Here is a 72089-nt window from a genome sequence, read left to right on the forward strand (position 1 = left end):
CCGAGCTTCAGTGTCTGGTCATGTTCACCATTGATGGTTTCGAAACCCAACAACAAGTGGAGATTTTGTATCGACTATCGCCCACTCAACAAAGTCACGATTCCACCAGCTCATTCTTTGCCGAACATGCTCAGAATACTGAGTGCTCTCCATGGAGCCACTTTTATTTCAACAATGGACTTACGTGAAGCATTTCATCAAATTTTAATGTCTCCATACAGTCCCACTGACAGCTTTCTCCGTAGAGGGAAGAGGCCAATTCGAATGGTTAAGAATGCCGTACGGACTTGTAGGAGCCCCAAGTACCTTTCAAAAAGCCATGGATCATGTGAAAACAAGATTCTGTGAACTTTTGGTCCAGAGGGACCTACCTCTCAAATGGGCTGAACGGGTTTTCGCTTATCTCGATGATTGGATCGCGATAAGTGAAACATTTGAAGAACACTTGAAGGTCTTGGCCCTGCTGTTCGAGGTATTTCGTGAATTTGGCCTCCTCATCAATCCAGAGAAATGCAAATTCTGCAGAAACGAAGTTAGATTTTTGGGATTCGTGGTCAATGAAACTGGATTATACCCGGATCCTGAAAGAATTACACCTGTCGTAAACTTCCCTACTCCTACTAACAACAAACAATTAAGAAGTTTTCTGGGCCTGGTAAACTGGTACCACCGTCATCTCCAGAATGTTGCGAAGGCCCAACGCCCTTTAAATAAACTAACTGGCGCAAATTCGGAGTGGAAATGGGGTCCAGATGAAGAAAAATCGTTTCATGAACTAAAACAAGCTCTCGTTGATGCTCAGCCCTTGGCACTACCAAAACCAGACTGGCCGTATGTATTATACACTGATGCATGCGATACCGGTCTAGGTGCCTTTCTAGTGCAAAAGGAACCCGGAACGGACAAGGAACATTTAATTATTTGCCTTAGTCGCCAGCTCCGAGCTCCAGAAACTAGATATACGACTACAGAAAAGGAGTGCTTAGCTGTAGTCTGGGCGGTGAGGAAGATGAGGTGCTATCTCGAAGGTGCGCCATTTACGGTAGTAACAGATCACGCTTCTCTATTATGGCTACACTCACTTAGAGAACCCAATGGACGCCTGGCACGATGGGCAGTTGAGTTGTTTTCTCACCAAGTTACCATCAAGCATCAACGAGGTACGACAAACGAAGGTCCAGACGCTCTCTCTCGTCTATATGAACATGATTCTCCCGAAGATTGGATGGAAATAAAGGACAGATTACAAACAGCGAGGTTTGTCCATATCCAGTCTTCCAGTTGGTATAACCTAAAATTCAACAATGTCAGAAAACACCCGAAGAACTTTCCAGACTGGCAAATACGGGAGGATTGTCTTTATTATCGCAGACCCGATCCCCTTAAGGAGATCCTGGGTGACGAAGACGAATGGAAGAAGGTCCTAAGAGATCATGAAGTACCAGAAATATTGAGAAGAAATCACGAAGAACCAGATGCTGGTTATCTAGGTCGTGACAGAATGTACGAGCGCATAAAAATAAAATTTTACTGGCTAGGAATGTCGAAAGACGTTGAAGACTTCGTTCAGGCCTGCGAGACTTGCAAACAGGTCAAGTACAAGCAGAGTACATCAAAAGCTCCACTCTAGATGAGACAACCGATTAAACCCTGGGCAGTGGTGGCAGCGGATGTCACGGGTCCCTTCACATGGTCACAATTAGGGAAATTATACATCCTAATAATGCAAGATCTATATACCCGGTTCTCACTATTCTACCCGCTGCGGAAACACACTGGAAGTCTCATACTGGAGTATTTCAAGCGCTCTTTCTCACTCTGGGGATACCCAATGTTTCTGGTTACAGATAACGGGAAAGAATTCGTAAACTCTCAAGTACAAGAATACCTGGGGCAAGTAGGAGTTAAGTTTAGCCCTATAGCAGTCTCTCATCCTCAGGCAAATCCGGTAGAGCGAATAAATCGTACTATAAAACCCATGATTCGAGCGTACATCGACAAGGACCAAACAGAATGGGATAAACATATAGGAGAGTTCCAATTAGCCTATAATAGCGCTTTCCACTCGTCACTGAAATTGTCACCATATTTTCTATGCCATGGCCAAGAACCACGCCAAGCGGGTGACATATGCCACCTGGAATTGGAAGATCTGGATTTTAAAAGTCAAGAGTGGGTCAAGAGAGTACAACGTCTTGATGAGCTCAGGTACAAAATAGAATCCAACATGAAGAAGGAAAATGAGCGACAGGAAAAATACCACGGATCTAATTTTAAGATTCCGGAGGTTTCCATTGGTGATAGAGTTTATTATCCTAATCGTAAGCTTAGTAATAAGGCGGCCGGTTATAGTGCGAGTCTCGGAGCTAAATACTTAGGGCCTGCGATAGTCTCTAAATTAATTAGTCCGTTGGTCGTAGAGTTAAAAAACGAGAAGGGGAAATTGTTAGGTCAACATTATACCCCTGATTTAAAACTCCCAAGGCGCAGTAATCGATTAGCCTATAAGAAGCTCTAGTATTAAGGAAACCATGTCGTGGAATTTTTCTAATTAATTATTTTTCCAGTATTATGGAGAGAGGTGGAGGAGAGGTCAGCAACCAAGGGAAATACCCGAGACAGGGAGCGTCAGCCCAGACCAACATCGGAGGAGTAAGGCCAGGGACCAACTCTGTGGCCGTACAATGTACTATCCTCTCTGGGCTGCCAACACGTCAGCCCTCTACGTCACGGGTATCTGCTTTTCGGAGGTTGGGACCTCATGTACCCAGTATTCCCCTGGTCCCTGCAAGAACTACACCCTCGGTGGCAAGCCCTGTGGGAGATGCCGTTCCCGAGGCGGGTACCCCAGCCATGGCGGACGCTGTTCCATCGGTTTCAAATCGAGAGGAGTCGGCTGTGACTGAAGAGCGCGCCTCGACGACGTCAGCTGCCAAACCCTCGGTTTTCCACCGAATGGGGGTTGCTGGAACCAGCAAATTGGAACCAGAATCCGTAGGACCCTCGGTATCTCACCGAGCGGTATCAGTTTTAAATAAACATAATGTGCCCCAAAAGAGGGTATATACTAGAGAGTCAAAAGGGCACGGCTGCACTGAAGGTCAGACCCGACTCAACAGGCGTCGTGCTAGGTTTAACCAGATGCTGCGGGATCCCCAGACACCAAGAGTGAAAATGCGTGACACCTGCCTTCGCTGCATATCGCGCCAGCCAATTTAAGGAGGCCATGGAACGAGCGACCAGGACTGGCAGGATGGAGACTGGCACCCCGCGCGCCGAATTGATGCCGTGGCCGGAACCAAGTGACGTCCCGGTCCGTCGACGAACGGCGAAGAGGAAGAAGAGTAGGAACAAGAGAGAGCTACGAGGCCCGAACTGGAGCGAGATGGAGGTTGGTGGCCAAGGCGAGCCGATATCAGAGGACTCGGGCTTAGAAGACATTGGGGTTTTCAACGACCAAGAGACCAGTGACGAAGATGTTCTCCAGCTGGACCTCGATGAAGACCTGTAATTGAGCTAAATAAAATTTTTTGTTTAAGTTAAAATTTACTTACGCTGTTTTAGTTTTGATTCACCAACCCCTAGAAGGAACTGAAGATCGGGACCCCCAAGTGCTGGTCTGGTGAGGAGGAGTGTAACAGGTTAAATTACCCTAAATCGATAAGTCGCCAGAGATCGATAATTAGTCGACTCAGCACTGGCGCGCCCCGATCTTCGGGGTCTTCCGTGTAGTAATTAAGAGGGGGGGTGGAATGGGTAAGTGTTCGGGAATCGGAGAGTGACAAAATTAGAAGAGCTTTGATAGTCAGCCGCACCGGTCACTACTCAACGGAACAGCAGGTAATTATTTTTTCGCACGTGAATTTATGGAACGCTGCGATGATTTTTTTTTTAAGATTATCTTTCCAATCTTTTAGACAAAATTTCTAACATTGGTTCTGTTACAGGAAAAACTGAACTTAGAGTGAGGACAATTCTCCGGAGTGAAAAAAAGAATCTAACAACCGGTACCTGGAGGACTCACCACGGTAGACAGACATCGTGAACGGAGTAAAACAATTACCCAGGTACATTATTCATTCCGTGGGTGAAAGATAGACCGCGGTTTGTACTCGGTCTATCATTCCTCTTCTTTTCCTTTTTTTAATTCAATAAATAAATCGTAGAACATTTGCTAGTTCTTGGATTGAGTGATTTACATGGGGGTTTATACCCGGGGATCGCTCAATCGACCTTGCGGGGGAAGTTTTAATATCTAAAAGTTTTCAATCAATTAATTAACATCCGAAAATTTCGTTAATTTTATTGTTGTAATTTTTATAACAATTAACTTAGTAAAATTGATAGTAAAATTGTCATTGAGAAAAATAGACAAATTTTTATTCGTGGAATTTTCGTCAAGCGTCAGTTGTGTGTCGCATAAATTCCAATACCCAAGGTCAAGCAAGACTCGACTGGCGAATGTTCTAGCAAATAAAATTTGACTATTTCGACTCGTGTCGAATTTTTATAACTGACAAACGAGTAGACAATTATTAAGATTATTTTATTGAGAATTAATTATTAAGAATATCTTATTAAGAATTTATTATTGAAAAACAATACCGATCGGAAAAATTATTAAGAAGATTATGTTGGGAATTATTCATTGATAATGTTATATTACAAAAATTATTTTTATTCATTAATGATATATTTAGTAATTTTGGGGATTAAGTCCGTGAAGTAGTAAATTGGAATTACTGAGATTGATAATTATCGGCGTGAACATTAAGTCCAAGAAATCGGTTAATTGAGTCAAAAATTTGTCACAGTAAGAATTTTATTAGAATTAGTTAATTAAACTTATGTTAATAATTTTGTAGTGATTGTAAAGGTTTATATTGTGATTAAGTTAATTCAAGGCATTAAGCCTCTGGTTCTATAGAGATTAGTTCAAGGTTAAAATTGATTGTTAAATTGATTAAAATTGATTGTTAAATTGGAATTATTGTTTTCATCAAATACTGATGATTGAATAATTTGTAAGAATATCGTAATTAAATTAAAATCATTTATTCTATTAAAATTATAAAAATTAATTAAGCAAAGTGTGGATTATGTGTGTGAAGAATTGTATGGGTTATGCGTGATAGAGAGTGTTAATAGTGTTAAGTGCGGTAGTCCTGTGGACTTGTAATTTTAAGCTTAGTTTTAGGTCAGGTGTGGGAGACCGTTCGTTAGAAAAAGCCCATTAGTTTTAGGCCAGGTGTGGGAGACCATTCGTTAGAAAAAGCCCATTAGTTTTACGCACGTGTGGGAGACCGTTCGTTCAAAAAAGCCCGTCTAGTCATCGTATCGTCGTTGGAAGGTTCGTTTGTAAATATCGTTTATTTCGCAGTTGTTCTCCGCTTCGTTAGATTATAAGTGTGTGAGTGAGCGTTTAAACTTGTTAAGTTGTTAAATTCTTATTGTTAATAAATGTTGATCAACCTTGTTAATTGAATTTTTAGTAGATTTCATAGAAATCTAACTATTGTATTTGTCCTCATGTCGGAATTTTTGAAAAATTTTGCTATATCCTGATTCAGCTCGACGAGCTGAATCAGAAAATACATATGGTTCAAATGTTTATATATGTATGTATTTATATATATATGTATGTAGTGGAGGTTTCGACGACAGTTTTGAACAAAATTCGGCAGTTTTGACGACATTTGGCAGATTCAACGACAGTCGTCAAAGACAAATGCATTTCACGGAGGTTTCGACGACACCTCAAAACTGCCAATGTAGGAAACGGCAGGTTTAGAGGCTGTATATAAATTTATACGTATAATAATTCCCTGTATAAGGCAGTTCTGACGACACCGCATGCCTCTCATGGCAGTTTTGACGACACCCCAAATCTGCCATTGTAGTAAACGGCAGGTTTGAAGGATTTATATAATTATTCTTCGTTTCAAAAATGAATTACAATGGGATGCTTTGATGACTGAGATAACCGTTAGTTTAGGATTATAATTCAATGATAAATAAAAAAGCATCTCTCTTATAAAGACGATAGTTCGAGGTAACAACTTAAAGATACTTTGAGGACGGGCTCATAGTGTTTGAAGATCTTTCCGATGGTTCAGATACTGATACTTTGAAGACGTCCTTGAAGTATCAAGGCAATTATAGATTTCTAGAAATGCGCATGTAGGAACTGCCAGAGTTGAATGACGGGGCCTTTCCTGGCCCAATACTGGGCAACCAAGCTTGGCGCACCGATATTGGCCCATGCTTGCGTTAAGACTGGGTAATCAGCCTTGGCCAACCCAATGATTACTCGAACCTGGGCCAACACTGGTTTGTCATAGAATCGTCACGACAAGAGAACTCAGCGTTGGGCCAAGACTGGGCAACTTTGCCTTAAAAAAACCAACGATTACTTGAACCTGGGCCAAGACTGGTTCGTCATGGAATGGCCGAGTTAATTTATCATTAAGTGATAGAATTTTAAGCAGTAAATATTTATTGTTTAACGAATATTTGTTAGCAAATGCTAAAATTGAAAATTTATTATTTAAAGAAAACAATTGCATAGCGTCAAAATTGATATGGTTTGAAAAAAAAAATTTAAAATATAATAATTTATAGTTAAATTTTCAATATTGGCAATTTTAAACAGTAAAATTTATAAAATATTAAAAATATACAGAACAATGTACAAAGGCTGAAGAAATATAAGAACTTAGCTCTTGCATTTTTTTAACTAATAAAAATTTGTCAAAAATAGTTAATTTTCATCAAAACACAATATTAAATAACATAAATTACATAAATACTAAATCGTCACACTTCGTCACATTATAGATTGAGATTATGAAAATGATGAAAAGTGCATCAACTCATCGTTCGTACGGTGTAGGGGTTAGTTATCGGTATGGCAAGTGCGCGGCTCGGATTTGAATCTCGGTTAGAACGGAATGCGATTTTCACTTTATTTCTATAATTATCGAAAGTTAGATCGAAATTGAGAGTCAAACGGTCTGAACTTGCGTTAGCTCTACATTAAAAATAAAATAAAAAAATAACACTTAAAAAAATTTTTAACTCTTCGCTAAGAAAATTAAAAATTTTCAAAAATCAGGAAGTTATTGGTTCTACCTCGTATTTCGAAAATCGAATTCTCATCAGATCTTGACGTCTTCAGGTCCTAGGAAGCTTCCCTGAATGTCTTCGCGATGATCTCCGTATGTCTCTCTCTCTCTCTCTCTCTCTCTCTCTCTCTCTCTCTCTCTCTCTCTCTCTCTCTCTCTCTCTCTCTCTCTCTCTCTCTCTCTCTCTCTCTCTCTCTCTCTCTCTCTCTCTCTCTCTCTCTCTCTCTCTCTCTCTCTCTCTCTCTCTCTCTCTCTCTCTCTCTCTCTCTCTCTCTCTCTCTCTCTCTCTCTCTCTCTCTCTCTCTCTCTCTCTCTCTCTCTCTCTCTCTCTCTCTCTCTCTCTCTCTCTCTCTCTCTCTCTCTCTCTCTCTCTCTCTCTCTCTCTCTCTCTCTCTCTCTCTCTCTCTCTCTCTCTCTCTCTCTCTCTCTCTCTCTCTCTCTCTCTCTCTCTCTCTCTCTCTCTCTCTCTCTCTCTCTCTCTCTCTCTCTCTCTCTCTCTCTCTCTCTCTCTCTCTCTCTCTCTCTCTCTCTCTCTCTCTCTCTCTCTCTCTCTCTCTCTCTCTCTCTCTCTCTCTCTCTCTCTCTCTCTCTCTCTCTCTCTCTCTCTCTCTCTCTCTCTCTCTCTCTCTCTCTCTCTCTCTCTCTCTCTCTCTCTCTCTCTCTCTCTCTCTCTCTCTCTCTCTCTCTCTCTCTCTCTCTCTCTCTCTCTCTCTCTCTCTCTCTCTCTCTCTCTCTCTCTCTCTCTCTCTCTCTCTCTCTCTCTCTCTCTCTCTCTCTCTCTCTCTCTCTCTCTCTCTCTCTCTCTCTCTCTCTCTCTCTCTCTCTCTCTCTCTCTCTCTCTCTCTCTCTCTCTCTCTCTCTCTCTCTCTCTCTCTCTCTCTCTCTCTCTCTCTCTCTCTCTCTCTCTCTCTCTCTCTCTCTCTCTCTCTCTCTCTCTCTCTCTCTCTCTCTCTCTCTCTCTCTCTCTCTCTCTCTCTCTCTCTCTCTCTCTCTCTCTCTCTCTCTCTCTCTCTCTCTCTCTCTCTCTCTCTCTCTCTCTCTCTCTCTCTCTCTCTCTCTCTCTCTCTCTCTCTCTCTCTCTCTCTCTCTCTCTCTCTCTCTCTCTCTCTCTCTCTCTCTCTCTCTCTCTCTCTCTCTCTCTCTCTCTCTCTCTCTCTCTCTCTCTCTCTCTCTCTCTCTCTCTGTGTGTGTGTGTGTGTGTGTGTGTGTGTGTGTGTGTGTGTGTGTGTGTGTGTGTGTGTGTGTGTGTGTGTGTGTGTGTGTGTGTGTGTGTGTGTGTGTGTGTGTGTGTGTGTGTGTGTGTGTGTGTGTGTGTGTGTGTGTGTGTGTGTGTGTGTGTGTGTAAATGCATGTGTGGATGTATGTGTGGATGCATGTGAACTTCTCATAACTTTTGAACAGCTTGACTAAGTTCATCGCGGTTGAAGCCATTCGAAAGGGCTTGACTAAACTTAGATTTTGAATACGATTTGAACCGGTAGATTTTGAGAAATCTCTTGATAACGCTGAACTATAAATAAAAGAATCTTATATCTATTTTCTGTCTCGAATGTACGCACAGTTTGAAACTATAAAAATAAAAATAATAATATTAATAATGACAATAATAATTTGTATCACTTTTCAACTGTAGGGTAAAACGCTCGATATTCATGCTAAACGCGTGTTTTGAGGACAATTCTCTAATAAAAGCCGGTTTTCCCTTTTAAATATTGTTTGAACATGGCCTTGACGCGATCTCTTACAGTAAAATTGGTTTTGTTCAAATATTTAATAGGTTAGTTCAAATTTTGACATGTTTTTTGTCATAATAATTAATTATCATCATAATAATGATACTAATAACAATAATGATAATAATAATAATAATTTATACTACTGTTCAAATGAGAATTTTCGCGGTATTTTAAAAAAGAATAATAATAAAAATCTTACAACTACAATATCAAAAAACAATTCTTCATCAACTTTATATATTGAATTTTGATGCGTCATGGATGAATAATAATAATAATAATAATAATAATAATAATAATAATAATAATAAAAATTTGTATCATTTTTTTAATTCAACTAGTTGCCCAGTTTGGAAAAAATTAATAATAACAAAAAAAATCATAATCATAATAACTATAGCAGTGATAATATTTATAATGTTATTTATATCAAAGATAATCCAAAAAATAATAATAATTTTTACTATTTTTCAAACATACTGCTAAATGAGCTATTGTATGCTGAACGTGTGCTTCGAGGACAATTCTCCGATTCAGCAGATAGTTTGAGGTCATTATTTAAGGATAGTTTGAGGACGAGCTGAAAGTGTTCAAAAAAGTAAAAACGATAATTTTACGGTATTGAAAAATACCTTTTTGATCACAGAATTTTTTTACCTTTAATAAGCCTAGTGTTTTAGAAAAAAATAATATTAATAATGTTTCAAGTAAAATATCAACATAAAATTCTTTATCAATTTTATATTTTGAATTTTCATGTGTCATGAATCAATAATAATAACAATCAAAATTCGTATCATTTTTTAAATTGAATAAGTTGCGCCGTTTGAAAAAAATTAATAATAATAACAAAAATAATCAGAATCATGATAATGATAACACTGATAATATTTATAATGTTATTTATATCAAAGATAATATAAAAAAAAATATTAGTATTTTAGAGAAGAAAAAAAATACTTCAGATTTCCGTAGATCTAAAATCTCGTCTCTGATATTCACACATTCCTACTTCTAGACATTCAACTTATATTATCAAAACTAAAATTACTTTGTTGTTTTTTTTTTTTTTTTTAATAGTTGAACAGATTTTTTATTTTTTTTTTTTTTGCATTAAATGGAAGATTTATTGAAAAGATTAGAAATAGCTTAAAAAGATTTAAGATGATTCAAATTGAGAAATATATATGTACTAGGGTGGGTCAAAAAAATCGAATAATTTATTTTTGATTTTATACTCTGAAAAATAGGTTCGTAGACACCTAAAAAGAATTCTCTCCAAGTATAAATTCTTAATTATAACGGGAAGGTCCTCCGCTTTGCGGGTTTCTATTTTTTTCGAATAATCAGATAAAAAAATTTATATCTCGCTTCCAACTGCTTGGAAAAATATTCCGTGGCATAGATTTTGTGAGAAATTGAATGCTTTACAAAAAAGGTCTCTTATGACTTTTTCAAAAACTCAACCGATTAAAAGATATTCATAGTTGAAGTTTGGCTATTTTAAGGAAAATATTCGTTTTTATTATGAATTTTATAAGTCGATGAAAAAAATTATTTCGGATTGCGGAACTCATGATTTTGTAGGAAATTTACTGCTCTACAAAAATGGTCTCTTATGATTTTTGATTAAGTGAAGCCGTTACGAGATATTCATCGTCAAACATTAACGAATATCAATATTTCCAGTTTTTGATCAATAATTCGATAAATTTTAATTTAAACTATGAGTTTCAGGAAAATTTACATAAATTTGAGTTTCGATCGATAAAGAAATGTTATAATAAGTTAGATAAAGAATTATTGGAATTATCATTGATTTTCCTTGGAGAAATGCCTCAAGAAAAGATTTCTTTCAAACGTCCTGGTGCTGTTCATCATGCTAGATGGATGGCTAAGGCCATTTATAGTTTGAAAATGTATCTATTCAGAGATGAATTCAAACTCTCTCAGAAAGAATTGCATGGTCTTCGTCATTTCTGTATTTTTATAGTCACATTGTATTTAAAAGCTTGGTTTTCATCAACTTCTGCAACAACTGCTGCTTATCATGACTTGCAGTTTATGAAAAATTTATTGGAGTACAAACATATCAATCCTTTGATTTCTTCAGCTACGTGTGAAAAAATGATTTCGCACTTATGGTATTTGAGCGATGAACTTGCCATTTTATCACTGTTTGACGATGGCGTTCCATTAGAAGTAAAAAAAAGTATTGTTGAAGCTGTTAATACTCGTGAAGGTACAGATTCTAAAGCTAAAAGATTTGTAATTGCTATACTAAAGAGCTTATACTTGGAGAGAATTCTTTTTAGGTGTCTACGAACCTATTTTTCAGAGTATAAAGTCAAAAATAAATTATTCGATTTTTTTGACCCACCCTAATATGTACACACTTTGCATGGGTTGAATCTTTCAAAGTTTTTTTTTTTAATTTCAGATAGTTCCTTCAACACCCTCAGACTTCCTTACAATGAACGCAGCAATAAATTTTTCTATCAGTGTACACTTTAAGAGCAGTCCTCAAAGTATCATGGCTTTTACAGTTAACTTTTACGTACGCTACTTTTTGAAAATTATTAGTTATGAAGCACAAACTTTAAAAGAGATTTCACACAAAGACGAATTAAAATGTTTTATTATTCTGAATTAGATTCGATGATTGCATGTTTGATTAATAAGTCAGTAAAAGTGATTTTCGATAATACATTTGAATAATACATAATGGTTGAAACAATCCTACAGAAACTTCTAATTCTTATTTCGTCGTTCTCTAAAAGTGTACTTCTAAATCATTCTAATGTCCTATATTAATGATAAATGAGAACCAACGATTTGTAATTATTGAATAATTAAGATATTATGTCTAACGCCACTCGTAAAGAATATGTAACATAATTAAACTGCTTAACTAAGTAATTAATATTAGGCATTACTATGTATTGAATAATGAAAGGTACGAATACTTATTAAAACAAAAAATAAAATAAGTTTTTGAGTTAATACACTTCATATTTCATAAATACGAGAGTATAATATTAGTATAATCAAGTGATAGAAAACTATAATAAAACCCTCATTTTAGCAAAGAAAAAAATAAAAATGAATTAGATTGTTGCATTATATAATATAATGATCAAACAATTTAAAATCTCAATTTAGATAAACATGAAGTTATTTATTTTTGATTAAGATTAAGCATATTTTGTATATTTTATGACAAAAACTTTTGAACTAGTTTTTGAATTTCAATTGCCGAGAGTTTCGAAAGAATTTTGTCATTCTTTTTTGCTCTTAAGCATTTCGATAATGACGGCAATGACTTATCTGCTATATATTTACCAAAAACAAATTTTATATGACTTTTTATTTGAGATTTATTCGTATTTTTGCTGTATCATTGTCATCTTTTGAATTTTTTTTGTTTTTCGCTTGAATAGTATTATTAATTTTGGCTTTAATTATTGTAGGCGTGCGGTTTAAAAGTATATTTTTCGATTGTTGAACTGATCTTATGTCAGGAAAAGAAGGTAGTGTCTTAGATTTTATGTACACTCCAAAATGTTGGTTAAGTAATTTAAATTCAGATGTAGTCCAAGGAACTTTTTGAATCTTCAATGATTTTTTTTCATTTACTCGTAGATTTGAGGAGTTCGAAATTTCAGTGTCCGCAATCGAGTTGTCGGCAAAATCAGTATTAATACTTGAATTAATATCTTTGTCAGTCAAAGCTGAAACATCTTGAGACACACCTGATTCACTGAAACTAGGATAGGAATTTACTGAAATGTCATTTGCACTAGAATCATCGTACACATGCTGGGCTTTCTCTAAGACTTTAGACATATCTATGATGTCAGTCTTTGCAACCGGTTGTTTATAAATATTCTCATGAATTTTTATATCATGGCCCATAAACTTGGCTACATGTGCTGTCTTTGTCTTGTTAAGACCAAATTGAGCACATTTGGTAGCAACGTGTTTACGCAGAGTGTCCCTCGTAACGATTTCGGATTCGCAGCATTGCATTCATCAGAAAACCGACGCATTAAGGCTGTGGCGGATAAAAATGAATCATTTTCTTGCCCATCAATTCCGAAAACAAATATATTTTTTTTACTAACCCCTGCATGATGTCGATTTTTTACAATCAGTTTTAAAGCTTTATGCCAAGTATTTGTCAACAAAATAGGCACATTTATATTTAATTTCCCTCTTAATTCAATTCTCACATATTCATTTGCAGCTTTTCTTTCTTCTTCAGTCAAATCCTTGAAACCTTCATCTTTTTCTGTAATTTTTTGAACATTTTTTAAATCTGATATTAACAAACGCTCGGCTTCACCAGCCCTACGACGATTGAAAACCTGAATTCTTGTTAGTGTTGCGTCAGCTAAATTTCTCCATGAGCTATAGGAATATTTCTGTTTTAATTTTTCATAATTAACGGTTATTAACTTATCAAGGTACTGACTAAGACGCATTATGTCTACTGTTGACGGCAATATAACAGTTTTTTTTCTTTGTCGAGCTACTAATGTTTCCATAGCCGTTTTATTAGTAACATTAGCAAATCCTCTCTTGCATAAATTAAGAAAATCTTGAATTTCTTTTTGTTTTTCCGGATTTTTGTTGATTATACATTCCCCGATGTAAATTTCTCCAATTTTTTTTATGTGTTTTGACATTTCAGTTGCGTTGTTAGCTTTTTCATAGTGACCAGTAGTAATATTAACACCAGCAAATGAATCAATTGCACCGATTAAAAAGTGATACATAGTAGGATTGTAAATTGAGCTAAAATCGTTTATTTGTGGATTTAATTGTTTTATATGTAGCAAAAAACGACCACACAATCGCAAATTAGCTCTTATTAACCTATGCATATATTCTTTACGATGACTTAGACACAAATCGTTTCCGTACAAAATAATAAGAAGATCATATCTTATACATTTATATATTTCATCTTCTTTCATACGTGGTAATACTTTTGTCGTAGAACTGTTGATGCACGTTCATGTATTCGGCCTACTGTAATTCGAGCTTTTTCAATACACTTGGAACAGTTTGCTGATTGTTATTACACTGTGCAAAGTGATGACGTAAATTATTTTTCGTATAGATTCCTTTACACTTAATACATGCTGTGAAATTTTCGGCTTTAGCTTTTTCATCACTTGCAGGTCGTCTTGATGGTACAATAATTCCGTTGTTTAGTTTAGCATTAGTGAAGAGTTTGAAATCACCTTTTTGCGAATTTCAGCAATCGCCTCTCCTCTTTCTTGAGATTTTGGTGGTAAAAATATAAACTTTTTCACTTCATCTTCATTTGAATGTTTCAAAATTAAATGTCTAGCCAGCTGCGTCTGGAGTTTTTCACAATAGAAACAAAGATGTTTTTGGCACTTTGTGAATCATGAGATAATGTTGACTTCAGATTACTGTCATCGCATGCTGAGTTCCCTGGAACATTAAAAGAATAATCTTCTGAGGAGGAATCTGACGATGCACTACCATCGGTCAAAGATAAACTACTTCCATGCTCAGAGGTGTTTATAATTTTATTTTTTTGTGATTTATTTTTTTTCAATGTTTCCTCATCATGATCAGCTTCTGAATTACTGCCAGATTCAGTTTCTTCATAAGAAAATCCTGATCCATCGAAAGTTGTGTCTTTATCTTTACCTGTTTTGAAAAAACGAACATATTAATATATGTATGTAAAATTTACTTTATAATGTTTACCAAGCTCGCTTGTCCCACAAGAAAATTCTGATTGATCTATAGTATCATCTTCGTCGGAACCTGCGTTAAAATAATAATCAAATTGATAGATAGAATGAAATTAATTTATATGTGGAATAGTTGATTTATATTTTTAAACAGTAAATACATATAAATGAAAACGTGCTAAATTTATAAAGTTTTGGAAAATTCGATTATGAAATCGAGCAATATTTATTGCAGTCTTTTCATAACGACTAATGATTGAATACAAGTAAACTTTAGATAAAGCCTTAAAAAAAGCTTTGAAAAATTGTTAAGCAATCACACAATTTGAAAATTTTTACGTGAACAAAACCAATTTCTTAGTTAAAAAATCGTTATTTTGTTCAAAATCCGAAATTAAAAATTAACACGATTAACTTTTCGTTACTTCCTAAATTGCTGAAGAACATACCTTTTTTAGGTTGGGTTAAGATAGTGGTTCGTGTATGCACAGATTTAACGCTTACAACTTTTGGTTTATTTCGCTTTTGCGTATCAAATAGTTTAATTTTGGGCGATTGACAGTTTAAATTCTTACATATTTCTCCGAGAGTGTTCTTATCATCTGAAATCAAAATTTTGTTTTACTCAATAAATTATGTGACAAAATATATTACATCATTGTCATGCCGTCAACAATGTACAATTTACGTACCACAAGAAGTTATTAATGTAACGGATCGTCCTTCTAACATGTGATCCGATTTATTGTTAGATGTAATTCGTTTTGAATTCACCACCCGATATTGACCATCATGGCCTTTTAGCAAAGAATATTTACCCATGCTATTTTTTAAATTTAGATGGAAATACTTCAAATATCTATTTATTACATTTCAACAAAGTTGAACTCTGCTTGCTGGTTGCCTCGTGAAAAGATGGAGGTGTGTCAGTTTCGAAGATTTTAGGCTACTGATTACAAATTTAAGGCGGAATTAAACGACAATAAAAATTTTCATAAGAATGTTTCAGGCACTATACCTTTCTAAATAATAGTTTGAGGCTTAATTGTTAGTATATTATTTGCGTTATAAACATGAATTTTGGAAAATATGTCGACCTTTCTTATTATTTTTGATTATTCAATATTACATTTTGCGTATTATTTAAAATCATTATCTTGTATTTGGCATAAGAACTTTATTATCACGATACTCTGAGGACGGACCTCAAAATATTCTGCAATCATAACTTAACATTAAAGCACTCATAAATGTTGATATCTCATGTAAAGTAACTTTTAAGGTAAAATTTGGTATTATAAATAATTCGGCTAAAAACGGAAAAAAATATTTTGTAGGTAACAAACGTAATTTAACTACTATTCTGATAAAAATCCTAGTAAACCACTGTTAGTTTGCTGATCTTTAGGTTGCTAATTTTGTCTGTATATTAACGATGATCTGAAAATTTTTCCACAGTAAAGAAAATATAATTGTTTATTAATGTTTTGGTGAATAAAATAGAAATTGAAAATGTAATAATTATCATGGATAATTTAATAAGAAGATAATTCATCACAATTTGCATTCCCTATCAATAAAAAGCCCTTGAGGTTACTAGTATTTACTCACAGTAGCATAAACAATTCTAAAGAGACTATTGCAACTGAATTTAAATTTTCAAATGAAAACTAGATATATCTTGTTGGACTATTGATTTGATTTATAACGTTATAAATTAGAGTATTCAATTAAAAAAAAAAGGTTTTTCTTATAACTTTAAAGTATCATGTACCTAAAAACTTTTCCGAATTAAATAAATATCATTTAAGGTCTGTAAATTGAGTCAGACTCCAAAAGTAAAACTGTATGAATTAAAATTTATTCAGCACTTAAAACTTAGGGTTAAAATAAAAATGATAAAATAAAAATGTTAACACTATGTCATTTACAGAACAGAACAGAATCAGTCATATTCAATAATGTTGAAAAGAACTATTTCTCAAATAATCTCATGTGTGAAGAAGATGAGATACTTATTTTGCACATAATAATATAAGTAATGACAAAAAAATATTTTCCGAGACCATATAAGAATGGAGCACATCTTTTCCATAAGAATCACCATCGGATAATAAATAACTACATAATATATTTCCAACTTTCATCATCCAGCTTGTATGATTTTTAATTTTTTTGTTCTTATTATTGTTTTATTGTTCCATACTAATTTATTTGGATTCTTGGAACACTTTTTGGTATGAAGACGGAGCGTCTGTTTTGAAAAGTAGCCCTTACAATATTCACATGACTCATAATCTTTGACAGATCGATTATAACCTGGCTGAGCTCGTCGACTTGTCAGTAAAGTTCCTGTATTAAACTCTTTCGATGTGTTATGTAAATATGTTCCTTCATTTCTAATACTTGCTATTGCTAAACTTCGTTTTGTACTCCTTAATGGAAATTTTAGAAATCGCTTAACTTTATCAACATCTTTGTGACTAGTTTCTAAATGCCTTGCAAACTTAGTCACCATACTTTTGCAGTATGGACAAAAATACTGTTTTGAAATTATCGTTTTTTCTTGTTTCTTTGTACCCTTTGAGGTACGGTTAGTGCGGAGTATTTTGAGATTAGCATTTTTAGTAAGATTAGGACAAGGAGAGGATAAATCACTATTTACTGCTAATGAATAACTATGATCACTCATTACGATTGATGTTTTCATTAACATTAAGCATATTATGACTAGTGATTGAACTTGAGATTTCTTGAATCCTAACATCAGCATTCAATGAATCATTATCAGCGATACATTCTCGTGTAAGACATACACCATCCGAAGAATTCTCTTGGCTCTCAACTATTTCACCATGATCTGTGAAATCAGACAAACCCAACATTTATTTGAGATTCATTAAATGCACTGCCTTCTGAATCAATTAACCAATTCTTGCCGATTGCTTCTGATAGTCCAGATGGTAAACTTGGAACTCCAGATGAATCAGTATTATCCAGTACTACTTGAGTTAAATCTAGAGGCTGAATTGCTGAGAGTCTAATTTCCGATAATGGAAATTGATTAGAATTTAATGGTGTTGAGCATTCACTCATCTGTTCTTTATTTTTGCTTCCTGAAGTATCGGAGTCCATACTTTCAAAATTTTTGTTTATATTAATGCCTAAAATATTAATAAAGATAGTTAAGTTTATTTGAAACTTGAAGTTACAATTCATTGATCATACAAAAAAATATTCATAACACAATTAACATTAGCAGGTCGATTATAACTTACCAGGTTATCTTTTGCAAAGAGTAAAAATCAAAATAAATTTTGAACCCCGAGAATAATTGAGAATTATATCATAATATTTTTATGAAAAAATAAATTACACAAAATAATGCTGAGAGCTGGGAGTGTAACCATAAAATTCTATTTAATCATAAAATTCTATGTTTGGAATTAACTTACGAATTGAGTGAATTTATATACTTTTATCCTTAGCTACTCCAGATGATTATACCATTGAATTTGATTGATGTTAGATACTAAAAATATTTCTTAAATTAAATTCTATAAAACAGAACTTCGCGTGTTGTTATTGTTGTTGGTCAATAAAAAAATAAGCTATCGTATGAAGCTGTGAAGGAATTATTTTCTGAGGACATCTAGTAGCGGATTGAGTAAGCTACTGTAGAGCGGGAACATTTAAATTGAGTTACCGGCATCAACATTACAGATCATTTTTATTTATGTGGTACTGAAACGATTATTTCATTGATTTTTAATTTTTAAATGTATCAAATAACATATCAGGCCGTGCAAGCTTACAAATATTAAGCATGGACTGTGTAAATTATGTGCGCGATGAAATTTTTGTTTATCATTATAATAATAATGATAGTAATTGTAGTTATTATTTTTCTCTACAAAGCATGCAAAACGTTAAAATATAAAGAATTCTTCCCATTACTATTACTGTTTGAAAAAGCATGCGAACCATGCAAAATTTAAATTCAAAAATTCAATTAACATTTTTTTCGTTATTATCAAAATAGTAATAATTGTTAATATTGTATCTATCTAAAGAAAAATGGACAACTGCAAATCACTACTCATAAAAATTTATAAAATAATTTTTAAAAGGGCGCGAAATTTAAATTTTTAAATTCAATGGAAATTTTTTATTTTTATTATAAAAATAATGAAAATTGATGTGAGTAGTATTATTTCAAAAAGGATAAAAAAGGAATAATTGATAAATCATTGAAAAATCATGATTGTGACAATTTGAATTAAAATTTTTAAAAGCATATCAAATTGTAATTCGAAAATTTCATTACAACTTTATTATTATTATAAAAATACGAAAAACTGTTATTATAATCCGAACAAAAACAGTTTCACTGTAAGAAAATTGCGCCAAGTCCACGTTCATAAGACTATTAAAAAAATAATTTTTTTCTTCACAAAAAGATATAAAATAAAAAATTAAAAAGTCCAAGTAACCGATATGATTGTATATGATTTTCGGAAATTAAAAAAATTTTTTTGTAAATTTAAAAATTAAAAAAATTTTTTTAAACGTACTTGCGGTGTGCGTCATTGTGTATTTCAATTTTTTGAAAGTCCTGGTAAATAAATTTTACAAATTTCATTAAAAGTAAAATATTTTGCAACCACGCACACCAAGTACGTTCAAAAAATTTTTTTTTTAATTTTCAAATTTACAAAAAAATTTTTTTTAATTTCCGAAAATCATATACAATCATATCGGTTACTTGGACTTTTTAATTTTTTTATTTTATATCTTTTTTTATATTAGGGGCTAACCTGAACAGGTAAAACTGTTACAAATTCATGTTTCTTGGATTGAGAGGTCTAATCACTCCGATCGATTACATATCTACTTGGTTCAAGACTATATTATCTTCGATCGATACAAGTGAATTCTTTATTCAAAAACGATTTTCTTCAATAAAGAATAATTCTATTTCATTTCAAGAATTATTTATTGTTGATTCAAAAACAAATTATTTTATTTAGAATATTATAAGTTTAAGTCGGAAGAAAACTTAGAAGTAAAAAAATTTTTGTCTCATTGTATGCCGAAAAATATTTGTCATATTTTATCAATACAGAAAATAGCAAAAATTCTGCAATTTTTTAGATTGTCGGTTTTTAGAAGATAATCAACACTACACTGAAAAAAAAGTTTTCTGCTCTACAAAATAATACTTAAGATTATATAAAATGAATTTATAACTGAATAACTCGCTCGAAAGTATCCTTATCTTTTTTTTTTATTTTGAATATTATTGAGAAATAAGTACTTTACTCAATAATTCTTATCACAGAAAAAGAACGTAATATTCCAATAAATTGAACAACTATTTAAAAATAAATTGAAGGAGGTATGAAAGTAATTATGATAATTTTGTGTTGTTATGAGATATATTTTTCTTTTATTTGTCAGAAACATAAAATAAGTATAAAAATAACATCAATAAAAATATAAAAATTATGGTTTCGATAACAGTAAAACATTAAAGTTTTATTGTTCATGCAAATATGAATTTTTTCATAATCGTTCGAATACTTCAACGATTTCTAAAATAGTTGTTGGCAAAACATCATACTTCGTTGTTATTGTGTAAAGACAACTTTGTATTAATAAATGAATATGCGCAGAATCTTTAGGATATTGAGCTTGAAAAACGTGGAAACATTCAAATAAACAATCCATTGATTTCATCGTTGAGTTGAATTGGTACTTAATAGAATCAACAACTAGAAACACCTGATTATGTTCTAGCTCATTTCCTTGAATGATTACATAAGGCTGCACGGTGTCCTTTTTATTCAAGGCTCGTAGTTTTTAATTCTCTATTTCTGCATCAATATCACCAGGATTCTAAAAGAAATGAATTAATTGATTAAAAATATAATTAACTAGCTGATACCCGCCCGCTTCGCTGGGCATACAATAAAATTTTATGGTGTAACCTAGACGAAAAATATAAACAAAATGATTAATTTCAAAAAGATAATGAATATAAATTTTGAATTAGAGAAAAGGGACTGTTTCTGATGACCGGTGTTAGCAAGTATTAAATATATGAGAAAATTATTTTATTATTAATAATCAATCAATCAATCAATGGGTCAGTTAGTCATTAAATCTGTCATTACATAGATTTCCGCATCACCCATGAGGTACTGTGTAGTAAGATGCGTTCCCATTATTTTACATGGCGGGTCCCCAGTAGGCCTAAACCATGTAAAAGATACCAACATGAAAATAAATATATATTATATTTTTTTTTAATTTTTTTAAACCCATTGAGTTATATTTTTTAGTAAATTTCACTTTGATGTTCTTTATTTTTATGTATGGCAATTTTTATAAATATCAACGAAATTTTTATTTTTATCACATTAATTTATGTCTTTCAATTATTACATTTAAGAACATATTATTATCATATGATTACTTATAATAATTGTTAAAAATATATAAAATCTAAAATAATGTACTTACATGTTTAAAACTTCTTTATATACAACATTCTTCGTTCGCTTCTCTGGTTGAAGAATGATGAGATTTTCAGAGGAACTTACTCTTGAACATGCTACATAAAATTGACCATGGGAAAAACAGTTACTTTGTAAATCTACACCAGCTAAATTTAAACTCTGCCCTTGAGCTTTATTAATAGTCATCGCGAAGCAAACTCTAACTGGAAACTGCAAACGCTTAAATTTAAAATGATAATCTGATGGAATCAAAGGTATTCTTGGAATGAATACATTTTCTCCCTCATACTTTCCTGTAAAAATGGTCGCTTCAATTAAATTTTTCCGCAGAGTTTTTACCTGTAGTCTGGTGCCATTACACAATTTGGGAGGATTCAAGTTACGCAACAACATTATCGGTGTACCAATCTTTAGATGAAGAATATGAGGTGGTATGCCTGGTGAGTTAAGTGTATGCAGAAACTCAACAGGATAATAAACAGTTTCCTCTACTTCTATGACTGTATCCACAGACTCATACTTCATATGTTCAGTTGTTTGTTGTTCTATCAGTAAGGTATTAATCCTATCAGCTGATTCATTTATTGGAGTCAGAATAGCTCTTTCTTTTAACCATGATAAACTATCTAATGCACCACGTTGAATATTCGGGTATATTCTATCAATCAAAGTAATCAACTCTCCCACAGTTTCACAAAGGTTACTTGGAATGGTTATTTTTCTTTCTTCTTCTGGGAGATTTCCGTTACCTATGTCAATTAATAATTCTGAAAACTCTTTCGCTCTCAAGTCATTTTGAAGACATACCCTCATATTAACTTTCAACGATAGGACTTTTATATTAGGCCATAAAATTGAAGATTTTAGGCAGGCTTTAATTTCATCTGCACGTGTCCCTCGTGGTACAACAGGTAAAGTTTGTCTGAAGTCACCAGCTAAAAGAATAGTCAACCCACCCATAAGTCGATTATCCTCTCTAATGTCTTGAAGTGTCTGATTTAGAGCCTCAACACCTTTCTTGTGGGCCATAGTACACTCATCCCACACTATAATTTTTGTTTCTCTAAGTACATGCGCCATGTCACTTTGCTTTGAGATATTACAAATGGGATCATCGGAATGATTCAAGTTGAGAGGTAGTTTAAAAGCTGAGTGCGCCGTCTTGCCTCCATCAATCAACGTAGCTGCAATCCCTGACGAAGCAACAGCAACAGCAATATTTTTTCTACTCCTAATTTTAGCAAGCAGAAGATTGATCAAGAAAGTTTTCCCAGTTCCACCAGGAGCATCAAGATAAAACAACTTCTCTGAATTAGAATCAATATTGTTCAAGACTTCATCATAAACTTGTTTCTGATCGTCATTTAATTTCGAAACTCCTACAGAAACTGCTTCGATCAACTGAGAAACATCATAAGCCAATTCATTTATGTACTGACGGTTGTTAATAACGTTGCTTTGCTCTCTTAATGGTTCTGGAAGCCCAAATTCTAACAATGACTTACCTGACATTGATGTAACAATATCTTCAAGAAGGATAAGACACTGGTTGTAAACGATATCAACGATCAGTTCAATATCTCTACTCTCTCTTTCCATTTGTCTTTTGATATCTTCTGCCAAACTTTCCCGGTACTTTGTCCATAATTTTATCGGATCTCCCACTTGACAAAAAACCAACATAATCGCGAATAACTCTCTAATTTTATAAGGAGAATCAAAAATAGAAGCTTCCTCTAAAGTACGATCCCAGTTAATATCGTCTTCCAATAATCCAAGTGCTCTGCAAGTTGCTTGAAAAGTCGGATGCTCTACCCCTTCTACAGTTTTTAAATCATTGAATGAAGTAGGACCACGAATCTCATGTAGGAGAAGGCGTAAATAGTAGCATTCAGCATTACCGGGATGGACAGTATATACTCTACCCAACACATGATCTTTTTTAATTTCTGGAAAACCTGTCACGACTTTTCCTTTTTTCCTCCTAATAAATTCATTGTTTCTCCCCCACGGGAGGGGAGGGGAAGAATGAGAGGGAGGGGAGGGAGTAGCTTACGTGATGGTAGACGAAAAATTCATTATAGCTAGGAATTGCGTAAAATCCGTTCTTAGTGAGCGTCTACATCACGAATGGAGTATGTTAAATTTAAGTATGCTAAATTTCAAGTCAATCGGGCGAATAGTTTCGGAGATCTCGGGATGAGTGAGTGAGTGGTTTTAGATTAATATTTGAAAACTTCATATAATGGAATTAAGCTGTATAGAAAAACTACTTCAAATTCAACTAACATCTACAAATAGTACTATTGTTTCTGATGCTTCTTTACAGCCATGTTTGATTTTTCTAGAGTTCCTTCCCTTTGGTGGTACAAGATATGTTATCATTGACAGTTCAATAATAAATCTCACTGAAAATATAAAATTATATTAATATAGTATGTACTAGTTTCGGAGTACTTAAATGCTTTTGTATGGAAATTCAAAATAATAAATTACAATCAGTCGCTTCTTCGCTATTCCCCAATGTTGCAATAATTTCCTTGTATGATTGTATCTTTGCATCCTTTGCATATTTTGCACTTCATAAAGTCTTCATTCGGTCAAAGAAAATCCTCCAATTAGTCCGCAAAAGCTTCCCCTTACCAGGAAACATTTTCTCAAAATGTAATGAAATCTGTACAAAGAATAATATTCGTATCATTTCCAATAATTTTTATCTTACCTTCTGACGTAAATATTTCATAATTAACACTTGTTGAAATAATGAAATATACTCCAATATACTCACCAAAGTTTTACCTCTTAAGTCATTAAGAATAAGCCATTCATCTATAAATTCACGAACTGATTTATGAGTAGAGCAGTTTCGTATTTCGAAAGTATTGTTCCATTTTGCTTCAACAGTTGGCCAAGGATTTTGATGACTTTTCAACCAATTAATGGCATCAACATGTTGATCTAAAAAAAATCGTCTTTATAATTTTTGAATAACAAACATCTATGATTTATTAAATATATTTACCAACCTAACAATTCATTGTATTTCTTATGTTTTTCTTCGATGCTTATAGCAAGTGCATTATTTTTTCGTTTTTTTCCTCGCCTGATCCCAGATGTCCACTTGAGATTCCGAATTTTATCTGGTAATTTACCTCTCATTGCAATAGATTTATTGGTAGGCGATAAACGTTTTGGGACCGGTTTTACAAAATAAATGCTCAGGCACTCATTTGGGAATAAATTCTTAACCTAGTTCAACAAGCAACGAAAATGATGATCATGCATATTACTGGTAGAAAAATAATTCATAAACATATTGTTTAGTTGCATATGTTATGTCCAAGGGCGTTTTTAGAGCGGTAGCGTAAACGGTGGAGGTTTGGACTAACAGTTTAAATAATACGCAACGGAGGTTTTAATTCCGTTGTTTTAATTATTTATGTGGGACGTTTTCGAGATACGAACTTACCACGCCTTCGTTTGAGACTGAGGGATTTTTATGAGAGTAGATGTACTTACTGTTACAGGAACTTTATTGATGGTCAGATCCGTGGTTTTAAGGCAGCCGTTAGCGCCTGTTCCTTGATTGGGCCCTTTGGTTGGTTCTCGCAGCGGATGGAGTAGGGTGGATTTGGGCTGCTTATTCTAAGGGCTTCTTATCTTATGAAATTAACGAACTCAAATGGAATTTCACTTCTTTTTAAGATTTATTTTAATAAACACCTAAACTTTTACACTTTTACAAATTTTATTTAATCGAAATTATATTAATGAATTTTATTTATTTGAGCTAACGTCCTCCAGTCCCCCGTAGGGTAAAGTGCGCAAATTTAGCTTTTTAGAGATATTTTATTTAAACTTAATGCCCGGATTCTCGCCTAAGTGCAGGGCAAATTAGAACTTTGAGAATCCCGACTCGTAGATAATTAAATCTAATACGTGGCCTGCCGGTTGAACCGACTCTGAACTCGTCTTAAGTGCAGCGCAAATTAAGATGAGCGACTTTTACAAGGCACGGGCCCGTCACGTAAACGCGGAAGTCAAATTACTTGCTCAAGGACAAGGCGTTGGCTGTTGATCGCCTTTTTAAATACTCGCGGTGCTGAGATTGCAGAAGTCCCCGCTAGTCAACCAGCAGTCGCGTAGCTTATATTTTATTGTGGCTTTCGCGCATGGAGAAGTCTTCCATCTGCGCGGGTGATTTAAATTTAAAGAAAAATTTTTTTTTGAGTGGACATAACATTCCCCCGGAAAAGCGAGAAGCTAGTATAGTTTTTCGGTTTTCCTATGGCCACCTTCCCCATAAGCGAGAGCCACTTACAAATTTTGATTTAACTTAGTATAATTTGACGTAATGAGAAGAGTAACAGGAGGAGTCATCTAGTGCTTGTATTTAAGTTTAATTCATATTTTAATTCTGCAATGGGTTGCACTGTACATATTTTGCTGACAAATGATCTTTTCTTATCTGGTTTCGCTTGTTGATTTGGCAAAGCCGTGTCAGGTATCACTAGTCTCAGCAGTGATCGAGCTAGCATTGCATTTAAGAGATTTGTTAAAGATAGAAAAGAAGAGATGTACACTGTTGAGAAAATTTCGTAAACTACGGTACCTGGTGCTAGATGGCCCTTGCCATTTGTGGAGAGAAGGTGAGCAAAATTTGTAATATAACAGGTATATTCTAATCGTTTCATCTCTTGCCAAGAGATTAATTTGTCTGTTATTCCTTTTAGGCGTATCAGATGATATCGGGTGGCTGGCAATGGAGATTAAATGGCAGATCATTCTGCTTCTGCGTTATATGTATAAGTGAACATATATATAAATATTAGGAAAATTTTCCTTCTGTCTTCTTCTTTTTATTTTATTTTAAATAAATATAAAAAGAAAGAAAAATTTGGTTTTGAAATTTTTTTTTTTTTTTATATAATGCCTATGCCTTCTCTCATATACCATAATAATTCAGGTAGTTGTAACAGTAGTATAAGTAATAAATAGAAATAGGATAAGTAATAGCTTTAGATGGAGAAGAGATAAATTTTTTTTTGTTTTTTTTTTTTTTTTATAAATAAATAATTAATTAGAACTTAGAAAATAAGTTGGAAAAGAAAAAAAAGGGAAAGAAAAAAAAGAATAAAAGCTTATTTTAAAGGAAAAGGGAATTTTATAACAGTTTATATAGCTCGATCAATGGGTATGTGTGAGTACGGATGCAGCGGCTCTATTATAATTGCCATTAGATGACTCTCCCTGTTCTCTTAATTACTTATATTTATTAAACGTTTGAATTAATCGTTTTGAAAAAAAAATTTTATGATTTCTTAATTTTTTGAAAAATTTATATGAGTGACGTTAGCTCGTTGTATTTTTTTTGTTATTATTTATAGTTAATAAACAAAAATTTGTTTAATATAATATTCTTTTTAATAAAATAATTTCTAATATGTAAGTATAGTGATAGTAAAATGAAGAAGAAAAATTTTATGTTAAATTTATATTATATATAAAGAAAAGCAAAAAAAATTTTCAATCGAGGTTTTGCGCTGTTTCCACTCGTCCCCCCAAGGCCGGAGATAGTTTTATCTTCGGCCTTGTGAGTCTTACTGTCGCAAAAATTTTTGTAAATTAAGAAAAATTTATAAAAAAATTTTTTTTTATTAAATGAAAATTTTCTTGTATTTTACTATCCCTTTTTTTTTTTTTTTGAGGAAACCGTTGGCTCGTTTTTGGCTGTTTTAAATTTCGTGGGGCAAAATGTCGTTGGAAGATTTTTTTTTTGTTTTACGTTATTAATTTTCGGTTTTTATCAAATGAGCCATCGGTTTTATGATTAACAATTTTTTTTTTGGTTTTATTTTCTACGATGTTGATGTTCGATTATTGTCTAGATCGGTGATTTGTAGTCTCTTAGTCGGAATGTTTTCGACTTCTTTGGTTTTGTCGATGGTCTCAGGCGCATCTTCAGTAGTTGCTTGTTTGGAGATGGAGTTTTCTTTATCACTGGAGTCGGCTTTTGCTTGTAAGTGGTTCGTTGACTTCTGCTTCGTCGTCCCCCTCTTGGCCAATGTCTGAAGTCGGATTACTCGTAGTTGATCGTTGTGTAAAGACTCGTAGGAAGATTTCATCGTCCCCCTGTTCTTCATTTCCGGTTTGCTTCTTCTTTTTGGTGGTCTAGGGCTATAAGTGACATTTTTCTTTATTTTCTTTTAGTCCTTGGCTCCATGGCTCGGATTTATCGATGATAGTAGCTCGATTAATGTTTAATGTTTTTATGGTTCCGAACAGTTCTCGTGTGATTGTGCCTACGAAGCCGAATCAAGGAGCTCTCTTGATGCGGTTTCGTGGGTCGAATTCTTCTAGTCGTAGATCTTCGAGGAGTTGTCTCAGTTGATGTTACACTTGTTCAATTTCTGTCTGCGTTTCTTGGTGGCTATTGACTCTCGGATATGACCAGTTGATTTTCTTGAATGAATCGTACGGTGGTTTTATTTTGACTTCCCCTGTGCCTCTTGCCAGGTATCTGACCCCCAGGAAGAGAGGTAGTACGATATTTATGTCGGAGTTGGATTGGTTTTTTTTTTTTTTTTTTTTTTTTGAAACAGACGACTTGGATTCTCTTTTTTTTTTTTATAAAGTTTTTCGCAGCTGGCTGGTTTAGCCTTATTCGGGTATATTTTCGTCTGAGCTGGAGGGTGAAGATATTCTTGGCCGATGACGTCTTTCAGCAAAAATATCTTCAGCCTCTTCGAAAGTTGGAGGGTCGTAGGCGACAAAGGGTGGTCCGAATCGGTGGTTCCCTACATCATCCCCCACTATTGTATTCCCGCATGTTGTTGACTTATTTTGGGTTTTATCCGAATCGTGGGATTTTTCCGAGTTATTATTATCTGGTGGATTGGTTGATTTAATCCTTTGTGGTGAATTATTTATTTGTTCTACCCGTTCTGGTTCGATAAGGGTGTTATTCGCGTTGGACGGTTCAAGTTCGATTATTTCCTGTATTCCCTTGCCGTGTTCGTCTATGATTTGGCGGCTTGTGTGGTCATAAGGGATACCCATGGCCGCTAGTTCATCAGGGATGAGGACTCTTCCAAAGATTGGGGTTCGGGGTTCTGGACCGTCTCTTAAATATCCAGTGAATCGGGATTTAATTAAGTTTTGTGGTGTTAGAGAGTTTTTATTTAATTGTTTTTCATTTTTATCGTGTACGTTGACGACGTTTCTTGTATTAGCAATTTCTGCTGAGGTTGCAGGTTCCGTTTCTACGATGACGGGGTGTTCCGTTTCGCTGGGATTTTCGCTTCTTCCTGTATCTTCTGGGCTGATGACGCTGCTTGATTCTGCTTCGTGGTCATCGCTGTTGTCTCTAAGAAACTCGTCGACATTAGTTTCAGTTGCTGTGTCATCTACGGAATCTTCTTCGCTTCGCCAGAGTGGAGGCATTTTACTTAGCGACTGGCGGATATTTTTCGCTGTTTCGGAACTAGTTCTTTTCATTTTTGCTAGTTCTTGGGGGGTGTAATTGAATATTGCTTCTTCTAGAAGCATTTTTTCTAGAGCTTTTTCTTTATAAGGATTTTCAAGTGGGGGTCGCCTTTTAATGATTTCATCGAACATTTTTATTAGGTCGAGGGTTTTTCGTCTTTGTCTTTGTGGGATGATGTTTTCTTTATTTTTTTATAATTCTTCGTCCTTCTCCTCTTCATCGTCCCCCTCTTGTCCCGTATCTGGTTTGTTAATCGTGGAGGGTCCGGGAGTTGAGGCTGGCAAGAAAACATCATCGTCCCCCTCTTGTTCGTTTGCTGTTGATTTTGTCTTAGGATCTTCTGTAGTTAAATCAAGGTTGCTATCTTCGAAGTAATTTATTTTGGGCGGGATTCGCGTTTTTCCCATTTCCCTTTTTCTAAGACGAGAAGTGATTGTTTCTCTGACTTCGGGGGCGCTGCTGATTCTTGGTCTATTTTTTGATCCGAGAGGGCGACCAGGGCGCTTGATCGATTGAATCGCTTCTTCATCTGAGAGTATTTTATGTGATTTTATTATCGTAGTGTTATTCGTGATGGGCAGTGCTAAATAATCATTTTCGGTAATATTATTTGATTCGTTTTCTAAGGGCTCGGGACGACCTTCGGGGTTATATGAGAGTCCCTCCGCGTACTGTTCCGTGATTTTGTGACGAACAAGGACATTAAATTTGTATCTGCTTAATTTCGACCGCCATTTAGCTTGCCTTTCGGTGACAGTTGTGCTGTCCCTTAGCCAGGCGACACAAGGGCTACTGGTTATTAAAGTAAAATGTTTTTGGAGATAAGGTCGAAATTGTTGAATGGCGTAAACTACTGCGAGGCATTGTTTTTCAATGTCTGTATATCGGGTTTCGGTGTCGTGAAAGACACGTGAGACACATGACACTATTTTCTCTCCGTCTCCTTCTGTCATCGTCCCCTTCTGTCGTCTGCTGACTGAGGATTCCGGATATTCCAGAGTCTGACGCGCTGACAGCTAGGATGAAAGGTTTGTTAAAATCTTGGTATTTGAGGAATGAGTCTACGCAGCGGGCATTTTTGATATCGTCGAATGCCTTTTGCGCTTCTTCGGTCCACGTGAAGGGCTTAGTTTTTCTCGTAAGGTCTGTTATGGGTTTAGCTCTTTCAGCGAAATTTTGTATGAATCTTCGGTAGTAATTTGAAAGTCCCATAAATTTTCTGGCTTCCGTATGATTTCTAGGTCTCGAGGCATTTTTAAGTCATGAAATCTTTTTCGGATCTGGTTTTACGCCTTCTTCCGTTATTACGTGACCTAGATAATCTACTTCCGAACAGAGAAATTTACATTTTTCAGGTTGGAGGGTGAGACCAGCTTCTCTCAGTCTATTGAATAATCTTTGAACTCTCACCCCATGTTCTTCTAGGGTTTTTCCATAGCTGACTAAGTCATCGATATAAATAAATAATTCTGTCCCTTTTAATCCGCTTAAAGTGGAATCCATCATTCGTTGGAAGATGGATGGAGCGCATTCTAATCCAAAAGGCATGCAACGATATTCCCAGTGCCCGTCTGGGGTAGAAAATGCCGTTTTTGGTGCGTCTGCGGGGTGCATTGGGATCTGATGGAAACCCATGGCGAGATCAAAGACGCTAAAAAAATTAGCGTCGCCTAATTGGTCTAAAATATCGATAATTAGGGGTAAAGGATAGGCATCCCCTCTAGTGATTTTATTTAGTTGCCTAAAGTCAATAACCATTCTATATTTTTTTATAGAGGGGTCATTTGATTTTTTTGGTACAATCCACAAGGGTGAGTTGAATGGGGAGTTAGATTTTCTGATTATTCCTTGTTTTTCAAGATTTTCGACCTGCCTGGCGATTTCTTCCCGATGATCTGGGGGAAATCGATATTGTTTTATTCTCACCGGTTCGTTGGTGGTGGTTTCTGTCCGGCAGGTGAAATTCTTCGAACGACCTAATTTATCTCCGGGGAGGTGAAATACGTCGTGATTATTTTTGATGAGATTTTGAACTTGTTCTTTTTCCTCCTCGTTGAGGTGATCTACTGGTATTTTCTGGAGTAGAATCTTTATACGTTCTTGTTTATCTATTATACGGTTGGAGTTTTCTATAGAAGGGGAGTCGGATTCGTCCCCTTCTGAGCTTGGATTATCAAATTCGAAATCCTCGAGTGTTTGAGGTCCTATGTAGATGTCTACCGGGTTTGAATTTAGGTTAATGATCATGCACATGGAGTACCCGTCGTCTACCTTGACAACTGCTTCTCCTCCGAGTACCCCTTTCGGAAGGTTCATTCGGGGGAGGTATCCCTCTCCTTTTTCGAAACTTTGGATTGGTACTGTTACTGATACTCTCATCCGAGGTGGCAAAGTGTAGCTGGAAGAAGGCTTTGTTTCAAGGCTAAAAGGTGTTGGTTTAGAAGGGCAGGACAATATAACTAGCGTTTGGTCATCGTAAGAGATTTCAGCTTTTTCGGCTTCGAAAAAGTTGTTTCCTAAGATTCCCACTCCAGGGAATGGTTAATGTTCTCGACAAACTTGGAATTCGACTTCGGGTTTTAAAGCGGATTCATTGATGAGGCATACATCCCCCCCGGTATCGATGAGGAAGCGCTGATAATTGCCTAGGGGTGAGTTACACGACACATATATTTTTGGCCCAGTTCCTAGAGCGAGGACTTTTTGCTCTGGGAACTTTCTTGGGTTAATTATAGGGATGGGTTGTATTGGTTTATTTTTCATTACTAAGGTGTTCCAGTAAAACGAGATGGTTACGCGTTCTTGAATAAAAAATTCATTTCCGAGGATGACCTTATAAACTCCGGGTGGTTCCGGTACGAGATGAAAAGTAACTTTGACTCCGAATATTTTTAGATTTATGGAACCGGTTATGGGCATTGAGCTAGTAGCGATGCCTCCCACTACTCCTGTATTTTCAATGTTACAGAGGACTTCAGCGCATGGTTCTTCGATGCAGAGTAAGTTGAGGTCGGAGCCGGTGTCCAGGAGTGCGTTTACCCCTCCACTACCAAATGCTGGGCTTCGTATGTGGACCGTGGGGCCTTTTCCAGTCGTTAGACATTTTGGTTTGTCCTTCCCTGGGCTCGTAATTCTCCTGCCGTCATCAATGGTGGGTTCAACTGAGTTGATGGCGGTGTTCCGTTGTTCTGATCGGGTTGTTGTTCCGATCTCGGGAGGGTCATCATTTCGTTCAGAGTCGGTTGGAGTTCTAGGTCTTGCCACTGGGTGTTTTGGAGGATTGATCGGGAGTATTGATTTTGGAAGCCCCGATATGGACCCTTTTGGTACTGTTGATAATAGTTGTAGTTCTTCGGAGACGGGACGGGCATACTCGCCATTGTCTCCTGTTGACGAGCGCCCATCCCGTTTAAAGGATCGTAGGCGTCTCGACGTTCTCCCTTCGGGCAAAACGGACAATTACAGACTACTGAAGGGTCTTTTTTATGTCGTAATGGCTTCTTCAGAATCTTCGTCGTCTTCAAAGCGAACCGCTCTTTTAGTGGGACCGTTTACTCCAGGATGATAACGATTTTGGTTAAAATTTTGAAAAGTTCTAGGTTGATAATAATTTTGATTTCTCGGTGTATATTGTGGATTTCGTTCAGTTCCGAACGCGAAAGTGGAGCTTAAAATCTGCTGTTCCCTCTGATAATTCGGACCGTAGTAATTTTCGTCATAAGTGTCAGGGTATGGATCTTCATAGTAGTCCGTCGGATGTACTAGTCTATGAGTGAATGTCTCTGGGATTTGTCTGTATTCGTGGTATGATAAAGTGCGAGGCAATTCGCGATAATTACCTCGGTCGTCATAGTCACGAGAAGATATCGGCATCTGTGGATAGTGTCTGTTACCGTCTTGTCCAGTTCGTCTATGGAACTCCACTGAGGGTGGTAGAGATTCACCTGGTATAAGTCCGTCATCTCTCATTGCGCGTCTACGGTCTGGTCTTCTGTACGCGTCATTTTCGATGGCCTTGTACATGTCGTCTAATGTTTCGGCTCTTCTCATTTTACATAGGCATCGTAAAAAGTCTGGTAAGTATTCATACAAAGTAGTGGCCGCTGTCTTTTCGAAAGTTCGTTTTACTACGACCCTATCATCTTCGGGAGCATTAAGTTCGATACGCCGGACCATTTCGCTTAACCGAAAATAGAAATCTTCGATATTTTCAGATTCTTTTGGGGCCGCAGCAGCTAGTTTTTTCTGCCACGTGGTATATGGGTCACCTCTTTTTAATTTTCTCCCTAAGATTAGTAAAATATCTTCAACGGAAGCTAGTTCTACATGTTCGATTAGTCTTTTGGCTCGTCCATATAGTTTTTGTGCTACACGGCGAGCGAAAAAGCCTTGGTTATCAGCTGGGATGCTGGGTAACCAGTTTCTGACTATTCCGTCGAATAATTCGAAATCTTTTACTGCGGTGGGACCTTCTCCGTTAAAATATGGGAGCGCATCGTGTAATTCTTTCGCGAGGGTTTGAATTTGGATGTTGAGGCTTTCCTCGTTTATAGAGGTGTCAACGCGGAAGGTTCTTCTTTCCATGTTTCCAAACGGGAAATCGTTAGAGCAAGGCACGAAAAACGTTGCGGATTCGTCCTCGAATGGTTCCACGATTATTGTATGATTAAACCTGTCTAAATTTAGCTACTCTGTATAAGAGATATATTTAAGGAAGGGTTACAAGGGAGGTTTTTGTTCGAGAGAAAAAAGGAAAATTTCGATTTTATTTAATTTAAACCGCGATGTATTTTTATTCGGTTACTAGGTATGTAGGTCAACATCTGTAGAGTACAATAACACGAAAGAAAGATTAGTTATCGTGGTGTATGGTTACCGAGTGACGACTACGGTAGTGTACGCAAGGAAGAGTTGATAGGTGAATTTGAAGTAAACAATTTTACGGTTGAAATCAGAGACGATTTAAATGCCTTTAATCAAACAACAAAAATTTTAGCCGATTTTAAAAAAAAAAGTAGGTCACGTGTTCGACTGACTATTCAAGGTTAGACTTTATTTTTGCTTAATTAGCGGAGAATACTTTAAGAAAGTCAAGCAAGAGTTTAAATGGAATTAATATGTGTAATTCGGAAAGGTATTAAAGGTAGAGAGGATAAGGTTTAGATTTTCGGATAAATCTATTTGCAATGGGGATTTAGATGTCGTGTAGACGGGTTTAGGGGGGTAGCCTTGATAGGGTTTTGGATTTGTCTTAATTTTAGTATTTTTTAGTAAATTTCCGGGATTGCCTTAACGTTTTCTAGGATCTTCGGACCGCTAACCTGATTGTCGACTACCTTATTCGCGGGTTCCGTATCTTCTTCCCAATATTTAGTTTCGATGAGAGGACGGTGGTATATTCTGCCGTTAACGAAATCGGAATGTATCTTTTTCAGATGGTATCGATAGCCCAACCGTCTACTCTTTCTATCGACCTTTTAGAATTTCAAAAAAAAAATATCGGTTTCAACCCGAAATAGTAAGATTATTCGAACATTTTGAATCGCGAAATTATGATTTGGTCGATCAATGATAAGGGATTATAGCTTTCTTATATTTAGTGTGAGTTAGTATTACAATTATACAAATATTAAATTTTGTTTTATACCCTTGTGAGTGTGTGGTCAAGAGAAGGTGCTAAATTCAAGCACCCTTCCCGAGAGTTAAGTGAGAGCTTCTTTCGTAAAAGAAAGTGCTAATTAAAGCACCTTTCCAGAACTAGGAAACTTCTATGAAACTTTTGTCAGAGGAGCTGCTAGATTCACAGCACACTTCTCTTAAAATGTAGTGTAAATGTAAGGGATAAAAAAAAATTTTTCAAAATTTCGAAATAATTAAATTTTAATGTTAATATTGCTAGGTTAGCAAAAAAAACTTTTTTTTTTTTTTTTTTTCGATACCGAGTTAAAATAAATTTTGCTGACAGGAGTTGAGATTGGAAATTCCGTTTGGTGTTGACCAACTCGGGTATAGACGCGTCAGCGAATTCTTTTTGCGATATTTTATTGTCTAAAGAACAGTATATTAGTTCAGAAAAAAAAAACGATTGCAAAACGATATTACTTGAGTTCTATAACCTTTTGAAAAAGAATTCCGGACAAAGGAAATTTTTGCAAAATATAAATTTATGAAATTTAAAATATGTCGAAATATAAGAGAAAATTTTGGAAGATTCGAATTTCGTCCTAAGAGAATTTTAATTTATTTGATTTAGATAAAATGAATAACGAACGAAAGTTGGAGTCTTTAAAAAAAATTTTTCCCCTTTTTTTTTTGCAAATTTTTACAACTATTTTTATTTGCAAAATCAGCGAAGAGAAATTATTTCTAAATTTAAATAATTTCTGCTGATCAAGAATGTTGGTGCAAGTCCGTACAAGACAAGCCGCACCTCGAATCAAGAAACGTAAGCGAATTCTTTATTGTAATTTTAGACTACTTGATGAAAATAATATTTATGATATAGTTAAATATTCAATAACTCCTTTGAATAAAAATAGAAATATGAAGAAAAAGCAAATTTTATAAAATTACGGGAGTTATTGGTTTATATAAAGTTTAAAGAAAAATTTAAAATTTGGGAATAAGACAAAAATGATGAAAAAAAAATTTTAGAAAAGTTTTAAAATTTCAAAATTGAACACAATTAGACTTGAATTTATTTAGACAGTGGAATTTAAATTGAAAATAAAAATAGAAAAGAAAATATTCAGAGATTATAAGTTTTTCTCATACAAAAGTTAAATAATTTCGTATTCGAATATCCCACCATTACCAGCAGGGTTCTTTATGTTATGTCCAAGGGCGTTTTTAGAGTGGTAGCGTAAACGGTGGAGGTTTGGACTAACAGTTTAAATAATACGCAACGGAGGTTTTAATTCCGTTGTTTTAATTATTTATGTGGGACGTTTTCGAGATACGAACTTACCACGCCTTCGTTTGAGACTGAGGGATTTTTATGAGAGTAGATGTACTTACTGTTACAGGAACTTTATTGATGGTCAGATCCGTGGTTTTAGGGCAGCCGTTAGCGCCTGTTCCTTGATTGGGCCCTTTGGTTGGTTCTCGCAGCGGATGGAGTAGGGTGGATTTGGGCTGCTTATTCTAAGGGCTTCTTATCTTATGAAATTAACGAACTCAAATGGAATTTCACTTCTTTTTAAGATTTATTTTAATTGTTAAGAAATCAAGATTTACCCAAGTCCGCTTAAGCTTATTATTATATATATATATATATATATATATATATATATATATATATATATATATATATATATATATATATATATCTATATCATTATTATTATCACTAGTGAGTTGGCGGAGATCTACGCGCCGATTGGCGGCGCATACGACTCCTCTCCCCTACATTCTTTTATTCTACGGTGTGCTATGTACTCTTGGCGGTGTTACGTACTACCACGTGCCATTGCGTTCTGATAGTTGTTTCTTATTGCGTTGCAATTTATATTGTTGCATATCATTAATTATAATAAACATATTATTAATCTCTAGATTGTTTAGAAGTCAAATAAAGATTTATTTATATTATTAAATATAAATACTGGTGTAAATTAATTCACTTCCTCACAGGTTATTGAGGCCCAGTGCACGCTACCACAGCGTTTGTGATTTTACTTATTAAAAAATATAATAAATTTTGTGGAAGTGATTTATTATAAGGTAAGAGTATTTACAAACATTAATTTAGAAAATAAATTTAAAAATTAAGTAAGAAGATAAGACGAAATAAATAGATGAGTGAGTCATGCATGCACATAGAAGATAGAACGCAATACATGCGTATTAACAGACGATGAATTAGACAACTTAGGAAAAACTGACAAATATTTATTTGCGTCATTCACGAACTGGTCAAAGCTCTTAAGATGACTGTAGATGGACGAATAGCAGAACTAGATCGTGAGAAGGCTAAATTAGAAGCAACTAAGGTAAAAGATTCACATATAATTCCCAATATACCAGATAGAACACAGTTAGACACTACAAATGGGAATAACAACATCACTAGAGAATTGAATTTGGTTAAAGATGCATTAATATTAAATCAAAATAAAATCAACATTAAAAGAGAATACAAGTTAACTCAAAAATCAAATTATAATATTTGGCTTGATTATTTAAAATCAGAACTAACAAGTTGTGATTTATTAGATGTAATAGACGAAAATAATAGTAATGAAAATAATTTACCAAATTCAATAATTCATAAAAGAAAATGTCTGGTTAGAGATATTATTATTAATCATTTAGATGAAGATTATCATAAGAAAATTCTCGATATTCCTGAACCTATAGAAGTCTTAAAGAAAATCAAAGCTTGTAGAAAAGAACAAATAAATCTTACTTCAAGTTTTGTTAGAAAAAGACTGTATTCAATTAAGATGAAAAAGAATGAAAAGGTCAATGATTTCTGTGAAAGATTTGACCAGATCATCAGAGAGTATGAATCTTGCGGAGATGGGGAGCAACTAACTGAGCAAGAAATCAGAGCTGCATTTTATCAAGCCATAACCCCAATGAATCCTCAATTAATGTCTGCTGATTTCATCAAAAGATCTAATTCAAAAGAGATGACAATAAATGAAATGAAATCTTTTATACTGCAGTTAGAAGCTGAGACGAAAACCAACGACGGGGAGGAGACGATCAAGGCTCAAACAGTCAAGGTGGACGGCAAGAAAAACTGTCACAGATGCGCCAAACCTGGTCATAAAATGGAAAATTGTCCCCTACCAAAAGATCTATGGTTCTGCTACTACTGCCAGGAGATAAGATCTCATAAGGGTTCAGAGTGCAAGGATGGCAGAGTTAAAAGTAAGATTGTAAATAATAATAATATCAAATTTAGTGGTAAACTAGATAGACAGGAAACTCATAGAGTTAGACATAAGGTGAACTTTAAACCATATAAGAATGATAGACGCGATAGAAAATATAATAAGAATAATCAACAATTAGTACAAAATGTATTCAACCGGGATGGCATTAGTGCAAAAAGAATGACTGATGAAAATCAAGGTAAGAAACAATTAAATGAAGTTTTAATAAATGACATTAAATTTATTGCTGATTCAGGAGCAACAGATCATATAGTAAAGAATAGCTTAATATTAAGTAACCTTGAAAGATGTGAAAACAAAGTAATTAAGAGTGCCAATAAGAATAAATCGGCTGATATTTTAATAGATGGAAAAGGTGATCTTTTGCTTCATACGAATCAAGACAACAAGATAATCAAATTATCAAATGTTATTAGTGCTAAAGATGTATCAGATAATTTATTATCATTAAGAAAATTAGTAGATAAAGGATTTAAGATTTATTTAGATGATAAATTGTTACGAGTATTCAGTGAAAATTTAGAAGAAGTAATACTAGAAGGAACATATGAAAAACCCAACTGGATATTGAACTTCAAAGTCAAGAACTACATAGGCAATGAAGATGAATCAGACTGGGGATATAACACCTATCGCTGTAAAGCTGTGATGATCCAGGACTATAACATAAATGAAGTAGAAATAGATTTGCAAAGAAGGGAGGGAGAATCAGAAAATGAAGAGTTAAAGGATTCTTCAATCAGAAGGAAGGAAGAAGATATAACATCTCCAGAAATGAAACAACACACTGAGAACTCAAAGACTGACATATTTAATTGGGATTCTTGTTTAATAACTAGAAATACAATTAAGTTAGACGATATTGAGAACATTAAGAATTTAGAAGAGTTATTTACAACAAATCCATTAGAGCAAGGAACAACAGACTCAAGTAAAATAAACGAAGCTATGTTATGGCATTTAAGACTTGGTCATGCTTCATTGAACTATCTCAAGAAATTGCAGAAAGTATATAACAAATTAGAGAAGGTTAAATTTGATGATTCTATTTTAGACTGTGAAATATGTATTATGTCAAAGATGCAAAAATTACCATTTAAAGAAACTAGACAACGAGCACCAAGACCACTACAAATAATACATACGGACACGATGGGTCCGATAAAACCAATCTCATACCCAGGACACAAAAGATTTATTAATGTGTACATAGATGATTATTCTAGATTAGCTAGAGCATATGCAGTAAAGACTAAAGATGAATCAGGAGAAACATTAGAAAAGTTTCTCATATCTACTAGAAATCTACTTGGTAAAGATGAGAAAGTATGCTATGTTAGATCGGATCAAGGAACAGAGTTTACTGGTGGAAAATTTCTAGATGTCTTAAGAAAAGAAAAGATAGAATTGGAATTAACTCCGCCATATACTCCTGAACACAATGGAGTATCAGAACGATTCAACGCTACGCTACAAAGAAAAGTTAGATCCTATATGCTAGATTCTGGTTTACCTAAGAGTATGTGGGAGTTAGCAGTAGATGCAGCAGTACACTCATACAATCGAAGACCACATAAATCCATAGATTACAACGTACCACTGATGAAGTTTAACAAAAATGAAAATTGTCATTTTGACAAAATTAAAAGATTTGGATGTATTGGATATATTAGAATCCCACAAAAAACAGTTTCACTGTAAAATGCCGCGCCAAGTACACGTCCAACTATTGTAACAGAGACGATGATAATCTCATTTTTGCAAAAATAAAAAAATCTGATCTTTACAAAAAAATATGAAATAAAAAAATCCAAGTACACAAAACTCTGATTAAAAAACAAACACTCATTGAAAATAGTGAAAATTCAAAGAAAAATTGGTGTAGTTTGCTTATGAAAAAACGAAAGAAAAATTTGCTCTTTACAAAAAAATATAAAATAAAAAAAACTAAGCAACTGCTGTGATTTTCAGTAATTGCAAAGTTTTTGTGGCAAATTTAACAATTGAAAACATTTTTTCAAACGTACTTGGCGCGCGTCATTGAGTACCCCCAATTTTTTCATGACTGATGTAGCACCAGAAACTTGGTGTGGAAAAGGAGTTTATGAGCAACAATTGTAACACTCTTCGACACAGTCGTCGACTTCATTAATGATTATTTTGATGTTTTCAATTAAATCAATTACATCTAAAATTCAAGCTCGTTCTCATTTTTTCACGAATTAGATTATATTTATACTCATATGTATATGACGCTTTCTTGCATTTCAAGTGAATTAAGAAAAAGCAGAGGATTTGATCACTAGTAAGATAAAGTACTCAGTAGCTCCTCAGGAACCGGTACCTTCCCACTCTTTGTATTTGTATATTTCCATTTGTAAATATAGATATACAAACACACAGAGTGGGCAGGTACTGGTTCCTGAGCATTTATTGGGTACTTTACCTTAGATATTTATTAAATTGCTTTTGAGAAATATAACATTGATGTATGCTTGAGCAACACAAACTTCTCAAACTAATGGTTGACATTAATAAATTATCTTAGTGATATTTTGTGAAATCATTGACGATACATCGGAAAAAATTGGGGGTACTCAATGACGCGCGCCAAGTACGTTTGAAAAAATGTTTTCAATTGTTAAATTTGCCACAAAAACTTTGCAATTACTGAAAATCACAGCAGTTGCTTAGTTTTTTTTATTTTATATTTTTTTGTAAAGAGCAAATTTTTCTTTCGTTTTTTCATAAGCAAACTACACCAATTTTTCTTTGAATTTTCACTATTTTCAATGAGTGTTTGTTTTTTAATCAGAGTTTTGTGTACTTGGATTTTTTTATTTCATATTTTTTTGTAAAGATCAGATTTTTTTATTTTTGCAAAAATGAGATTATCATCGTCTCTGTTACAATAGTTGGACGTGTACTTGGCGCGGCATTTTACAGTGAAACTGTTTTTTGTGGGATATCTCTTTTTTTTGTAAAGAATATATTATGTAAAAAATAATTACATTTCATATAAACACTTTAAAATTTTAAATATGTACTCCTTAAGTAATTCATCAAATTTTTTATTCATAAAATTTCTCAAATAATTTAATAACAAAAAACGTTACTAGTATAACAATACTTTTACTTTAAATGACGCGTGTGACCAACTAATGCAACATCTTCGTATTATTTTTGATTCTTATTATTATTATTATATTATATTGCCACCGAGAGTATGTTCTCATACGGCCGTTGGGTTATTTGTGTGAAGGGAGCTGTGTTGGTTAAGAACTTGCCTTAAACCTAGGCGGCGCCGGAGCGAACTTCAGAGAATCGAAAGATATCAGCATGTGAAAAATCTTTCGACTCGCCGGGATTCGAACCCGCGCCTTGCCACTAGAGTTGTATGAACGGATCAACGCATTGAACCGCTCAGCCAACATCGAGGCGTATATTTTTAATTCTATTTGATTTTTGAAGTTAACATAGACCATGCGTTCCCGTTATTCCTCCCGTTCAAATATTTAGAGTGTAAAAAAGATATCAGGTGGTGTTACGGGCAACTTGAGCGGCAGTTGAAATCAATAATTTAATTAAAGGAAATCATTTTTTTGTTTAGTAATAAATCATGTAATAAGCTCAAATATGCATTTAAAATAAACATTTTTTTCTTGTCCAATATATGATATATTGTTCCAACAGTTGATAAAGAAAAATATTAAAACTTTAGATTTATTAATTTCTTTATTGTTTTCTTAAGAATAATCTAAATCCAACTCCATACGAAGAAAGTTATATATTTACTTGAAAACAATGTACTTGTTATTTTGTTTATTGTCCTTTACGGCCTTTAGATATTTTCCTTTCCAGAAACTAAAAAATTTAAACAGTAAAGAAATGACTTCAATTAAAATTAAGAAATACTACATACATAATGTCTCGCAATTTTTGCTTACTACCAGCTCTTTTCCGCTTAAGGTTTTTATTCTTGTACCTGTAACAATGGGAAAACGAATTGTATTCACAATGATAAAAGTATGACAAACTTCAGAAATTTGAAGTAAAATTACTTACTCATTATCATAATTTTTACCCGGATAAGTGTCGCCATATAATATTTGGTATGCTTGACGAGCTTGATTTAGCCGAGACTCAAGATCATTAATACTAACTAATAAACTTTGAGCATGATTCCTTTGGTCAATACCAAAATGTGGAGGATAATCCATTTTATTTTTATCACCATTCATGGTATTTTTTATCAGCAATCTAAAACTCACTATAATAACTATAATAACTCACGATAATAACTCGCAATAATTTTATGAACGTATTATATGTAATTTAATATAATGATTATTAAATTTGACTACAATTTCAATGGACAATTTTATAAAGACATGAAAATACCAAATAATTTTTTTATTTAGAAATTTTTAAAATATAACTCGAACATACGTATGAATTTTTCAAATTTTGAATTATCTCCATTTCATTCACAAAATATTAGTTTTGATAAGTATACGTAATCACAAATGCTGTAAAGACTGCAATATTCCATTTATTAAATAACTAAAATATTTACTATGTGCAATGACACTATCAATAACTATTCGAATAAATAAAATTCGAATAAATAAATATACCAATGTTATTTTTTAATTTACCTCTGTCGTATTTTCTAAATCAATTTTCATGCAGCTACCGATATGTAATGAAGTTAAACAGCCCAAACTAGTATGGTATTGTGGACTAGACTGGCCACTGGATTTAATGTATTTTTATGCAAATTGTAGCTGTAAAAGTGACAAATTTGAGTGTCATTAAATTTCATGCTACATTAGTGTGTTTACACATTTTGGTATATACATAGTGAAAGTAACTACAGGTGGCGCTAACAGTACTTAAGGACATTTACAATATAACTACTACAAAGACTGCTACTTGGTTAATTTACCTATACCTAATGTTACTTTACTTTTTTGTTACCATGTTGACAGTCGGAAGAGTAATTACAACAATACGAAATAGTTACTGATTTCTATTCATCACTAGCTGGAATAATATTGTGACCGGATATATTTTTTCATTAATCTTAAAACTTCAATTATACGAAGAATCAAATTATTTCATTACAAATTAAATAGAAATTTCAGAATTTGTGACTAAGGGTATTTATGTGCTGAAAACTTTCCACCTGAACACAACATAATTAGTAAAAAGTCAAAGAAAATATGATTATTCAACAAAAACAATAAATATCATAAAAATATTGAATATATAACTAACCTTTTAAAATAAGTTAATTTTATAATTAAGTTGACAATAATTAAGAAAAGTATTACGCAAGTGTGATAAAAAATGCCGCAGTAATAGTTTCAAGTAGATATTAAATAATATTGATACATAAACCTGAAAAAGATTTATTAATTTTGACAGAAAGTGTCAAATAATTACAGAAATTTGTCTATTTTGATCATCAATAATTTCTTACAGACTATGATCACTGCCACCTAGTGGAATAGTTCAATATAATGGTACCGAATAAGAGTTGGGATCGGCAGCCAGTACAGCCAGCTGATTAGATAATAATAATAAGATATATACTTACACAGTAGTGACATCTAGATGCGACTAAAAACATCGGAGAAGTATCCATACTGATCTGATGTAAACATAAATACTTATTGGCATCTTCAAATAACTTAAACACGTATATGTATGGTAGTGACATCTGTATGCGACTAAAGAGCATTGCAAATGTGTATATCCAAATCATTATGTTATTATTAGCATGATTAATTAAATTTTGTTAATTTGTTAAATCGTTATTTAAAACTTCCGCTAAATTTGATTGAAGTACCACCTATATCTATACACTGCTCGAATAGAATTACTCAGAGAACAACTGACTTTTATAAAGAAAGCAAACCCCAAACAATTTTAGCTCTCTTCGGTATTAACTCTAATTAATAAATAAAACTTAATTAGAAAGTATGATTTAAAATAATACATGTGTGAAAATGTTCGATTGTTAATTCTAGAAATATTATAAATCAAGAAATTTTAACGTTTTTTCAAATTAAAAAAATTTTTAATTCAAAATTTGTACTTTTTCCGCGGATATTAAATGTTCATAAGATTATAATATATATATATATATATATATATATATATATATATATATATATATATATATATATATATATATATATATATATATATATTAGGTGGGTCAAAAAAATCGAATAATTTATTTTTGACTTTATACTCTGAAAAATAGGTTCGTAGACACCTAAAAAGAATTCTCTCCAAGTATAAGCTCTTAATTATAACGGAAGGTCCTCCGCTTTGCGGGTTTCTATTTTTTTCGAATAATCAGATAAAAAAATTTATATCTCGCTTCCAACTGCTTGGAAAAATATTCCGTGGCATAGATTTTGTGAGAAATTGAATGCTTTACAAAAAGGTCTCTTATGACTTTTTCAAAAACTCAACCGATTAAAAGATATTCATAGTTGAAGTTTGGCTATTTTAAGGAAAATATTCGTTTTTATTATGAATTTTATAAGTCGATGAAAAAAATTATTTCGGATTGCGGAACTCATGATTTTGTAGGAAATTTACTGCTCTACAAAAATGGTCTCTTATGATTTTTTGATTAAGTGAAGCCGTTACGAGATATTCATCGTCAAACATTAACGAATATCAATATTTCCAGTTTTTGATCAATAATTCGATAAATTTTAATTTAAACTATGAGTTTCAGGAAAATTTACATAAATTTAAATTTCTATCATAAAAGTCACTCCTACAGGAGTTATTTGTTCAAAAATTCACTAAGAAGTTTTTGTTCTAATGATATTTTTGTAAGCTTTATTTGTAATAATTTAAAATGTCAATTGCATTGGCATTTCATATTATTACGGTTGTTTAGTATGTATTTTCAAATTTTATTCTACCAATTATACATAAATTTTTTTGTGAGAGAGGCTTTTTGTTCTGAATTACATTACTTCTTCTGTTGGTACTCTAACGCTAGCGCCACCTATGTTGTTTTTCTTAACTATCTTCGTTGTCTACTTTTTTATCAGTACATTTTCAGTGCTCCAAAAACTCATCATTTCGTATACATGATAATAACAATTTTTTCGAAATAAGTCATTTTCTCATTATATAAATTCATTTATTATCAATAATTCTACAATGAATAAAGAAATACGTTTAATCGGTATACCTGTGCAAAAACTCACTGACCGTAAGTTACCAAAAGTGAAAGAGGTTATGAGAGTGTTTTTCTATCAACTTAAAGTTTTAAAGTTTTCAATCAAACAAAGTGCAAAAAATTCAGCTGACAAGGTTATTGAATTGTGGAAAATAAATCAGATCCCTACGAGTGAAGCTCCTAATGTAGTAAAAAAAATTCTCCGTTTTCATAGTGAGTGGTTGAAATTACAAAAAGATTTTAATAAGAAAAGTGATAAGGTAAAGGAAACCCGGGAAAAAATGAATTTGCCTAACCATATATATATATATATATATATATATATATGATTATATATTAAATATATATAATTATATATTATTATATATAAATTTTTATATAAAATATATATAATCATATATGGACTAATGTATTATATGTATGTTTTATATAAGTCTATATATGATTAGATCTGATTAGATCTGACTTATATAGGTCTATATATGATTATATATAAGTCTATATATAATTAGATCTGATTAGACCTGAGTTATCTAGGTCCATACATGATTATATATAATTAGATCTGATTAGACCTGAGTTATCTAGGGCTATATATGATTATATATAAATCTATATATAATTAGATCTGATCAGATCTAATTTATATAGGACCATATATATATATATATATATATATAATCAAACGTAAAGCTATGTACATAATTATATCTAATCAAACGTAAATTATAAATTTATCAATGATTATTGATTTTATGTTCTTTAGTAATTTTAAGATAAGTATAAGATCTGAATTTTTTTATTAATAATTGCAGATAAAGAGCTAAGTTTTATTTTATTTTATATTTCATTACTATTATTTATAAAACAATACTAAATTAATAATACATTTTGCTTATATATATTGAAGTAATACACTTATAATAGATTATGTATAATATTTCCTAAATTTTACATGATATATTTATTAGTATTTTAATAGAGTATACTTTGTTGAATTAAATCTGATTATATTCCCGAAGAAAATGATTTTGCCTAATCATATATAGTTATATCTAATTAATAATTAGTAATTATATATAACCATATGTAGACTTATATATGATTATACCTACTCATACTTGACTAATATGAATCTGTATGTAATCAGATCTGATTATATACGGGTCCATATATAATTAGATGTGATCAAACTTGGCTAACATAATTACCCTTTTATAGATTATCATGTATTATTAAATTATATATAAGTTAATATATAATTATATATAGGTTCATGCATAGTCAGACCTAAGCAAACATTTTTTTAGATATCACTTAAAGTGCAAAATGATGTTTTACAATACGCTTAAATAGTTATAAAATGAAAAATTTATTGCACTTCCTATAGGATGTCTTGGTTTGCCCTGCTACTGTTTAATAATAAAATGATTATTGGAATAAATATGTTGTTATAATTAGGTTCAGTGAAATAAGCGAATCAAGAGTATCAAAATTTAATATAAAATTAATTTTTATATTATATTTCTGATAAATTGATTTGATACGTTATGTACTTCATAGAATCATCAATACTTAAAAGACGACAGCATAGCAGCCGGGAATTTCGAGACGCACTGGGATCATCAAAGTTAAGCAGCATTGCGCGTGGTTAGTAATTGGATGGGTGACCGCGTCGGAGTTATAGCTGCAAAATCATATGTGATGATTTTTTTTTTGGTTACAGGATTAGGTACGCCGAAATCAAATATTATATCCCTAAAAATAACCACATATTTAATTAGGGGTAATGATATATAATTTAATGTTGTTACATGTAGTTATATATGAGTACATAAAATTATATATAACTTATATATGATTATATATAACTCATATATGATTATATATAACTTGTATATGATTATATATAATTAGACCTGGCCAATTTTCAGGTCTAATTATATATAAGTTATATTATATATAACCATATATAATTAGGCAAAATCATTTTTTCCCGGGAAAGGAGTTTCAGACTGATCTTGAACAAATATTCGACATTGTAAGTAAAAATTTCCTAAAAGGGGTGGATGATAACATTAGGAAGTTGTATTTGGATCAAAAATTCTGTACACACAAAGAGATTCTTTCGAATATTGTACCTGCGTCAAACTCAACTACAGATATGATGGAAATCGATGAAAGCAGTAAGTATCTGAGATAAATAATTGTTATAAATTCAGGTAGGAGTGTAAAACTTCCTTTATATTTATTATAAACAATGAGAATATCATTTTTCTACTTTACTTGCATTATAAATATCAGTATTCCTACGTATGACATTTGACTCGACGGTTTCTGGTACTCATGTTTAATTGCTTCTCATCATAATGAATAAGTGTTGGAAATTTTGTCTGTTTAATTTAAAAATGAACTCTTATTACAGACTTGAATCAGCCGTCTACCAGTCATGGGATTGTTTTAAGTGGAAAATCAGAATCATTCTCGACGCATACATTAAGTGGAACTACAAATTCTGGATCTGATTTGGAGTATGAACCCCCAATTCCGACAAAACGAGCAAAAATAAATGTCTTAACTCCTGAAGTCGTTTCTGCACTTGACAGAGCTAATGTCAGCAGTAGAAACGCGATGTTCATTATTGCTCCGGTTTTATCAGCTGTTGGTATAAAAATTGAAGATACAACGCTCAGCTATAGGTCCATCCAACGAGCTCGTATGGTTCAAAGAAAAGACATTGCTCAAGGATTAAAAGACAATTTTAAAACACACGATAAATACGTAGTGCATTGGGATGGTAAAATGCTAAATGATCTAATTGAATCCAAATCTGTGGAACGACTACAGGTTCTTTTAACTGCGTATGGTACTGAACAATTACTTGGAGTTCCAATAATGAATTCTGGGACGGCAGTTAATCAAACATCCGCCATTTTATCAACATTGAGTGAATGGGGTATTATTAAGTATGTCAAGGCGATGTGTTTTGACACTACGGCTGTTAATACAGGTAATCAATCAATTACAAAAATATTTTATTGTTGTCATTCTAGTTTAATTTCTATTTCTTACTGAATTTTACTATCAAAATGTATTAATCGTTTACTCGTTTGGATTTGAAATATAACCATTGATTTTTCTTAAATACTAAATTTAACGATAGTCATTTATTATTGTTCTATAGGAATTCACAACGGTACATGTAAGGAAATTGAAAAGATTTTGGGAAGAGAGTTGATCTGGTTATCATGTCGTCATCACATTTTTGAGATCGTATTAAGGGGCGCATTTGAAGTATTTTGGCCTGTGTCATCTGGGCCAAATGTACAGATGTTTGGAAGGTTTAAAAATTTTGGGATGATATAGATATAACTAATTATAAATCTGGTGTTGAAGATGCTGTTGTTGCTGATATCATTTCGAATAAAAAGATGAAATCTCTAGTTTTATTACGAAATCTTTACAGGTATGATTTAACTGTGATTTAAATTATAAAAATTTCGTTATTTTTGACAAATTTTTTATTTTTGATAGTTACTACAACCCCGAGATGATTATAAAGAATTATTGGAATTATCATTGATTTTCCTTGGAGAAATGCCTCAAGAAAAGATTTCTTTCAAACGTCCTGGTGCTGTTCATCATGCTAGATTGATGGCTAAGGCCATTTATAGTTTGAAAATGTATCTATTCAGAGATGAATTCAAACTCTCTCAGAAAGAATTGCATGGTCTTCGTCATTTCTGTATTTTTATAGTCACATTGTATTTAAAAGCTTGGTTTTCATCAACTTCTGCAACAACTGCTGCTTATCATGACTTGCAGTTTATGAAAAATTTATTGGAGTACAAAAATATCAATCCTTTGATTTCTTCAGCTACGTGTGAAAAAATGATTTCGCACTTATGGTATTTGAGCGATGAACTTGCCATTTTATCACTGTTTGACGATGGCGTTCCATTAGAAGTAAAAAAAAGTATTGTTGAAGCTGTTAATACTCGTGAAGGTACAGATTCTAAAGCTAAAAGATTTGTAATTGCTAAAAAGATTTGAATTCATTGGCGCAGAGAACTCTGAGTGACTTTGTGTCTAAAAAGTCATTAAATCTTTTCAAAATCTTCGATCTACCGTATGACTTTCTTGATGTCGATGTTGAATTATGGCCTACTAATGAGAGTTATCTCGAAAATAAAGAATACTTTCAACAACTAAAAGTTGTCAATGATTCAGCAGAGCGAGCTGTTGCATTAGTCAGTGAATATAATCAATGCTTGACAAAAATGAAGAACAATTCCAGTACTTATTGCAAGTTGTCAAAGAACATCAAAAAACATTCCCAAATTGTAATAAAAGAAATTATTTATAGTAATAGCGTACTGTTATGTTAAAAATATAGACAATTATATTGCAATTGATAATTCAATAAAAAATTTATCTATAAAAAAGTTAAATACTGGTTGTTTCTCACTTGATTCAATACTTTTCATATTAAATTTGACAAAGAAATATGTCATTCACTTCAAATTAAACTAATCATTGGCTATATGTCGAAAAAAATGCTCTAATTTCTTGTTTTAATGCAATCAAACAAGCTCAAGACTGAAAACAATATTAAAAAATTGTTTATAACATTTCTTTATCGATCGAAACTCAAATTTATGTAAATTTTCCTGAAACTCATAGTTTAAATTAAAATTTATCGAATTATTGATCAAAAACTGGAAATATTGATATTCGTTAATGTTTGACGATGAATATCTCGTAACGGCTTCACTTAATCAAAAAATCATAAGAGACCATTTTTGTAGAGCAGTAAATTTCCTACAAAATCATGAGTTCCGCAATCCGAAATAATTTTTTTTCATCGACTTATAAAATTCATAATAAAAACGAATATTTTCCTTAAAATAGCCAAACTTCAACTATGAATATCTTTTAATCGGTTAAGTTTTTGAAAAAGTCATAAGAGACCTTTTTTGTAAAGCATTCAATTTCTCACAAAATCTATGCCACGGAATATTTTTCCAAGCAGTTGGAAGCGAGATATAAATTTTTTTATCTGATTATTCGAAAAAATAGAAACCCGCAAAGCGGAGGACCTTCCGTTATAATTAAGAGCTTATACTTGGAGAGAATTCTTTTTAGGTGTCTACGAACCTATTTTTCAGAGTATAAAGTCAAAAATAAATTATTCGATTTTTTTGACCCACCTAATATATATATATATATATATATATATATATATATATATATATATATATATATATATATATATATATATAAATTAAAATTTCATTTTTCTTACAGTATCGAGTAATATTAATGAAATTTATATAAATAAGCCACATATACTCTTTGGTTCGCATTGCTAAACTAAATTATCAATTTGAAGCTTTCCATTCCGTAGAAATTTGAAAAACATTTTAACAATTTTTGTAATCAAGAACATTGTAAATTCAAATTTAATACTTCAATGCTCAATAATTTGATGACAATAATAATAATAATGATGATAAATATTATTATTACTATTATTTTTATCATTAATTTATTGTTACCACAATAATTATTATCAGTATTATCTTCGTTGATATTGTTAGTATTGTCATTATTATTATTATCATTATTTGTATTATTATCTATTTTTATTATCATATTTTTGTTTATGAATAACACAATTCGTATAAATCATAATTAACATTTGTTTTGAAAAGAATATCGTCGTTTAAAATTTCCGCTCAATTAGACTGAAACGCCACCTACATCTGTACACCGCTCGAACAGAATCACTTAGACTTTAATTACCTGACTTTCACGAAGAAAGTAAAACTAAACAATTTGAGCTCTTTTAAGTAATGGCTCTAGTCAATAAATAAATTCTAATCAGAAGAGAATATATCATTCAAAAAAGTACATATGTAAAATTGTTCGATAGTTCATTCTAGAGATTTTATATTAAAAAGAAACTTTAACATTTTTATAATTAAAAAAACTGTTGATTAAAATTTTGTATTTTTCCCGCGGAAATTAAAAGTTCAGAATTAAATTAATTATTGCAGGTATTGCTATACTCATAATATGAAGGGTTGATTGTTGCTCAATTTTAAAGCTCAATTACGAATGAAAAAACGAATTTGTTTTTCTCATAGTACCAAATAGCAAAAAAAAACTAAATATGAATTAGCTCCATACTCTTAGGTTTTGATTGATCAATTAAATCAATTGAAAACTTTACATTTTATATCAATATTAAAAAATTTCTAACATTTTTTCCATTATAATTATGTTTATTATTATCTTATGACTAGTATCATCGTTATTGATCTCAGTATTGTCGTTATTATTATTTATTGTCATTATCATGTCGTTATTAATAAATAGCAGATTGCATGGAACTCATAATTAATCTTAAAATCATAATTAATAGATAGATACATTGGAATTGTATATATTTCCATGCTCATGATATACTTTACCAATCACATTATGGATAGTTTGCAACACAGATTTGATAGATTTTTCTACTAAATTAAAAAATAGTATTTGTCTACACTCAATTTCAGAAAAACAACTTTTCATATGAGTTCTTTTAGGCTTTACTTCCAACACAGAATCAAAAAATTCTATATTTGACATATTTGAATTCGAATTACGCGCTCGATTAATAAACGTGACTTCTGGAGAAAAAAACTTACTGACTACTCAGAATAAAATCGATAATTATAGCGCGGGGCATTAACGCCCAGGCTAATGTTTTCATAAGTACAGTGGAAACTGTATAAAGTTACGCAGGTTGTCTTTCTTTTCATTACAAAATTTTTTCTTAGTATACTAACTACTTATGGGTGCTAAAGTTTTAGAACCTACGTAAAGTAAGTATAGTTAGTAGATAAAGTTAAGTGCTACCAACTTCGAAATAACAAAATTCGCCCTAAATTTGTAAAATCTCTCGTAGAATCGAAAACAGGCGCAGGCAAAAATTTTCATATTTGAAATATATTAAATAATTGTTCATACCCAATAGTTTTTTATAATATGTGTAAAATCCGTAGATAGAAACTTAATAGAAATAGTGAAAGTGTCAGGTGTCTTGGCAATAATAATGAAATATAGACCCAAATATGTAAGAAGGTTATAATGACATAAGATAAGAGAATAGAGACACGTTGTCTCACGCCATATGTTGGACGTGTACTTGGCGCGAGACACTAACGTGTCTCCGGATCCCAAAACCAGAACACAAGTTCAGCGAGAGAGCAATCAAAGCAGTCATGGTGGGATATAGACCCACAGGATACTTATTATGGCATCCAAATACAAGGAAATTTCTAGAATCAAGACATGTTAGATTTAATGAAAAATTAGTGTACAAAGATGTATATAAGAATAAACGAATAGAAGAAACTGAAGATGAAATAAGTTGGAAGTCAAACGAAAATGTACCAAACAATTTGGAAGAGCAAATCAACGAAGAAAAGGAGAAACCAGAACAAAGAAGAAGAGGAAGACCCCGCAAAAATCCACTAGATGTTAAATACTTAAATGAAAAGAAGAATTCATCAGAAGAAATTAGACCATGTACTAGAGGTGAGATAAAAAGAAAATTAGAATCTAAAAAGGATAAAGATAGAAAATTAATTGAAGACATAAGCTTTGTAAGAAGCGTCAATACGTCAGAAGATCAATCAAAGAAGGATGAACAAGAACTGATAAATTGTCTAATCACTTCGTTAAACAAAGAACCAATCAACTATGATGAGGCAAGCAATTCAAGTGAAAGATGTCAATGGATGAGAACTATCAAGGATGAACTGGATTCTATAACTAAAAATGACGTCTGGAAATTCGTAGATTTGGAAGAAGCAAGTAAAACTGAATGAAAATTAAACATCATTGATTCAAGATGGGTATTTAAAAGGAAAGTAGAAGTAAATAAAGATGTACTTTATAAAGCACGACTAGTATGTCGAGGTTTCAAAGACAAGAATGACTATGACTTAAAAGATACATACTCACCAGTGTCTAGACTATCACTCATACGAGCATTAATCTCAATAGTAAATAAATATGACCTAGAAATATGTCAATATGATGTGAAAACAGCATTCCTTTATGGAAACTTAGATGAAGATATTTATATGAAGATACCCGAAGGTCTAGATGTAGATGAAAAGACAAAACAAACAAAGATACTTAAATTAAAGAAATCTTTGTATGGATTAAAGGTAAGTCCAAAGAAATGGAACATTAGATTTAATCAAGTGGTAAAAGAAATTGGTCTCGAAAACGATTTACACGAACCATGTCTGTATACTTGGAGGAAAAATGGAATCATAGTTGTGTTGCTAATTTATGTAGATGACATTTTAGCCGCTAGTAATGATAAAACAAAATTAGATGAAGTTGGAAATCACTTATGCAAGAATTTTGAGATGAAAATTCTTGGTGAACCCAGGAAGTTTCTTGGAATTGAAATAGAGAGAAATAGACAAGAGAAATACATTGTATTAAATCAAAGTAATTATATTGAAAGTATTTTAGATAGATTCAAGATAACAGATTGTAATCCTCAAAACACTCCAATGATTACAAGACAGACTGAAAATAGATGCAAAAGAAGAAAACTAGAAGAATCAGGATCGTCAAAATGTGAACAATCATCAACGACTAAAAAGGTCCCATACAGAGAGGCAATTGGAAGTCTTATGTACTTAGCAAATGGAACTAGACCAGATATTGCGTTTGCTGTACATTATTTAGCTAGAAAACAATTAAATGCCAGCGAGGATGACTGGAAAAATGTTGAAAGAATTCTGAGATACTTAAATGGTACTGTAAATTCAAGCCTAAAATACGCAGGAAACTCAGATGAATTAGAAGCTTTCTCCGATGCGAGCTTTAGAGACAATGATGACTCAACTTCTTCAGGTGGATACATTATTAGACTGTTTGGTGACATAATAGCATGGAGAAGTCACAAACAAAATTACGTTACGCTTTCGACGTGTCAAGTTGAATATTTAGCAATGAGCGATGCGTGTCAAGAGATAATATCTCTGGATAAAGCGATTAGATTTATTATTGGAAAAACACTATTTCCTACGACGATTTGGTGTGATAACAAGTCAGCAAATGACTGTACCAAAAGAGATGGCAGTCATAAACTTAAGATGTTCGATAATAGTGTAAATGAAATTAAATTAGAATTACTAGAAAGAGAGAAAACAGGTAATAGAAAACACATGGCAAACACCCATGGTGATTTCATTAAACAATGCATTAATGAAAATAGAATAAGAGTTTGTTGGATATCTACGAAAGAGAACCTAGCAGATATACTTACAAAACCATTACCTGCAGAATCATTTAGATATTTAAGAGATAGACTTTTGGACTAGAATAATTAGAAGTTGATAAAATTGTTAAAATTAATTATAATTATATTTTCACTATGTTACAGAAAACTCTATTGATCGTAAGAAGTAGCGCAGTGGAAGCTGGACGTGGGAAAATGGAGGGAGTGTTAAGAAATCAAGATTTACCCAAGTCCGCTTAAGCTTATTATTATTATATATATCTATATCATTATTATTATCACTAGTGAGTTGGCGAAGATCTACGCGCTTATTGGCGGCGCATACGACTCCTCTCCCCTACATTCTTTTATTCTACGGTGTGCTATGTACTCTTGGCGGTGTTACGTACTACCACGTGCCATTGCGTTCTGATAGTTGTTTCTTATTGCATTGCAATTTATATTGTTGCATGTCATTAATTATAATAAACATATTATTAATCTCTAGATTGTTTAGAAGTCAAATAAAGATTTATTTATATTATTAAATATAAATACTGGTGTAAATTAATTCACTTCCTCACATTAATAAACACCTAAACTTTTACACTTTCACAAATTTTATTTAATCGAAATTATATTAATGAATTTTATTTATTTGAGCTAACGTCCTCCAGTCCCCCGTAGGGTAAAGTGCGCAAATTTAGCTTTTTAGAGATATTTTATTTAAACTTAATGCCCGGATTCTCGCCTAAGTGCAGGGCAAATTAGAACTTTGAGAATCCCGACTCGTAGATAATTAAATCTAATACGTGGCCTGCCTGTTGAACCGAATCTGAACTCGTCTTAAGTGCAGCGCAAATTAAGATGAGTGACTTTTACAAGGCACGGGCCCGTCAAGTAAACGCGGAAGTCAAATTACTTGCTCAAAGACAAGTCGTTGGCTGTTGATCGCCTTTTTAAATACTCGCGGTGCTGAGATTGCAGAAGTCCCCGCTAGTCAACCAGCAGTCGCGTAGCTTATATTTTATTGTGGCTTTCGCGCATCGAGAAGTCTTCCATCTGCGCGGGTGATTTAAATTTAAAGAAAAATTTTGGGGTGGACATAACATCAGTGTGGATGGAGTTTTCGCGGAGTATTGGTGGAGTTTTCGTGGAGTATGCACGGAGTATCACCAGTGTTCTAGTGGAGTATTCGCGGAATTTTTTTGGTGTTATCGCAGGGTTTCATTGGGGTTTTTTCGTTGTTTTCGGGACCTTTTTCTGATGAAATTTCAGTCAAGTATTCGCGGAGTATACACGGAGAATTACCAGTTTTCTAGCGGAGTTTTTCTATAGTATTCTCGGAGAGTTTTTATTTTAAAAATGACTGATTTATTTCAATTCTTAGTTGTATGTAATAGATATCAATAAATAATTGATCAAACGTTGAGAAGAAAGTTACAAGCTATACTGACAGGTCTAAGCATTATGCTTATAATTTATCTTGACATGTTGTACAATACAAATTTCGAGTTTATAGTGTTGCGATAGGACTTAACCATTTTTCCAGTGATTACATCAACTTAATTTAAATAAAACTAAAAAGCGATAAACTTATAAATTCGACTTGGATAAGTTAGTAGCGTGCCGGACTTCCAATCATAAAGTATCACGTTCGAATCTCACAGAGACTAGCATTTATCTTTTTATTTTATTTGAATATTTATTTTTTTAAATATTATTAACATAATTTCAGAGAAGATTAAAAAACAATGTACATTCATTATTTCTTTATTACTTTTTATTCTCTTAATTACTTGTTGGAAAGAAATACCAACAAAACTCTGTGGATACTCCGTAAAAACATCAGCAAAACTCCGTAAATACTCAGCGAGAACGCCGATAATACTCCGTGAGAAAACTGGCAGTACTCTGTGAAAACTCTGTTAAAACACTATGTTAAAACACGTGTAATACTCGATAAAAATTCCGACAAAATTCCACCGAAATTTTGTGTCGCAACTGCACATGAAACTCCGAGTTTCAGCCAAGTTTACCCGGAGTTTTGACGGTGGTACCTATACCGCTAGGGCCGTGGTATTACCGAAAACACATCTACTCTCTGCCTGTCAAACGTGTATGAACTGGTAACACTGTACGCTCATCAGTAAATCCCTCATCACTTGACCAAAGTCGTTAGGTCGCGTTTGTTGAACAGTCTAGGGTTAACATTTTTCAAAGAACTTAAAGTAGTCAACGATGTGGCAGGTTGCTTTAATTGAAAAATATAACCAATTTGGGACCAAAGATTAAGAAGAGAAACAATATCTGTTACAAGTAGTTGCTGCTCATAGGAAAAAATATCCAAATTGTAATAAAAAAAATTATTCATAATTTGCAGTTAATACTTCACCAAAAGACATATGTAAATTCTATAATAAAAAGTCCAGGGATTGATAAATTTTGAAATAAATACATGAAGTCACCAAAAAAGTTTTCAAAAAGTTGAAAATTATTTCAAATCCATAAGAATTAAATAAATTATTTAGTAAAATTGTCAATTCCTTTGAAAAGTTGCATTGAAACTATCTTACTTGAAATTTTCTTTTATTGAGAGTTTTTGAAGCTCAATAACTTTGTACCCGTTGAGTTTACGAAGAAACTATCTCAGTACTTTTTTGTAGGAAATTAAATTTTCTACAAGAATTAGTGATAAAAAATCCAAAAAAAAAATTTATTTTGTAGTTTTACCGGATAAAAACAAAAAAAAATTTTTTTACGTGTTATTTAAACGGGAAAATAAAAATTAATTGAGCTTCGTGAAGAATTAAGATATCAAGCTGCTCTTTGGAGGGAATATTTTTATACCTAAAAGAAGCTTTTAAGATGAGGCAAAAATTTTTTTTTTGTTGGACCACTCTACTGTACATATGTACGAAATTATTTTAATCTTTATCTACCGGCTTTTATTTTTTATCAGTTTTTTTTTAGTTTTCTAGTTATAACAACTAAGCGTAAAAATATGCATACTTGGTCTCGACGGATAATTCCAACATTGATACAATTATCAGATAGATCACGTAATTGGGATATTTGTAAAAAAATAAATATATTGACTCAATCTAGGTGAACATTTAATTGAATTTTTGAACGACAACTTTCGAAAAATTTTACAACTGAATCGTAGACCGTGTACCCAGGAAATTATTTAGTATTGTCTAGAAATGGATCATTGAATGACGACTAATTTAAAATAATCTTTCGTTAAAATTAAAACTCATTGATTTTTATTTTTATAAGACTATATAATCAGACTTGATAAGTCTTAACAGATAATAATCACCTCAATTCAGAAGTTAACAGATTTGTCTTGAGTAAATATTGAGGTCCTTGAAGCCCGTATTAAACATATCTCCTTAAATCGGCTTCGGGTACGGTCCTCGAAGCCCGTGATAATTGTGATTGTCTTTGGGTACCGTTCTCAAAGCCGAAAAATGTCCCTGAATCCCGATATATGTATGCGAAATCGTCCTCGTTCGCCGTGTTAAACATATATCTTCTTATATATAAAATTCTCGTATCACAATTTTCGTTCCCATACTCCTCCGAAACGGCTTTACCGATTCTCATGAAATTTTGTGAGCATATTGAGTAGGTCTGAGAATCGGCCAACATCTATTTTTTAACCCCCTAAATGTTAAGGGTAGTCCACCCCTAAATTTTATTTTTTATTTTTTAGACAAAATTTTTAGTTTTTATTTTTTTATGATACAACATACAAAAATACACACAATCCTAAATTTTCGCCCCTCTATGATGTTACGTTCTAGAATTTTCCGAATTTCAAGAATTATTTCCAGGCCGGTCGCCTTAGCTGATCGATAGATCCCCGGTGGGCCGCACAGATAATGTCTCGTACTATGATTTTTATTTATAAGATTATTATTAATTTTTACTGATAGGAACAGGGTGGAACAGCTAATAAGCGCTCGCCCCTATGGAAATATTAGGAAATAGAGTGGAACGCTAAGAAGCGCTCCCCCTATTAGAAGTAATTAGTCAAGATTAACATTGTAACAAAAATTTAATGATAAGGAAAAGGTTATGTAGAAGCCGGTGGACAAGGTCCGAGCGCGAAGAGCTCTTCTGGTCGACTGACTTAGTTAATTATTTAATTATACAAATGATCAGTGGCAGCCATTGTTGGGCTCTTCGAGCTCAAAAGTCTGATAAAACTTTGATAAAACACAATTTTTCAAATTTTTAAACTGCAGTAACTTTTGAATAAATGAATTGATTTTACGCGGTTCGCAGCATATAGCGCAATTTTTTAAGCTCTATGAAGAATCTGTAAGTTTAGTTTCATCGAATCAAGAATTTCGGAGTAATTCTGGAAAAACACTGTTTTCGGTTTTCTTTCGTCAACGATAACTCACGACTGAATAAAGTAATTTTGACCTGACCCACGGTGATCGACGTGATTTTTTGCTGTTAAGAGTTGATTAGCTTTTGGAATCGTTTGGTAGAGCTGTTTGAATGTTATTCCAAAAAATATCGGAGTAATGTTGAAAAAATCCTTGTATCCAAATATTTCGTCGAGGATATCTCTCGAACCAATCAACTGATTATTACGTTCATGGCGGCGATCGACGTAGTTTTCTGAGCTTTAAAAATTATTCTATTTCACCAAAAACGATTCGAAAAGAAATATCAATGTTATGTAAAAAAAACACTTTTTTCGGTTTTTTTTCGTTCACGATATCTCTTGAACGAATCAACCGATTTTGACCGGATTTGGCAATCGACGTGGTTTTTTGAGGTTGAGAGCTAATTAGTTTTTGGAATCGATCGGTAAAGCCGTTTAAAAGTTATTCCAAAAAAACCACTTCTGACAAAAATTTTGATCCTATTTTTTTTTTGACTTTTCTCTAAATTTCTCCAAATCTATCGTCCGAATCGGTTCAAATTTCCAGGAAATCTAAGTTTAGTGAAGCCCTTTCAAATGGCATCAACCGCGATGAAATCGGTTCAACCGTTTAAAAGTTATAATAGGGTCACACACACACACACACACGCACACACACACACGCGTGCGCGCGCGTGGAGGGTAGAGTTGTTCGCGTCCGTAGGTTCTACTTTTACATCATACACCTGCTCTCTGGGTAGTGCCAAATAAACAACACCAACAACAATATGAAAATGTCAGAGCAATTTCAAACATCGTTTACCGCACAGGGGAGGGATACCTCAGTGCCGGCGAGGGAAGGCGTGCAAACGAGCCTGAATTTGTCGTCATCAAGCGACCGTTTGGACAGCAGGGTGGACCCCATGGCTCCGCTGTCTAGTAGTTCTACAGGGAGTAACGCAACAGCTCAGATAGAAATAGACGTACAGCCGAGCAACGTTTCTAAAGAGAGTGGAGGGCCTATTGCTCACAACAATTTCCATGCTCACCGAGAAAGGATCAACTCTCTCCCGACCATCATCGGCCGAAAATCACCAATGGAACGACTCAGCAGCAAGATCGAAGAGTTAGCTGATTTGATAAAGGACAAAAGAAATCTCCACCATGACATCAGAAAATTGGTTACGTCTATTAGTACGGCATATATATAGGCATATATATATAGGCTGGCTAATAAATCACCAACGACGTCGGCGTAAATGACTCAAACATCTCTGGGTCTGAGCAAAAAATCACAGCCACCATTGGTCACTCCCAAGAGATTATCACAGCAAGGAGAGGGCAACAACAAGAAGAGGCCACTGTCCACGCCCAGCCCTTCCGCAGAAATTGACAAGCCAGCGCAGAAAAAGACAGCCCGGGATGATATCTGGACTAAAGTGATTTGGCAAAAGAAAAAGAAGGAAAGAGAACAGGAGCCAGCAGCTTAATCTGCTACAGCCCAAAACCAGCCAAGCAATGGTGGCTCCAAGAAACCGAGAATGAAGAGGACGAGAACTAAAGCTATACTTGTCCAACCAGCTGAAAGGCGAGTATACGCCGATCTCCTGAAGGAAATCAAGACCAAGGTAAGCCCTATCGAGACGGGCGTAGACATAAAGTCTATTAAAAAGACGAAACACAGTGGCGTTCTTCTTGAAATGGCTTGAAAGACCGAAGTCAGCAAGGCATTCACCGATGCAGTAAAGGCAGCCACTGCAAACATCGCCACAGTCAAAACGCTAATACCAACAATAACGATCGAGATTTTCGACTTGGATGAAATCTCTACCGAGAGCGAAGTCCGTGAAGCACTCAAACGCGAATTCACTGACAACCTGGAGGTGAAACGGGTAAATTTGACAAAACCCACACCACGAGGTAATCGGGCAGCCTTCTGCGAAGTAGACGAGCCCAGTGCGATTGAGGCCCGTATACAGATCGGTTTGGTGAACTGTCGTATACGCCCAGTAGTAAAAGTAACACGTTGTTTTGAATGTCTTGGTTTTGGACATCGAACACGTCAGTGTGCGGAACCAGACAGAAGCAGGTGCTGCTACAAATGTGGCGGAGAGAACCACAAGGCAGTAAACTGCACGGGGAAGCAAAAATGCTTCTTTTGTGCACCGGACAAAGATTCTTAGGATGGTTTATGCCATATTTCGGGCACTGGAGCTTGCAAGGCATGCCGCACAGCACTTGCAGAAGCTACGAGGGGGCAGAAATGACACGCATACTATAAGGCAACCTGAATAGGTGCGCCTTGGCGCAAAACCTGCTACGCAAGCGTGCCTTTGAAGACAAAATCGACGTCTGCTTTATCTGCGACCAATATCTAAGCATCAAAGATGTAGCGAAGACCCTCAAGACAGGAAAGGCACCCGGCCCTGATGGCATCCCAACATCGATGATCGAGACTGTAGCCCTGGAATATCCAGACATACTCCAAACACCTACAACGCATGCTTGGTAACTGGCAGGTTTCCCACGGTCTGGAAGCGGCAGAGATTGGTTCTGCTAGATAAAGGCAAAGGTGGCCTTGTAACACCTTCGTCGTTCAGACCACTTTGCATGCTGGACATTGCTAGGAAATTGCTTGAAAAGCTTGCACAGGGAAGATTACAAAACGACATTGATCGTGTTGGAGGCTTTGCTGCAAACCAACATGGCTTCCGTAGAGGACGTTCAACAGTCGGCACGATCCAGAAAGTCGTAGGAACAGCGAGAGAAGCATGGACTGGTAGCCTTAAAGCTCGTAAAGTATGCATTCTTCTCACGCTAGATGCCAAAAACGCATTTAACAGCGCGAATTGGGGAGATACCCTAGACGCTCTGGAACACAAATTTGACGCAAAGCCAGAAAATTTGGCACTAATCGACAACTACCTTGAAGAAAGAAAGCTAATAGCGGAGACTACAGAAGTACCACAAGAATATGCCATAACGGCCGGCTAGCCGCAAGGCTCAATAATGGGGCCCGATCTATGGAACGCGGACTATGACGAGCCTCTTAAGATTCCGTTACCAAAGCAAGTACAGCTAACGGATTTTGCAGACGAAGTCGCGGCCACGATAATAGTAGACAGCGTAGAGGAGGCCGAACTACTAGTTCGGGAAACCGTTGATGCCGTCGAGACTTGGCTCGATAAACACCACCTGAAACTCGCCAAGCACAAAACCGAGATGGTCGTTCTGACTCGTCAAAAATGGTTCCCAAAACAATTCGCGGTGGACATGGGAGAAACAACACTAACATCAACAAGGGCCCTGCGCTATCTGGGGATCATGATAGACAAGAAACTATCTTTTCGCGAACACCTCGATAATGCATGCCAGAAAGCCTACAAGACGGTGTCTAGCCTAGCAAGAATCGTGACCAACACCATATGACCAAGAACAAAAAAGAGAAGAGTTCTTCTAGAAGCAGTCCACTCGGTATTGCTTTATGGAGCGGAGATATGGGCAGACATATTAAAGCAGAAAACCTATCGGCGAAAGATAGCAGCAGTATAGCGGCGAGGCGCTTTCAAGGTTACCTGCGCCTACCGCACAGTTTTCGAAGCGGCTGTATTGGTCATTGCAAGAGCTACGCTCATCAACCTATTAGCGTTCGAGAGAGTAAAACTTTATGACGCTAAAGAAAATGACGAAAACATGAACGACGCAAGAACGAGGATAAAGGCGGAAACGCAGCAAGAGCGGCAGGATCGATGGACATCGAGAGAGGCGGGCAGATGGACAGCAAGCCTGATCCCAAACATCAACGTCTGGCTTTCTCGAAAGCACGGAGATACGGACTTCTTTCTGACCCAGCTATTGATGGGACATGGGCAATTCAATGCCTATCTTTTCAAGATGGGTTTGCACAGCACACCAACGTGCAAATACTGCCCAGACAGAATTGACAACGCTGAGCACACGTTTTTCGAGTGTGATCGGTGGAAGGACAACAGAATAAGCACCGAAGAAACAATAGGCACCACGCTCTCCCCTGAGAGCTTGGTAACTTGCATGATCAAAAAAGAAAAAAACTGGTCAGCTGTTGCAGCCTACGCGCAGCGCCTTTTAAGAGGAAAAATCGCAGAAAGGGATTAAAAATCAGTAGAAACAAGAAATAGTTGTCATAAAACACAACATGGACTGGATTAAAGTAATGCTAACGTGGTCCCGTTCCAGTCTACCCTGTAACATCTATGGGGAAAAGGGAGAGGATGTTTAGTCGTTATTGTTGCAAAATAATATTGACTTCTGAGCCCGACATACCCAGGCACCAACACCTAGTCCTGACACCAACATCAAGTCCTGGCATACGTAAAAGTATGTTACCTCCTCTATAGAAAACACACACACACACACACACACACACACACACACATGTAGACAGACATACATAAAACCATACGGACATCATCGCGAAAACATTCAGGGAAGCATCCTGTCAAGATTTGATGAGAACTCGATTTTCGAAAAACGGGATGAAACCAATAACTTCCCAATTTTTGAAAATTTTCAATTTTCTTAGCGGGAAGTTAGGAATAGTGATTTATCAAACTCCTATCAAACTTTTGAGCTCGGAGAGCTCAAAACTCCACGAAAATCAGATTTTTGAGCTCGAAGAGCTCAAAAACATAATAAGTGCAATTTCAAGCGCTTAATTACGAAAGTAGTGGGAAGTTGCAGGGATGGCCTTCTAAGCGTTTAGTAATTGCGTCGCTATTGGGCTGTTCTGACTGTGTCGGCATAACGCTACTATCTGCATCAGAATACCATCATTTTTGTTGAAACGTGATTGTTCTTCAAGACTCAGCTAAATCTGGGCAACTCACAAAATTTTTTTCAGGGTGAAGCCTTAGCCGTTTTGTCTCCATCGATTTTTGCTCGACTTCTTCTTTAGTATCTGAAAAAAGTAATACAGATTAATTAATTTATTTCGATTATATTTTACAGAAATTAAAGCAAACCGCTTACAACTTTCGAACAGCTTGACCGATTTCATCGCGGTTGATGCCATTCAAAAGGACTTGACCAAACTAAGATTTTTAAAACTATTTGGACCGATTCAGATCAATAGATTTTGAGAAATCTTCAAAAAACTAAAAAAAATGTTTTTTTTTCAAATGTGGTTTATTTGGAATAACTTTCAAACGGCTTGGTGGTTCAACTCCAAAAACTAATCAGCTTTTAATCTCAAGGAACCACGTTGATCGCCACCAGTCCTGTTAAAATCGGTTAATTTGTTCGAGAGATATCGTGAACGAAATAAAACAGAAAAATTAGGAAAACGGTTAGCCCTGACGGCCATCCCTGCAATTTCCCGCTACTTTCATAATTAAGCGCTCGATATTGTCCTTATTATGTTTTTGAGCTCTTCGAGCTCAAAAGTTTAATCGGAGTTCATTAAATCAATATTTTTGGAATTTTCAAATCGTGATAACATTTGAATGGATCAACCGATTTCCACGCAGTTGGTGGCATTCGACGCAGTTTCATCATTTTCATAAGTTATTTTCAGGTTTTAATTGATCAAATCGGAAATTTTAGGGTAACCCCGAAGAAACACTTTTTCTGGTTTTCTTCCGTTCACGATAACTCACGAACGAATCAACTGATTCCGACTAGACTGGTGGCAATCGACGTGGTTTTTTGATGTTAAGAGCTGATTAGTTTTTCGAATTGATCGGTAAAGCCGTTTGAACGTTATTCCAAAGACTCCACGTTTCAAAAAATTATTAACTTCCCGCTAAGAAAATTGAAAATTTTCAAAAATCGGGAAGTTATTGGTTTCACCCCGTTTTTCGAAAATCGAGTTCTCATCAAATCTTGAGGTTTTGAGGTCCTAGGAAGTCTCCCTGACTATTCCTGCGATGATGACCATGTGTGTGTGTGTGTGTGTGTGTGTGTGTGTGTGTGTGTGTGTGTGTGTGTGTGTGTGTGTGTGTGTGTGTGTGTGTGTGTGTGTGTGTGTGTGTGTGTGTGTGTGTGTGTGTGTGTGTGTGTGTGTGTGTGTGTGTGTGTGTGTGTGTGTGTGTGTGTGTGTGTGGGGGGGTGTGTGTGTGGGTGTGAGTGTGTGTGTGTGTGTGTGTGTGTGTGTGTGGGGGTCTGTGTGTGGGTGTGTGTGTGTGTGTGTGTGTGTGTGTGTGTGTGTGTGTGTGTGTGTGTGTGTGTGTGTGTGTGTGTGTGTGTGTGTGTGTGTGTGTGTGTGTGTGTGTGTGTGGGTGTGTGTGTGTGTGTGTGTGTGTGTGTGTGTGTGTGTGTGTGTGTGTGTGTGTGTGTGTGTGTGTGTGTGTGTGTGTGTGTGTGTGTGTGTGTGTGTGTGTGTGTGTGTGTGTGTGTGTGGGTCTGTGTGTGGGTCTGTGTGTGTATGTATGTAACCCTTTTATAACTTTTAAACGGCTTGACCGATTTCATCGCGATTGGTGCCATTCGGAAGGGCTTGTCCAAACTTGATTTTCCTAAAAATTTGAACCAATTCGGATCAGTAGGATTTGAGGAATTGTAAAAAAACAACAAATAAAAAAATTAGGAAAACGGTTGACCCTGACGGCTACCCCTGCAACTTCCCGCTACTTTCGTAATTAAGAGCTCGATATTGTTATGCAAGGGTTACATACAAACACACACACACACACACACACACAGACATACGGACGTCATCGCGAGAATAATCAGGGAAGCTTCCTAGAATTTCAAAACGTCAAGATCTGATGAGAACTCGATTTTCGAAAAACGGGGTGAAACTAATAACTTCCCGATTTTTGAAACTTTTCAATTTTCTTCGCGGGAAGTTAAAAATTCATATTACTCTCAATTTTCACCCTTCTACAAACAACCCCTATTTTTAAATATAATTTTATATTTTCTAACCCCGGTCAATAGCTGATCAATAGGGTTTTGTTTTGCCAATTCCGCTTGGGAGGAGCATAATAGCAAGTTCCGTTGAGTGCAATTTTTCAAATACATTTTAAAAGTAAACATTAAAACAAAATTATAAATTTGTTTAAAAGTTATTTAGGGAAAAAATAGAATTTTCAAATATATAATTAATTTAATCAAATTTTTCATAAATATTGAGGGTACAGTATTACTGTGTCTTTGGTATGATCCAACATTAATAATACAGTAATACTGCATCTTTGTTGTGATCCAACACTTATTATATTTAATACATTTATAATCCATATTTTTGAAATTAAAATTAAATAATTCCGTGAAGCAGGAAAGAACAGGAGTTACGGTAATTATTACGTGATGCGTTCCAACATTTACGTCATAGGATATCTGGTAGGAAGGGATTGTTAAAGAAATTGGAAAGGACGTTCTGATGAATAAGATTCAGATGATTAAGAGCCTGTAAAATATGCGATAAAAAATTCGGATAACTTGGACTGGGACTCGAACCCAGAACCTTCCGAGATGCCCTCATTAACCTAATATTTCCCGATGTACACACACAATACATCTAACATAAGTAGCTGTCAGAGAAGGCGATTTTAGCAGCAAAATATGTGGACCTCAAGGAATTGAATCTCAAGATACAACAGTAATTGCCGGGTAACTTGGTGACATATAGATCCGTTGATGCAGTTTACGATGCCATTGAAACTGCACATTTTCGAACAGAGTTTTTAAACTCATTGGATTCACCAGGCATACCGCCGTATAGTTTAGGATTCATATTTGGAGCTCAGATTATTTCGCTTTGTAATTTGAACCCACTACGGCTGTGCAATGGCACGTGATTAGGCGTTAAAAAATTATTGAACATAATCAAAACCATTATTTTAAATGGCAAATGCCGGGGTGAAGGTATATTACTTCAGCGAATCCCTATTATACTCACAGATGTATCAATTCAATTGAAACGCATTTAATTCCACATTAGATTGGCATTTGCAATCACTATTAATAAGACTCAAGGCCAAACAATATCTGTTTGTGGCTTAGATTTGAGCAAGTCATATTTTTCATGAGGACAATTATACGTGGCATGCTCTCGAATGAGCAAGCCATCCAGTTTGTTTGTGTGAGCTAAAGATGGAATGACAAAAAATATTTAATACTATATTGTACAAAAAGATTAATATTGTTGACTAATAGCTTCAGAATTCGTTGTATATACAATTTAAAAAAAAAGTTACAATAAATTAAAAAAAGGCTATTTGGCAGCCAAAATGGGAGTAGATTTTTTAAATAACAAAGACAAATTTTTTACAATATAATATTGATCATAACATATAATTTCTGTTACACTAAAATAATGACATCAAAACAAATGCAGAAGTAAAATTTTATAAGATCAGTCTGAGAGTGTAGGAAATTTTTGGTCTAGACTGACAGTGTGGTATGGAAATTACAGTTTATTTAATGAGCTTCGAGGTGCACAAAATTTACAAAAATTTTACAAATCATCGCATTTAGAAGTCATTTCGCGATGAAACAGTGAAAGTCCCAAATTTTGAGGAATTAGCAGAATTCAAATTTTTGCCATTCATAAACTATTTAATCTAAAAAAATATATAAACATGCAATTTAAAGATTGCTTAATAAGCTTTCAGATGTAATTTACAGGAACTCGAGAGGATAGCGTGTTCAATTGTTATTACACGAAAATACGGTAAGAGTGAAAATTTTTGCGATTTTCAAAAATGTCTCAATTACTGTCATCCTTAAACTATTCAATTTGGAAAAATGAATAAATATGCAAACTAAAGCTTATCACATAAGCTTTCAGATCCGATTTACACAAATTGAATGAAAAATCGCATTTAATTGTTATTGCACGGGAATACGGTAAAAGTGAAAATTTTATCGAGTCTCGAAAATTTTTGAATTGCTTTCATTAAATAGCTAATCGACAGATTTGGCTCATCTTAGAACTTAACCTCAGAAATCGTCCTAAGAATGAGTATGTTACGTTTTATTGAGATCTTCACTCACATACCACATACGCGCACACTTACAAAAAATAAGATATATTTTCATACACTAGAATAATTCATATGGCAAAACAACGTTTGCCGGGTCAGCTAGTATATATATATATATATATATATATATATATATATATATATATATATATATATATGCCGTAGTCTTTTAACAAAATTTGTCATTTCATGAAAAACCTAGGCATTTCCAGAAACGTCGATGTTTTGTGAAAAATTTTCAAGTTGCATTTCCCGCCTAGGTAGTTCATGAAATGACCACTCGACGCTGGCGCTTGATGATAAATCACAATTGACGTTATCTGACGGATTACACACTCATATTTTTCATGAAAAGACTAGCTCGTGTGATAAACGTGCAATAATCCAAACGTAATCAAGTATTTGCTAAATTAATAAATAAAAATGGAATGCATATCAGTAAATGAAGAAATTTTCAAAGAAAAGTATCGCGAATACTATGAGAAGCAACCCAGCAAACGACCGTACACATCAGCTCAATTGAAAGAGGTAATAAATAATTTAATATTTTGGAGGTTAAGTCTTTACAAAAATTTTTATTTATTTTTTTCATTTATGATTTCTAGATTGCTGAAGAAATTGTTAAAGCTCTGGATAAAAAAGCTACTATGAAGACTCGCCGTGAGTACTATTTGATTAAGAAATACGACATAGTTACCATAGAAGATAAAACATGCGTAGTAAAAAAGTCAAGCACTGCCAATAAAATAATTTTCTTAACTCCAGAAGAGGAAATTTTCAAAAAATTAATTGATGTCCACATCAATTGTGGACATGGATCGCGAGAAAAGATGATGGCTGTCATTAAACAGAACAGCTCCATTCCTCGACCCTGCGTCGAAATATTTCTCCAGTGTTGTCAAACATGCCAATTGAAAAAAAGTAAGACAGTTGCTAAAGTCGTAGTTAAGCCAATTCTGACAAAATCTTTTATGACACGGGGACAAGTGGATTTAGTCGATTTTCAATCGATTGCGGATGGTGATTACAAATGGCTGCTTAATTATCAGGACCACGCTACAAAATATTTGTGTTTGCGACCTTTGAAAGCAAAATAAGCTACAGCTGTCGCTGACGAACTCTTCAAAATTTTTTTACAATTTGGTGCTCCTTCTATATTACAAAGTGACAATGGGCGCAAATTTATCAATAAAGTTATTGAAGAATTGAAAGTTAGCTGGCCACAATTACACTTTGTTCATGGCAGACCTCGTCACCCACAAAGACAAGGTAGTGTTGAACGTGCCAATCAAGATGTTGAGAACATGCTTCGTGCCTGGATGGTTGATAATAAATCAACTTCTTGGGCGATAGGTTGTTACTTCGTTCAGTGGCAAAAGAATAATTACTTGCATCGAGTAATTGGAAGAAGCCCGTACAAAGCAGTTTTTGGCAGTGATCCAAAAGTAGGTATTGCTTCATCAAATCTCCCACAACATATGCTATCATCTTTAGTTGACGAAGAGGATTTGGAAAAAATAAGAATAGTGTCGAACTCGTCTGCCGCCACGCCTGAATCAAGTGATATAAATAATAATACACGTGTCAATGAGTCAATTAATTCTACCGAAGCTGTAACTACTGAAACCGAAGCTGAGACAATTGAAACGCCGCAAATGTGTGTGACCTGCCAAGAACATTTATCTGATGGCCAGAATGGCCAATGTCAAACTTGTTCTATGCGGATCCATTTGTCTTGTATGGAAAATGGATCGTGTTATTTCTGCAATTCTAGAGTAACTATTCATTCTAATCAAGTTCAATCGTATGATGGTATGAGAAAACAAGCTGAAAGCATGATAACAGTTACGAAAAAAACATTGCCAGATTAAAATGTTGGAGATTATGTACTAGTCAATGTTGATAAAGTTGACAGAAGTCCTGGAGACCCATAGAATATAGTCGCTGTAGTTACTGATGTCAAAAACAGTGTATATCAGGTTGGAACAACAGCAGGACTGATCAAATCGCGGTTTAATAAGAGTGACTTAAAAAAAGCGTCGTCTAGTTTTCTCAAAGTTGAACAAGTTGACGTAAATACATTTGTTTCAATTCGAGAAGCAGTAGCTGCACAATCCTTGTTTAAAGGGCAAGGCTTCGTAAAATTTTATTGTCAACCTTCAAAAAATCAATGTCAAACAAATAGATGTCTGTGTTCTAAGTCTAAGCTTCAATGCAATTAAAGGTGTCATAAAAGTGGACCGTGTGCTAATAAGTAAAATAAAAAGAATAAATTAACAAAATAAGATAAAGTAGATTGACAAGATAATATAATTATTGATTTGTATAATAAGAAGAAAAAAAGTTGTTTTTTAATTGATCCATTTTTTAATTACATAATATTTGACACTTTACAGGCATTACATGAAACATCAAACTTTCAGCTGCACCCGATTGTGTAACTTGGTTTAACTACGATATGCCAGAGTCGAGTTATTAATCATTTATTCAAATGATATTTTTTATTAACTAGTAAATTTATAAATTTTCATTTATAGTTATATTCATTTTTCCATTTATACTTTTGGAATTAAAATCAAATAAACATATAATTAGTTGTACGTATTTTTAAAAATAGGGAATTTTATTTGTTCAGTTGGTCATTTGAACAACTGTAAAATTGAACAGATGATCTAGTTTGCATACAATCATTTTTATTTATATACAATTATACGTAAATTTTTCTGTGCTTTTATTCATTTATATTCATCAGCAATTTTACAAACTTTCATATTTATTTGGACAAATTTTCATAAATCCAAACTTTCATCGATACCAAAGCAACACGAGCAGGCAAAAATTATTGTCTCTTATTGTACGTGATGATTATCGAAAAATTCATTTTGGCTAGGAATTACGCAAAATCCCTTCTTATCTCTCGTCTACAGTGAAAACGGAGTACCTACGCCAAATTTTAAATGAATCGGTCCAATAGTTTCGGAGATCTGGTGATGAGTCAGTGGTATTTCGCTTATATTGAGATACTACAAAATGTCCTGACTTTATCAGCCTGGCGAACTACCACCCGAAATTTTCGTTACGACACTAGCTACAATAATCGGTAGTCCCGTGACGTCACAAGACGGCACGAGGAGGGGAAAACGGTCACAAACCCCGATACTTGAACGGTGATCAACACTTCGATCTATCCCCGGTATCAACCACCTCGCTGGATTCTAAAGTCATCTTACCACTATACTACTATTACCACTATTAGGTGATTACTCACCAAAACTATAAAATTTATTAACAACTATCAAATCTATTATTTAATTATTAAGTTTATATTATCATTATTACTACTATTTTGTGTTAAACTATCATTGCGTTATTATAAATAATTAACTATCGACAACCTAGAATATTAGTAAAATATTCGTATTACAAATATATTGTATTTCGTCGCCGAATATAATTAATATAATTCAAGTGTTTAGTTAGTGAAATAAAATTAAGTTTGTTGCAATTTTGTCACCAATCAAGTTAATTTATCCACTACGATATTCACTTTGCGTAATTCCATCTAATTAATTACAACACCAACCACGGAAGAAGGACCATCTGCACAGTAACATTTGTAAGTAAGTAAAATAAATTTAACTGGCACACGTGGTAACTTCTGTTCCATAATCTATCTAATCAAGCTCTCTTAAAACAAAAGACAATCATAAATACGGGAGCGGAATATCCCAGGGCAGTGGACCAAAATTATAAACGATATCCAGGTGACTATTTCTTATCCGCGAGGTTTAGTGGCCTGGAAACTAAGATTTTTCATAGAAGTAAAAATTCTAGTGTTTCAATATATATATATATATATATATATATATATATATATATATATATATATATATATATATATATATATATATATATATATACAGGGTGTCTCAGAAGTCGTGAGCCACCGGACAGGGTGTGGTAGAAAATTGGATTCTGAATAGAAAAGTCCTTTACCATTTTTCGATCAGACCCATAGAAAAATTACTACAAATTTATGAAAATAGACCAATGAGGAGCGCGGTTTAGCGGCAGAACGGTAGGCGCAAGAGCGAGCGAGTGGAAGCGCGACAGGCAATGAGTGCGCGCTCGCTTGCACACGTGTGATATCATTGCTCAGTTATAGCGGGATGCCCGCATGCAATAATAATGATCAATGATACTCCTGTAAATAAAAAAAAATTAATATTAGAAAAATCATCCCATAGACAGCCCCATAAAATAAAAAATGTGCGATTTTTTGATAATTAAAACTCAAATTTTCGGTGTCACCGAATAATGAAAAAAAAAAAAGCCAACAGTCATATTCAATGATACCCCTGTAAAAAAAAAAAAAGAAAAGTTATAAAAGTACCCCATACACTCTGAGATACAGCCCCATAAAGCCAAAAATTTGCGATTATTTAATGATGAAATTCAAATGATCAGTGTGCACTTGAAGTTAAAAAAAAAGCAATAAAAATAATCAGTGACACTACTGTAGACCAAAAAAATTGAAAAAAAAAAAAACTACCCCATAGACAGGGAGATACAGCCCCGTAAAGCCGAAAATTCGCGATTATTTAATAATGAAATTCAAATGATCAGAGTGCACTTGAAGTGAAAAAAAAAAGCAATAAAAATAATCAGTGACACTACAGTAGGTGAAGAAAATTTTTAAAAATAAAAACTACCCCATAGA

General features: G+C 33.9%; 4 protein-coding genes across 8 annotated transcripts; 2 read left to right on the plus strand and 2 right to left on the minus strand.

Moving 5' to 3' along the window:
- Nucleotides 1-20457: 20457 nt before the first annotated feature.
- LOC141537163 (ATP-dependent DNA helicase pif1-like) lies at nucleotides 20458-24275 on the minus strand. The gene is made up of 4 exons (XM_074258009.1): nucleotides 24143-24275; nucleotides 23905-24074; nucleotides 21201-22976; nucleotides 20458-20493 (listed from the first exon to the last, which is right to left on the minus strand). The coding sequence occupies exons 1-4, from the start codon at nucleotides 24273-24275 to the stop codon at nucleotides 20458-20460; spliced, it is 2115 nt and encodes a 704-aa protein (XP_074114110.1).
- A 16946-nt stretch (nucleotides 24276-41221) lies between these two features.
- Nucleotides 41222-43604, minus strand: LOC141537247 (uncharacterized). 5 transcript variants are annotated; one of them, XM_074258112.1, is made up of 5 exons: nucleotides 43108-43604; nucleotides 42164-42292; nucleotides 41571-41775; nucleotides 41428-41490; nucleotides 41222-41369 (listed from the first exon to the last, which is right to left on the minus strand). In XM_074258112.1, the coding sequence occupies exons 3-5, from the start codon at nucleotides 41744-41746 to the stop codon at nucleotides 41297-41299; spliced, it is 312 nt and encodes a 103-aa protein (XP_074114213.1). In that variant the 5' UTR covers nucleotides 41747-41775; nucleotides 42164-42292; nucleotides 43108-43604; the 3' UTR covers nucleotides 41222-41296. The 5 variants fall into 5 exon arrangements, with proteins under 5 accessions (XP_074114213.1, XP_074114216.1, XP_074114215.1 ...); XM_074258115.1 differs by lacking the exon at nucleotides 43108-43604 and having other exon boundaries at nucleotides 41453-41490; nucleotides 42164-42518; XM_074258114.1 differs by lacking the exon at nucleotides 43108-43604 and having other exon boundaries at nucleotides 41571-41784; nucleotides 42164-42518.
- Nucleotides 43605-46760: 3156 nt separating this feature from the next.
- Nucleotides 46761-48087, plus strand: LOC141537164 (uncharacterized). Its single transcript, XM_074258010.1, has 3 exons — nucleotides 46761-46907; nucleotides 47147-47731; nucleotides 47906-48087. The coding sequence occupies exons 1-3, from the start codon at nucleotides 46886-46888 to the stop codon at nucleotides 48085-48087; spliced, it is 789 nt and encodes a 262-aa protein (XP_074114111.1). The 5' UTR covers nucleotides 46761-46885.
- Nucleotides 48088-53287: 5200 nt separating this feature from the next.
- Nucleotides 53288-54764, plus strand: LOC141537221 (uncharacterized). The gene is made up of 2 exons (XM_074258076.1): nucleotides 53288-53949; nucleotides 54182-54764. The coding sequence occupies exons 1-2, from the start codon at nucleotides 53304-53306 to the stop codon at nucleotides 54205-54207; spliced, it is 672 nt and encodes a 223-aa protein (XP_074114177.1). The 5' UTR covers nucleotides 53288-53303; the 3' UTR covers nucleotides 54208-54764.
- The last annotated feature ends 17325 nt before the right edge of the window (nucleotides 54765-72089 follow it).

Source organism: Cotesia typhae, unplaced genomic scaffold, assembly GCF_013202065.1.
Source record: "Cotesia typhae breed Kobodo isofemale line unplaced genomic scaffold, CoteBio_Ctyphae scaffold_70, whole genome shotgun sequence".
NCBI classification, from domain to species: Eukaryota; Metazoa; Arthropoda; class Insecta; order Hymenoptera; family Braconidae; genus Cotesia; species Cotesia typhae.

What these genes read in the sequence shown, in the direction of transcription:
- LOC141537163 (XM_074258009.1), bottom strand. Translation starts at nt 24,275, where the DNA reads ATGAGAGGTAAATTACCAGATAAAATTCGGAATCTCAAGTGGACATCT. An exon ending in GAAATACAATGAATTGTTAG is followed by an intron (nt 24,075 to 24,142) that starts GTTGGTAAATAT and finishes GATTTTTTTTAG; the next exon opens with ATCAACATGTTGATGCCATT. An exon ending in TTTATGTAGCATGTTCAAGA is followed by an intron (nt 20,494 to 21,200) that starts GTAAGTTCCTCT and finishes CATTTCTTTTAG; the next exon opens with AATCCTGGTGATATTGATGC.
- LOC141537247 (XM_074258112.1), bottom strand. Translation starts at nt 41,746, where the DNA reads ATGAATGGTGATAAAAATAAAATGGATTATCCTCCACATTTTGGTATT. An exon ending in GGTAAAAATTATGATAATGA is followed by an intron (nt 41,491 to 41,570) that starts GTAAGTAATTTT and finishes CCATTGTTACAG; the next exon opens with GTACAAGAATAAAAACCTTA. An exon ending in CAAAAATTGCGAGACATTAT is followed by an intron (nt 41,370 to 41,427) that starts GTATGTAGTATT and finishes TAAATTTTTTAG; the next exon opens with TTTCTGGAAAGGAAAATATC.
- LOC141537164 (XM_074258010.1), top strand. Translation starts at nt 46,886, where the DNA reads ATGATGGAAATCGATGAAAGCA. An exon ending in GATGGAAATCGATGAAAGCA is followed by an intron (nt 46,908 to 47,146) that starts GTAAGTATCTGA and finishes CTCTTATTACAG; the next exon opens with ACTTGAATCAGCCGTCTACC. An exon ending in CACTACGGCTGTTAATACAG is followed by an intron (nt 47,732 to 47,905) that starts GTAATCAATCAA and finishes ATTGTTCTATAG; the next exon opens with GAATTCACAACGGTACATGT.
- LOC141537221 (XM_074258076.1), top strand. Translation starts at nt 53,304, where the DNA reads ATGATTACAAGACAGACTGAAAATAGATGCAAAAGAAGAAAACTAGAA. An exon ending in ACTAGAAAGAGAGAAAACAG is followed by an intron (nt 53,950 to 54,181) that starts GTAATAGAAAAC and finishes ACTATGTTACAG; the next exon opens with AAAACTCTATTGATCGTAAG.